This window comes from Notamacropus eugenii, chromosome 5 (assembly GCF_028372415.1).
Source record: "Notamacropus eugenii isolate mMacEug1 chromosome 5, mMacEug1.pri_v2, whole genome shotgun sequence".
Taxonomy (NCBI): Eukaryota; Metazoa; Chordata; class Mammalia; order Diprotodontia; family Macropodidae; genus Notamacropus; species Notamacropus eugenii.
In genome coordinates this window covers 27899047-27959994 of record NC_092876.1, presented here as the reverse complement: position 1 = coordinate 27959994, position 60948 = coordinate 27899047, and the positions used below count along the sequence as shown (strand labels likewise).

At 50.8% G+C, this 60948-nt stretch overlaps 4 protein-coding genes and 1 long non-coding RNA gene across 12 annotated transcripts; 3 read left to right on the top strand and 2 right to left on the bottom strand.

Moving 5' to 3' along the window:
- The first annotated feature begins 717 nt into the window (after positions 1 to 717).
- Positions 718 to 2460, top strand: PGLYRP1 (peptidoglycan recognition protein 1). The gene is made up of 3 exons (XM_072608056.1): positions 718 to 1115; positions 1742 to 1863; positions 2166 to 2460. The coding sequence occupies exons 1-3, from the start codon at positions 832 to 834 to the stop codon at positions 2342 to 2344; spliced, it is 585 nt and encodes a 194-aa protein (XP_072464157.1). The 5' UTR covers positions 718 to 831; the 3' UTR covers positions 2345 to 2460.
- A 333-nt stretch (positions 2461 to 2793) lies between these two features.
- CCDC61 (coiled-coil domain containing 61) lies at positions 2794 to 10341 on the bottom strand. 8 transcript variants are annotated; one of them, XM_072608048.1, is made up of 14 exons: positions 10244 to 10341; positions 8045 to 8199; positions 7616 to 7698; positions 7234 to 7391; positions 6604 to 6747; positions 6153 to 6363; positions 5660 to 5742; positions 5391 to 5554; positions 5201 to 5279; positions 4348 to 4472; positions 3963 to 4041; positions 3723 to 3786; positions 3379 to 3457; positions 2794 to 3209 (listed from the first exon to the last, which is right to left on the bottom strand). In XM_072608048.1, the coding sequence occupies exons 1-14, from the start codon at positions 10309 to 10311 to the stop codon at positions 3112 to 3114; spliced, it is 1590 nt and encodes a 529-aa protein (XP_072464149.1). In that variant the 5' UTR covers positions 10312 to 10341; the 3' UTR covers positions 2794 to 3111. The 8 variants fall into 8 exon arrangements, with proteins under 8 accessions (XP_072464149.1, XP_072464148.1, XP_072464150.1 ...); XM_072608047.1 differs by having other exon boundaries at positions 10214 to 10300; XM_072608049.1 differs by having other exon boundaries at positions 8045 to 8203; positions 10214 to 10286.
- A 15129-nt stretch (positions 10342 to 25470) lies between these two features.
- On the top strand, positions 25471 to 39294 carry NOVA2 (NOVA alternative splicing regulator 2). Its single transcript, XM_072608046.1, has 4 exons — positions 25471 to 26523; positions 31035 to 31178; positions 36230 to 36396; positions 37908 to 39294. The coding sequence occupies exons 1-4, from the start codon at positions 26325 to 26327 to the stop codon at positions 38967 to 38969; spliced, it is 1572 nt and encodes a 523-aa protein (XP_072464147.1). The 5' UTR covers positions 25471 to 26324; the 3' UTR covers positions 38970 to 39294.
- Positions 28657 to 33926, bottom strand: LOC140503779 (uncharacterized). The gene is made up of 4 exons (XR_011966870.1): positions 33881 to 33926; positions 32799 to 32861; positions 31026 to 31120; positions 28657 to 29355 (listed from the first exon to the last, which is right to left on the bottom strand). It is a non-coding gene; the product is annotated as an uncharacterized lncRNA (long non-coding RNA).
- Positions 39295 to 56052: 16758 nt separating the features above from the next.
- NANOS2 (nanos C2HC-type zinc finger 2) lies at positions 56053 to 57799 on the top strand. The gene is made up of 2 exons (XM_072616487.1): positions 56053 to 56532; positions 57048 to 57799. The coding sequence occupies exons 1-2, from the start codon at positions 56129 to 56131 to the stop codon at positions 57052 to 57054; spliced, it is 411 nt and encodes a 136-aa protein (XP_072472588.1). The 5' UTR covers positions 56053 to 56128; the 3' UTR covers positions 57055 to 57799.
- The last annotated feature ends 3149 nt before the right edge of the window (positions 57800 to 60948 follow it).

Below are 60948 nucleotides of genomic sequence, written 5' to 3'. Positions count from 1 at the left end.
ACCTCTCCCCCTTATCACTCTGCTCTTTGCCATACATTCCCAAGGTTTCATGTAGACCTTATTCTTTCTTGGATCTTCAGGGCTCCCGAACCCTCACCTCAGTACATGGGAACATAGGCTTCTTGAGCCCAGGTTAGCTTTGTCCTTTGTCTTTGTGATAACAGCTCATTGTGGATGCTCCCAGGAAATGGTTGTTGATTTGAATCAATGGTGTGTATTTCCACTTGATAAAGAAATACAAACATTCTTCTGGACTATTGAATGGATGAAACCACAGGCCTAGAGAAGTATCATCTCAAGAGACTAAAACTCTAGAATCATAGCTTCTTATTGTGGAGTGAAGAAACTGAAACCAGGAGAGGGGAAGGAACTTACCCAAGATCCCATAGGGCAGTACTGGGATGGCCAGAGCCAGGACCCAGGCTCCTGATGCCCAGGAGAAGGGAGGATATGGGAGAGAAGAGGGACCTTGGGCCATCACTAAGCCCAAAGGTACCCAGCAACCTTGGGAGGGAAAAAGCCAGAAAAATTCTTCCCTTCCTCAACCATCACCACCAAGACCATCCAACTCTCACCTTCCCTGCCCCTACCAGGTGCCAATGAAAACAGGAACCTGTGGCTTTGGTTTCCACCAGATGTGGGGCAAGGCACCTGAGTTTTAATGCAAGGCCTTCTGTGGCCAAGGGAAGGGGAGAGTCACTGCCCTGTATCCAATTCTCCTCCCCCCTCCCCAATTCCAGGTGATAAATAGCCAGCCTCAGCTCTAAGTACATCCCCAGATTGCCAGTCTCTGCTCTCTGACTCTCTTGGTCTTGAGGCCCAAAGCCAGACATGGCACACTGGCTGTTCCTGCTCTTGGCTGCCCTCCCTGCCTTGGGGCAGAATACCCCAAAACCACAGAACATGATTCCTGGATGCCCAGACGTTGTACCCAGGTCTGAGTGGAGGGCCCTTCCCTCTCGGTGCCTGAGGCCTCTGAACCTGCCTGTGGAGTACGTGCTGGTGTCTCACACAGCTGGCAACCCCTGCTTTTCACCCTCAGAATGCGAACAGCGGATGAGAGCCATCCAAAATGACCATGTCCAGATACAGGGCTATTGTGACATCGTCTACAAGTGAGCATCCTTAAACAGTGACTGGGCGCAAGGCAGGGACCCAAACAAGCCCCAGTCTAGGGTTGAGGTGCAGGAGAGAGGAACAGTTTGAGGCCGGGAAAGCCCTGGGCTGGCAGGGGGGCAGAACATTCCAGCTGTGGGGGAGTTCTTAGTCTGAGGGGGGATATAGCACAATGGTAGGAGTAATCCTGCTCTAAGTGGGGGAGAGCACAATGTTGGGGAGAAAGAGCCTAGCTGTGGTGGAGCCCTGGACCAGAGGGTTATTGGTTGGATGGGAGGAGTGCCACTGATCTGAAAGGAGAAACATCTCAGTTGTGGGGGAGGCCCTGGGGTCTAAGAAGGAACATGTCCCAGTGTGATCTGAGAGTAACATGGTATCTGTGGAGTTAGCCCTTGGTGTAAGGTGATGGAGCATGCTTCTTTTGAAGTGGAACACAGCACAGTGGTTGGGGAATTCCTGGTCTGAGGGGGAAGATACCCAGTTCTAAGTAGCCTTTTGCTCCAAGGGGGGAGACAGGCTCTCATGAGTTAGAATTTTGAGTGCCAGGGAGCCCAGAACATTGGGCTGGGGAAGAAAGGGCAAAGAAGCCCTCAGTGATAGCTTAATCCATCCTCTCTGCCTCCAGCTTCTTAATTGGGGAAGATGGGCTTGTCTATGAGGGACGAGGGTGGTCCACCCAGGGAGCCCATGCAGACCCTATATTGAACCCCACCTCCCTGGGCATCAGTTTCATCGGCAACTTCAGAAGTAAGTAACCACAGGAGAGAGGGAGGGTTCCTGGGAAGGTATGGGACTGGGGGCTGGGCTGCCTGAGTCACCAGGAGGGTAGAGCAAAGTGAAAGGCAAGGACATTTAGGTCCTATGGGGCCTTAGGCCTCCCAAGTCCCGGGGCTTATATGGGGTTGAGGATCAGAACCAGACCATCCCGGGGTGTGGCCAGGTTAGAAGCCACAGAACAAGTACGTGGAACTGCAGACCCTGGTGAGGTGGAGGGAGGGGGAAGAAAGGCTAAGGACATGCTGGTAAACCAGGCTATCTCCCTCCCCCAGACCGAGCCCCTGCTCCCCGAGCCCTCCGGGCCCTGCAGAGCCTGCTTCGCTGCGGCACCTTGCTTGGCATTCTCTCCTCTCGATATATAATCAGGGGACAGGAGGAGGTGCCTGGCCTGGAGTTCCCTACAGGCAGGCTCAAAGCTGAGCTGCAGAAACTGCCCCAATACCAGGGGTGAGAGGGCCACTGGATCTTGGGAAACTGCAGCCTCAGTGTCTTCCCTTGCCTCCAGGGCCCATGGCCGTCTGTCTGCCCCTCCCCAGTATCCCAAAATAAAGCTGCCCAGGCCCTAGACGCTGGGGTGTTCTGTGACTCGTGCACTGATTGGGAGGTGGGAGGCACTGGAGATGCCTGGCCCTCTGGGCCCTCTATAAGTCTGAGGACCTCATCACCCTGGGCCTTGGTTTCCTCACTGATCAAGCAAAGACATCAGGTTTCTTCAGCCCCTAGCCCTCTAAGAATGATAGAAGTCACCGCTGTCTGGTGGGAAGAGCCATCTACATGAGCTCTCCGATGGTCAATGGATGAGGGTGGGACCCCAGGGCTCAGTCGCCCCATTTAACATGGGAGAAAACTGAGGCCAGATGCACAAAGATCAGAGGACACCAACTCAGATGGTGAGGAAACTGAGGGAGGCAAAACTGATCAAACCCTTTATTTACATTCTTGGTCCCCTAGCCCCAAACCCCTCTACCACAGACACACGCACACAGGCACACACGCAGGCACATGCACATGCAGGCACACACACACACACACACACACACACACACACACACACACACACACACACACACACACACACACACGCACACTTCCTCAGCCCTCAGGCTCTCTTCCTGGAAGCCAGGGCCGAGCCTCAGAAGTTCTGTCTCCTGTTAGGGGGGTTAAGGGAAAGAATGGAAGCCTAGCCCAGACCCCTCTGGTGGGAGGCAGAGAGGGGCGTCACGTCCTCGTATCCAGTCTATTCATGTACTCCTGCAGGGCTTGCAGGCGGGCATCAATCTCTGACAGGTCAGCGGGCTGCTCCTCAAATGTGTTTTCTGTAAGAAGGAAGAAGAGAGCAGCTAGTTTTGGCCAAGAGCATGGGGATAGGTGGGACTCCTCCTCCAAACTGTTTCTGGGAGGGACCAGGGTGAGCTCCTGGAGGCAGGGTGTCTGTGGGAGGTGGGCAGCATCACTGGTTCTCAGGAAGGAAAAGGGAGGGTTCACCTTTGCCAAAGGTCTGGCCCCGTGAAGTTGGGGTGCTGCTAGCCTGGCGTCTTCTGCGGCCACTGTCTGGCATGGTCATCTGAAGGGGCAAGGCAGTTAGTTAGGAGGGATCTCCAAGCACACGTGACAGGCAACAAACCCCCAGAAGCTCCAGCACTCACTCTACACTCCCAACTGTGCCTCACCCCCAAACCAGACATCAGGGGAAGGTCTCAGAGCATCCACTGTACACTGAGTCATTCTGAGGATTCCTTCCCTGCTCCTCTACTCTGCCCAAACTACACCAGGACCAGCTGCAGCAGAGCCAGAGCTGGGTGGTCTGCCTAAGTCCCCCCAATACCCACCTCTCCTGAGCCATTCCAGGAGGAGGGGCTCAGGGGCTTCCGAAGTCTGGGCTGCCTGCGAAGACTGAGAAAAGCAACCAGTGCGGCAAGCTGGGGTGGAGGGCTGGGGGCTTGAAGGCTCCCCCCACCCAGTGCCTTGGGCTCAGTGGTTTTCAAAGCTCCCAGGCAATTTCTCTTGGGGTAACCCCCCCCCGCCCCCTGCTCCCCACACCATCTCTCTCCCATCCTCTACTACCTTACCCTCGGGAAGATGGGTTGGTGAAACCCTCAAACTCACTGGCCGAGCTTAGCGATGAGTGACGGCTCCGAAAACTCTCCACTGGGTCAGGGAAGAAGAAAAGGAAAGGTCAGGCCCCTGATGGAGGGCTGAAAGAGGCCCTGGCCCCTCCAGGACCCAGCCTCCAACCTCCCATATCCTGCATAGCTCCTGGGCCCCAGGAGCTCTGAACCAGGTCACCACCAGGCTCCGGGTCCTGGGCTTCCTTATCCCATCCCCCCCACTCCTCCCCTCCCAGAGCCAGGATTCCTTCCTCTTCCCTCCCCATACCAGTAAGAGCAGGGTCTCCTGGGACCACCATCAGGACCCCCTCCCTTTCTCCCTGGGGACACATATCACGTCCCTTACCAGAGGAGCTTCGTGTCCGACCCCGGGGGGCCCCTTCCTCTCTTGAGACTGTGCATGGGCCACGGACCCGGCTTCGACCCCAGCTCCCCGACCCTTCCCCACTCCCCATCCGGTTCCTTTGCTGGCTGAGGGAAGAGGGGGTAAAACTCACTCTAACCCATCGCAGTATTTATCAAGCACCTACTGCATGCAAGGCACAGGGCATCCCAAGACAAACAAAGAAGACTCCACAACCAGGAAATGGATGGCTGAGTAAAAAGCAGCTCATCAGCCAAATGAGAAACAGGGGAATGGCTTCCCAAGGAGGTGGGGTCTGAGCACCAGAGAGAGGCCCAGTGCATCCCACAAAAGGCAGATTCCCAAAGTGATAACAGTGACCACTCAGCAAAAACTCTGGGAGGGAGGGGCTGCAACTGTCCCCACTGTACAGATGAGGACACTGAGGCAGGCTGGGCAAGTGATTTGCCCAGGGTCACCATGAGGCCAGCACTGTGGCCACGGTGCCACCTAGCTGTTTATGAAATTAGGTTGAAAAGAGACTGAAGCTAGATTGTGGATGCCTCCAAATCCAGGTGGAAGAGCTGGGCCTTTGTCCTGGAAGCCCCAGGGAACCATGGAGGAATATGGAGGTCCCTAGGCAGTGCCATGCTGACCTGCGGCTACTGCTCCTGTCTCCCCTAGGTCTGCAAGGTCCAGGAGAGGGGTGGGATAAAAGCTGCAAAGGCCAGCCCCAATGCAAGCCCGTGGGGCCCACCCAGTGGAACACACTGTGAACAAGACCAAGTAGGCAGCTAGAATCCCCAGATGCACCCCTCCTCCCGCCTGGTCCATCTAGGGAGGCAGGGACACTCACCTCTTCATCTTCAGCTCCCTCTGCTTCCGCTCTTTGGCCTTCACGAAGGCAGTGGGGTCAAAGCGGGGTGCCCGGACACCTGGGAACCGATAGCAAAGGTAGAGAAGGGTTGGCTGTCCTACCCTTCCAGCTCATCCAAGGGACCGGCAGAGCCAGAGATCCCCCCATGGAAATGGGGCTGGCAACGAACCTGTTGGGGAGGGGGAGGGCCTCGATGACCCACGGCCTCGGTTACTCTCCTGAGACGAGGATCGGGTGGGCCTTCGGCCCCAGGATGGGTTCCTCTCCTGTGACACTGTGCGCCGCTGGTCCTTCCGAGGCTGGGGTGACTGTGCTGAAGATGGGGTTTGCCTCCTGGGGAGACAGGCCCCAACACCGCTAGGTCTCACCACTACATCCTGCAGCCCCATTCTCCTCCCCTGAGCCCTTCCCCCAATGTCCCCAGAACAGCCTGCTCACCCCCGCTTGTACTGGGCCAGTTCACTGGACAGGTACTTCAGCCGGGCACGAAGGCTCCGCTCTGATGATTTGACCTCTTCCAGCTTGGGCCAGAGGGAGAGGAAGGACAAAAGGCTTGAAGGTCTCACCCTAACCCCTTTCCTAGCTCTCCTTTAGCTTCAGCCACTGGGTGAGCGCTGGGATCTACATCTTCTTCCTCCTGTCCTCCTCCCTCTCCCCTCCTTAACCCCTCCGTCCTCTCTCTCCCCCCTCCATCCCTTCTCCCTCCATCCTTTCCCTCCCCCCTCTATCCTCTCCCTCTTCATCCTGTCACCCCTCCCTCCTCTCTCACCTCCCTCCTCCCCATCCCCCCTCCTTTCTCTCCTTCCTCTCCCCTCCCTCCACTCCCTTTCCCCTTTCCCCCTCTCCCCTCTCTATCCCCTCTCCCTCCTCTCTCTCTCCCCTTCTGCCTCCCTCTTCTCCCTTCCCCTCTCCCCCCTCCCCTTCCGCACACCTCCTGGGTCAGTCGCCGGCACTCGTGGCTCCGCCGTCCAGCGGTCCGGTGCTGCTTGGCACGCTCTCTCTTTAGCTCTTCTTCAAGACTGGCCACCATGGCCTTGAGCACAGCCACCTCCCGGTGAGTGGGGGCCCGGCCACCTGCCTCCTCTCGGGCCCGGTCCAAAGCTTCCTCCAGCTCCCTCTTCTCATTTACTGCCCGGCTCAGCCTGAGAGGAGAAGGCCGGGCCACCACCATACTGATCCCCCTCCAAGGTTAACCCCTAGCCCAGGCCAGGTCTCAGGGCCCTGAAAGACTGCATGGCTCAGGGTGCAGGTGATCTTAGCTCCCTAGCCAGATAGGGAGCTCCTTTGTCACTGCCTGCCCCCAGGTACCACCCAGAGTGCCCCTCAGGCATCCTCTAGACCACACTGGCTGAGACTCAGTCCCAGTGAACCAAGAAACTCACTGCTCCCGAAGGTGGCGTATTTCGGCATCCCGCCCATCCCGGGATCGAAGTTCTGCCAGTTCCTCCTTCAGGGACCGAATGATGCCCTGCAGAACCACGGGGTCCGGCTTTCCCTGGTACGGGAGAGGCAGCGGGTAGTGGATCCTGACAAAGAGTACCATCTCAGATTTGGGCGGGTTCTGGAGACCTAACGACCAGCCCCTCAGGCCTAGTGGCCACTAACCCTCTGAACCCCAGCCCTGAGATATCACAAGAACAAGAACTGACATTTCTATGGCATTTTAAGGTTTGCAATGGGGTTCATATAAATGATCTTACCCTAACTCTGAGGATTTATCATCACTTTTTAAGGTCAAGGGAACTGAGGTTCAAAGAGAGCCATAGATCTGGAGGTGGGAGAAACTTTGGAGGCCACCAAGTGCAATGTCCTCATTTTAAAAGTGAGGAAACTGAGGCACAGAAAAGGTGAGTCCAAATCCAGTATCCTATCCATTACAAGACCCCAGAGTGGCAGACTCCTAGGCCATGAGCCACAGGCCTTCTCAAGCCACAAATCCCTTAGCTCTAGAAACCCCTCAGAACCATAGGCACTGGAAATTGAGCTGTAGGGGGATCTGGCTGCCCCCTCACCTGTCAAACTCAACTGAGTAGATCAGGATCAGGTAACGCTTTGAGTTGAGCTGGGCGGAGCGGGGGGCCGAGGGGCCAGGCCGTGGCCCCACCTTGCGGTTCCGAAGGGCTTCCAGGTCCGTGTAGGTCAGCAGGTCCAGGGTGACGGACTCACTACTCTGCGAGGGAGAGGAGAGCCCATGAGGCATGTCACAGACATTGGACCAGCCCAACCTCACCCAATCCCCACCACACGCTAATGAGGGGAGAGCTGGGATGGTCCGCCTTGTGAGTATGCATGTACAAATGTCAGCATAGGGGGGCCCCCAGCTACATCAGGGCCCAACTCCTCTTGATCCTCGCCCAGGTACCAGGCAACGATAACCCAGGACATGGCCCTCACCTGCATGAGTGCTGACTCCAGCATGCTGCAGAAGATGCTGAATTGTTTGAAATTCCCCGTCTTGTGGGTCAGATCTTCGATGACTACAAGAGAGAGGAGAAATCTCTGGTCTCCAGGGGAGAGCCTGGGGATCCACAGCATATTAGAGCTCCAAAGACAGAAAGATCTTCAGCCACACACAACACATCAGAATTGAGAAGGGCTTTAGAACACAGAACAGAGCACAAAGGGACCATGGGGCCCACTGAAGCTGCAGGAAGGAAAGGAACTTGCTCACGGTTACCCAGTGGGTCTGGAAAAGAAATGAAGCTCCCAGAATTCAATCACAAGCTCTTCTCAGACCTCTCCTCCCCGCCACGATCTACCCTGGGTTCAGAGAGACCTTCTCCTAGAAGACTGCCACCCTCTCCACCGCCACCAGGCACTCACAGGCAGCATCGAACTCGCCACGCCACTGGTCAGTGGTCATTCTGTCCTCCACCTCGAGCTCCAGAACCTCCCCATTGACAGCCAAGCGCACCACGTGCTCCACCCCCCGGAAAGTATAGTCCACCTGCATCCCAACTGTCTGATCCATGCTGAACCTACCTGGCAAACAAGCAAAGGCAAGAGAAGTGTCATGGGAATGTTAAGAGGGAGACTGCCCAAGAACAGGCCATGGGATATCAGAGCTGGGAGGGGTCTTAGAACAGGGAAGGTCAGAGCTGAGAGGGCCCTTAGAAAAGGGAAGGTCAGAGCTGGGAGGTGACTTAGAACAGGGAAGGTCAGGGCTGGGAGGGGCCTTAGAACAGGGGATGTCAGGGCTGGGAGGACCTTAGAAGAGAAGATGTAGAGGCTAGAAGAGATTGGGATCAAAGAGCTAAACAGAAGCAGGCAGGGGGCACCAGAGGACAAACAGCATGAGGCCTAAAGTCAGGAACACCCTAATTCAAACCCAGCCTCAAACACTCGCTGTGACCTGGGCCAGTCACTTAGCCTGTTTGTCTCACTTTCCTCATCTGTAAAATGGGGATAATTATAGTAGCTCCCTCCCAGGGCTGTCCTGAGGATCAGATGAGAAAGTATTTCTAAAGCGCTTTGCAGACCTTAAAGTGCTAGCTGCTATTATTAAATACCGGCTACCCTACTCATCATCATTACTAGCCAAAGCAGAAAGGAGAATTATAACACCAGATGTCAAGACAATGGCATACTTAGAACACAAGGTCAGAACTGGAAGAGAACTGAGATCCCGGGACGTCGGTGAGCTCTCTCTGGGCCTGTTTCCCCATCTGTCCCATCGGAGGGCTGGCCTCGACTGTGCGCTCCCATTCTTCCAGCCCGAGCACTCCCTCTCTGGTGGCCTCTCACCGTCTCCTCTCCCTCTCGCATCCTTCAGTTTTTCTCTTCGTCTTTATCTCTCTCTGTGTTCTCACTACATCACTTTATCTGTCTTTGGGTAGTCCTTCATCTCTTCCTGCGGTATTCCTGTTAATCCCTCCCTCCCCCTTTTTGCTCTGTCCTTTCTTCCCAGGACTGAGTGGGATTTCAGAGGTATTGTGAGCCATCTGATCCAAGGTGGAATGACTGACCTGAGGTCACACAGAGAATGTACCCAGAGGCAGGGAGGAAAAAGCAAGAGACTGAGACACAGAGATATAAGAAACAAAAAGAGACACGGTGGGGAATGGGAAAGAGATGTGAGAGACCTCCCCACTGTCTCCTCTGTTGCTACAACTTTGTGCCATGAGGTTAATAAGAAGAGCTATCACAAACAGATCAAAGATTTGCAGAGTGTTTTACAAATATTAACCCTTATCCTCACAACAACCCAGGAGGTAGGGGCTACTATGATTCCCACTTTACAGAGGAGGATACTGAGGCAGGCAGAAGTGACTTGTTCTAATAAAGTATCTGAGAGGGAATTTGAACTCAAGTCTTCTTGACTCCAAGTTCAGCTCTCTATCTACTGTACTACCCAGCCGACGGTCCATTCTGCATTCCATGCTCCATGGAAGAAATGGAGACCATCTATAAGGAAAAGGACACCTGCTCTACAGAGGCGGGGCGTGATATACCTAAGTATGAGTAAGCTGGGACCTGTTTTACAGAATGAGGCCTTACTACCCAAGCACATGTCTATGAAGTACATGAGCAGGGACTTACTCTAAGTAAACTGGGTCCTTTATAGAAGCAGGAAGGTGACACACATATAACCTATTATAAGTTGGGATCCACTCTGTGGGAAAGAGGACCTACTACAGAACACCTCTATGGTGTACATGGGCACAGACCTATTATAACTAAGTTGGACGTGGGCACAGACCTATTATAAGTAAGTTGGGTCGTACTTTATGGAGGACAGGACCTGCTGTACGGAAGCGGGGTCCTGCTATAAGGAAGAGGGGTCCTGCTGTACGGAAGAGGGGTCCTGCTGTACGGAAGAGGGGTCCTGCTGTACGGAAGAGGGGTCCTGCTATACAGAGGCCACCCCATCACGCCCTGCCCTGGGTCACCCACCCTGCCGACCCCCGGTCACTATCCCAAGCTGCCCAGCCTGAGCACCGGGAGCCCGAGCCTCGGGACCCTGTTGTTCCCTCCCGACCCAGCGCCCCTCACCCCAACACTCCGACCCCCAGTGTCACCCGCCTCCTGGTCCGCCGTTCAACTGCCTCTCGCTGAGCCCCGCCCCGAAGCGACATCCTCCCGCTATTCATTGGCCGAAGTGAGCCAGCTTCTGGAGTGTCATTGGTCACTGCGCCCGTCCATCCAGAGAAACCCTGCCCCCACCGGGCTTGTTTTTCATTGGCGAAGAAGTGCATCATGCCAGATTTCTATTGGTCAAATTAACAACCCGTCTCGCTAAGTTCGGCCTCCTAGGCGGGCCTCTTGAGTGAACCCGGAGGAAGGGAGGAGTTCCGGTAGGCTTTTCCGTCCGTGTCAATTTCGCCTTCGGTTCCTCCCCCTACTTTTCATTGGTCCTAGAGCGTTGCCTTACCGGGCTTCTATTGGTGAGTTTCTCCGCCTATCCCAAGAAATCCCCACCCACCGGGCTCTCTCACTGCGCAGGAGCTGCTGGATCACCGCCCCCCTTTTCCCCGCCCCAACTCTCCCTGAGCCCCACCCTGCAGCCTGCTGTGCTCTCTTCTCATTGGCGGAACAGACTGCCAGTCTGGAGAACCTCTCGTACCCGAAGGTTCTTAGACTGCAGACTCCAGGACCGCCTCCTCTCCTTTGTCTCTCGTTTATTGGCCATGTCTGGTGCCAGTTCAGAACAGGAGCGGGGCGGGGCGGTGGGGAGTGGTGGTATGACGGCGGTATCCAAAATTGGTACCCAGAGCGCTGAAGTGCCAGGCTTGGAGGCTGAGAGCATTACCTCCAGCCTTCCAGCCATTGTTACAGATGGGGAAACTGAGGCCCAAGGAAGCGACTTGCCCAGGGTCACGCAGTAGAGACTGAAAGTTATTCCTAAAGTACTGTTCTACCCCTGGTCACTCCCCCACTCTAGAAGTCCCAGTGGCTCCCTATTGCCTCCAGGATCAAACAGAAAACCCCGGATCCTGCCCTACCTTTCCAGCCTCCTTCTACCATGGGTACTCCCCAGGTACTCTGATATCTAGTAATACTGGCCCAGGTTCCTCCCACGTGGCACTCCTCCCTCCCACCCCTGGACGTTGTCACCGCTTGTCCCTTATGCCTAGAATGGAGCGAGTTCAAATCCAGCCTCGGATACAAACTAGCGCGGCAACCCTGGGCAAGTCACTTGAATCGTTTGCCTCAATTTCCTCATCTGTAAAATGGGGGTGATAATAGCATCTATCCCTCCCAGAGTTGTTGTAAGGAGGGAAAGAGAAAATCATTGTAAAGGGCTTAGCAAAGTTCCTGACAGGTAGTAAGGGTTGTATAAATGTGGCTAAAAACAAAATAAAACCCCACCTCCTGACTTCCTTGGCTTCCTTCAGGTCCCAGGTAAAATCCCACCTTCAATAGGAAACTTTTCCCAATCCTTAATTCTGGTGCCTTCCCTCTGTGGATTATTCCCAATTTTGTAGCATTTTTGCACATTTTGTTGCTGTTGAGTCATTTCAGACTCTTGGTGACTCCGTTTGGGCTTTCCTTGGCAGAGATACAGAAGTGCTTTGCCATTTTCTTTCTCAGCTCATTTGACAGATGAGGAAACTGAGGCAAACAGGGTAAAGTGACTTGCTCAAGGTCACATAGCTAGTAAGTGTCTGAGACTGGATTTGAACTCAGGAAGATAAGTCTTCCTGACTCCAGGCCTATCTCTCTATCCATTGCACCACCTTCCACCTATGGATTTTTTTGGAACCAGATTTTTCTGCCCAGTAGAATGTAAGCATTTTGAGGGCAGAGACTGTTCATATATATTGTTATATTCCCAGTGCTTTCCATGGTGCCTGGTACCACAGTAGGCACTTTATAAATGGTTGTTGGTTGATTTGTTTGATTCGTTGATCCAATATAGTCTTTCCCATTTTAAGAGGGGAAAACTGAGGGGATATACAGGAGGTCACACCATCTCTATGACTCCCAGTTCTGTATATCAGTCCTAATCTCCTTGTCTGAGCTAGAACAGCCTGGCATCTCCAAATTGCCTTCCGGATACCTTGAACTGGCTGTCCCAAAGAATCTCTCACACCCAGCATATCCAAAACCAGGAAATCTTATCTTTTCCTTCCAAAACCTCCTCTTTTTCCCAATCATCCTTCCCAGTCACTAGGCTCACCTCAGTATCCTGACCTCTGCTCCTCACTCATACTCTCCCCTCCTCATCACCCAGTCTGTTACCTTTTCACATGTGCCTTCAAAGGTCTCTCATTTATGCCCCCTTCTCTAGTCCAACACTGAAATCACCCTGGCAGGACCCCATTACCTCCTATCTGAACCGATTGCGGAAGCCAGAGGTCATCTCCCAACCTCAAGCCCCTCTCCTCTCCGAGATAAAAGACAATCTCCTTCCCCCAGTGATGCAGAAAAGATCTATCCCCACCCCAGACACTGCCAAGATCTGCAGTTTGAAAAACATAGGTCTGTCCACAAACTTGGGGCTCCCAGTCACCTGCAGGATCAAATATCAAATCCTCTGGAGTCCAAAGCCCTTCTCCCACAATCCGGCCCTTCCTTCCCTTTCCTCTTTCTCATTCTTCACTCCCTTCCATGTACTCCATACTATACTTCCATGCTGATTCTTGAAAACAGACACACCATCCCCCAAACTCCATATCTATTCACTATCTGTCTCTTTGGTCCAAAATACACTGCCCCTTCACCTTTACCTCTGAGATTCCCCAGCTTCCTTCAAGTCAGTTCAAATGGCAGTGTCTTCAGCAAACTTTTGTCCCCTCTACTTCCCACCCAGCACCTTTCCTCTGGATCACCTTCCATTTACACCTGTATGTCCAGGTATTACCTTCTCTATTGGAACGTGAGCTGCCTGATTGCAGTGGCTGAGGTTTTGTAGCCCAGGCATCCAACAATGCTTGTTGACTGCCAGACTAATAGCCCAGTGCAGCTGGCCCTGAAGTCCTGGCTTTTCTTGACTCTAAGACCAGGAGGGCTTTTCCCACTCCAATTCAAGGCTCTTTCTACCTCAATCCAAAGGGAGGCTCCCTGTGCTCCCAGAATACAGAGATGACCAGTCTCCCTAGTGTGGATAGAGAGGTCCTCTTCCTCCAGACCTACTGATTAAGGCCAGACTGGGGGAAAATATATTTGAAGAATCCTAGAGGTGAAATCCACCTGGGAATCTGGTCCCAACTCTACCCCTGACTTGCTCTATGACCAGGTGGCCCTATCCTCTCTCTCTGGGGCTTATTTCCTGCTGTACCAAATGAGGTTGGATTAGCTATGATGCCTAAGGTTCTAAGACACCCAGTCAGTTTGCGATTATGTAGTACACAGCCCCCAAACTATCCCTGTTTTCCCAGGTTGGGTCCCAGCTGCTAAGCTGAGTTCTAGGGGTCAGCCTGCATGCAGGTTCTGTGTTCAGCAATGAGTTTCTCATTCACAACCATCAGTAGACACAGTGAGCTCCTAGCAAAGGCAACAAGTAAGGTAGTAAGGTGACAGAGTTAAGAACAGCTGCTATAAACATCTCCCACCATATACCTGGGTACATTGTCCCATCAACGGGCTCACAGTCTCCATGGGGGAGGAGCAAGCTCAGTTTCAGGGCACATGATGGTTAGTGAGGCACGGATGGGTGACGAAGGTGAATCACGGCTCTGGGACCAAATGGCCTGGACAACCTTTCTTTCTGCATCAGGTCTTTTGGGTGGGTTTGTAGGGTCCTCTCCGCTCCACAGCCTGATTCTAAATTGCCAAAGAATGCAGCTCTGGATACTGCTTCATTCTTTGGACAGCCATTCCTCCATGTCCTGGTCTGTCTGGAGTGCATGTCTCTGCTCCCTCCATTGTGTCTAAAATGCTTTTCAAGTCAATGATTTCTTGAATTCCTGGATGGGGTGCCTCCCTCTGAGTCAGTAGCCTCAAGATATCAGATAGTTTGGGGGGACAGAGAGACAGAGACAGAGAGAAGAAGAAGGAGGAGAAAGAGGAGGAGGAGGGAAGGCAGGGGAGGGGAGGGGAGGGGAGGGGAGGGCAGGGGAGGGGAGAGGAGAGAGGAGAGAGATCCCTTCCTCTCTCCTTGGAAGGATGTCTGTCTTTCTCCATCTGTGTCTCTCTGTTTCTCAGTCTCTCTTTCTGTCTCTGTGTCTCTGTGTTTCTTTCTCTCTCTCTGTCTCTAACTGTGTCTCCATCTCTCTGTCTCTATCTATCCTCTGTCTCTGTCTTTCTCTCTGAGTGTCTCACTCTGTCCATCTCTCTCCACTTCTCTCTATCTTTGTTCTTCTGTCTCTTTTTCTCCCTTTGTCTCTCTCTGGGTCTCTCCATCTGTCTCTGTTTCTCTCTGTCTTGTTTTCTCTGCCTCATTCTGTATCTGTCTATAATTCTCTCTCCAGCTCTCTTCATCTTTGTCTTCCTCTTTGACTCTCTCTCCTGTCTCTCTCCATCTTTGTATCTCTCTGTCTTTGTGCGTCTCTGTCTTCTGTGTCAATGTGTCTCTGTCTCTCTCCGTGTGTGTGTGTGTGTGTGTGTCTCAGTCTCCTCCTCCCCCCCCTCCCCTTTTTGTGGGATTTACCAAATTTAAAGTCCTCCAGGGGTGTGGCTAATTTGTCTATTCAGCCAATCACACTGCTTCCTTTAATTCGGTCAGAGAAAGGTGTTGACACATCCGAGCCAGTAAAGGCATCTTTTGCTGTCGGTTTAAAGCCTTGTGATTTTCTTCTGTGTCTCCTGGCGCTCCATCGGCTGACCAGGGGGTGGTGAGCCCTCTCCCACTCGCTCTTCCTCCCTGACCATGATCTAGTAGATGAGGTTCTAGGCTGCCCCAGTTCTGCCCTTCTCTCGCTCTTAGAATCCTGCCCAGAGCTGGTCAAGCAGCTCGCTATTATGAAAAGGGAGACTAATTTGGATCCTGACTGTGCCTGTAGTGACCACACCACTAGTGACAAGTCCCCAATCCCCTTTGAGCCTCAGTTTCCTCTGCTAGAAAACGAACGGGTGTTCTAAGGTGCCTTCCCCCGGTTGGTCTCAGGCTACCTTTGATTACCATCTCACGGCCTCTGGAGTTTTCACTATCGCTTTTCAAGTTCCGGGTCTTCCACCATCTCCCGGCCCCGGTCAACTCGCCAGAGACCCACCTCCCCCATCTTGATCCCGCACCTCCTTGGCTTTCCTCAGGTGTCCATGCCTGGAGGTAGCTAGGTGGACCTGGAGTCATCACATCCAGCCTCAGCCTCTCTCTGTGTGACACGGGACATGGTACAGCTCCTTTACCTAGATTTCCTCATCTGTAAAATGGGGATGATAATCAAAATAGCACCCACCTCCAGGGTTGTTGTGAGGATCAAATGAGGTAATACTTACAAAATACCTGGCACACAGCAGGTGCTAGATTAGTGCTTTTCCCTTTCCCACATGGCTCCTCCCTCCAAGGACACCAATTGCAAATTTGTCTATGTCTTTCTATCCTGGAAAACTTTTGTCCATGTCCTTTAGCAAATGCCCGGCTGAGAGTGTACCTCAGATAAAGAACCTCCCACAACTGGAAATAGCCAGTAGCTTCTGGGGCTGTGCCGGAGAGGTCAGCATCCTTGGGGAGAAGGGAAGGCAATGCATAGTTCTCCCTTCCATTCCCAGTGCCAGTTAGAGAACTTGCCTGCCACTGCCACTGCTCTGCTCTGCCTCCCCTGAGTATTGAGTCACCTCCACAAATGCCTCTTCTCACTGGCCTGTCCCAGAGACACCCACTGGAATGCCCAGAATTGGTGGGATTAATTGGAAGGATCCTTCTTGAGTTACCAAACCACTATAGTCAATCCAAGCTCTAGGAAATCCCCTAAACCCCTCTGGTCACAATCCACCCTGTCCTCTTTCTACTATACTCTACGAAACCTTTCCTCTCTTGTACTGTAAGGAATCCATGGGATCTGAAGGAGAAAATCTGGGGACAGCCAGGTGGTGAAGTATATAGAGGGCTGGGCCTGGAGTCATGAAGACCTGAGTTTAAATCCAGCCTCAGATACTTACTAGCTGGGCAAGTCAATTCATGCTGTTTACCTCAGTTTCCTCCTCTGTCAACTGAGCCAGAGAAGGAAATGGCAAACCACTCCAGTATCTCTGCAAAGAAAACTCCAAATGGGGTCATGAAGAGTCAGGCATGACTAAACAATAGTCATCCAACACATTGCTGTCGATCAGTAACTCAAGTCAGTAAACATGTATTAAGTGCTAGGCACTTTGCTAAGCGCTGGGGACACACACACTCAAAGTCCCTGCCCTCAAGAAACTCATAGTCTATTGGGGGAGAAAGTATGCAAGTAACTACATACAAACAAGCAAATATACAGATAAACTGGAAATAATCAACAGATCAAAGGTACTAGAATTAAGGGAGATAGGGAAAGGCTTCCCGAAGAAGGTGGAGATTTTAGCAGGGACTTGAAGGAAGCCAAGTGGGGGAAGGAAAGGGGGATGGAGATGAGGAGGGAAAGCATTCCAAGCACAGGGGACAGTCAGAGAAAATGGCCAGAGGGGGGGAGATGTGTCATGTGTGAGGAACAAATAGCAAAAAAGGCCAATATTTCTGAATCTCCAAGTACTTGGGAGTAGTTAAGGTATGAGAAGACTGAAAAGTAAGAGGGGGCAAGGATGTGAAGGGCTTTAAACAGCAAACGGCATTTTATGTTTGATCCTGGAGGTAACTGGGAGCAGCCGAGTAAGAAGAGTTACCTGGAAGATCCTGGCTTTGACAGCTGAATGGAGGGCAGACTAGAGGAGGCAGAGCCTTGTGGCAGGCAGACCCACCAGCAGCTACTGCAGTGATCCAAGGGGGAGGTGATGAGAGCCTGGGCCAGGCTGGGGGCAGTGGCAGAGGAGAGAAGGATTGTCAAAATCAACAGACCCTGGCAACTGATTGGACCTGGGGGCAGCTTGGCTGAGAGAGAATGAAGAGACCAAGTGGATACCTAGGTTGTGAGCCTGGTGACCTGGAGGATGGTGGTGCCATCTGTAATAAAAGAGAAAGTGAGGAAGGTTGGCAGGAGGGGGAAAGAGAAGGAGTTCGGGTTGGGATATGTTGAGTTTTAGACATCTAAGGGACTTCCATTTCCAGATGCATCTAGACAGTTGGAGATGCAAGACTGGAGGTCAGCAGGGAGGTGAGGACTGCCTAAGTGGTTTTAAGAATCAGCATAGAGATGGTAGTTGAATCTATGGGAACTAATGAGATCACCAAGTGAAACAGTGTAGAGGGAGAAGAGAAAAAGGCCTTCTTGGATACCCACAGTAAGTGACCTATAGTCTGGATGGAGATTCAGCAAGATTGAGAAGGAGCAGGAAGAGGTCAGAGGAGAATGTGCACAGAACCATGTCCTGCCAACTACAGAGAAGACAGTGTCAAGGAGGGGAGCATGACCAACAGTGTCAGAGGGTGTAGAGAGGCAAGGAGGGATGAGGTGTGAGAAAAGGCCATCCGATCTGGCACTTCAGAGAGGGCAGTTTCATTTGAGAGATGAGATCTGATGACAGAACAGATTGAGGGCAAAGCAAGTGGAACACAGCCTTTGCAGGGAGTTCAGCCACCCAGGGCAAAGGAGATGTAGGATGACAGCAGGAAGGGATGGGACAAGGGAAGGTTTTTTCAGGATGGGGACACTGAGGACATGGGAAATCCTGCCTACATGTTCTTAAAGAAGTAGAGATTGAAAATTAGTGAGAGAGTGTGGGAGATAGAAGAGATAGTCTCCTGGAGAAGATAAGTTGGGATCACTTGTGCAGGGAGAGGGACTAGCTTTGGCCAGAAGGAGGTTCACACAATTTTGTGAGATAGGAGTGAGGCAGGAGCTGGTGGTAGGAAGCATCTGAATGATCTAAGGGGAGGAGGAAGGAATAATTCAGAACTCCAGGTGGTTGGTCTCCATTTTTTTTTTCAGTAAAATATGAGGCTCTCAGCCTAGAAGGTGGAGGGAGGAGAAGTCATGAAAGGTTTGAGGAGGGATATGAAGATTTAGGAGAGCAGCTGTGGACAGGTGGGTAGGGAGGTGATAAAGGAGGTATAGAAAGATCGTCTTGCAGCAGTAAGGACCTAGCTGAGGTGATTAGTTGTTGTTCAGTCATTTTGGTCATGTTGAACTATCCGTGACTCCATTTTGAGTTTTCTTAGCAAAGATACTGGAGTGGTTTGCATTTCCTTCTCCAACTCATTTACAGATCAGGAAACTGAGGCAAACAGGGTTAAGTGACTTGCTCAAGGTCACACAGCTAGTAAGTGTCTGAGGCCAAATTTAAACTCAGAGTCTCCCTAACTCCAGGCCCAGCACTCTACCCATCTGGCCACCCATTTCTTACATAGTATGTATTTAATAAATGCTTATTGATTGAATGAGTGGGACTCCCTCCAAGGCTCTTTGTTTCTTCTTTCCTCTTGAAATCCTCAGCACACAGAACCAAGAACTCCTCTCAGCCACATCGAGACCTTCCCTGTGGGACCATCACTCTATAGCCATCTCTCTTTTACAGTTCATTTCATACAGTCTAGACCTTTGTGGCTGACCTCTCTGGACCTTCTGGTCCCTCCCTCCTCTTCGGTAAATTCAGTACTGGTTCAGAGTCTTATTTTCTACTCCAATCCCTGCCTTCCTCTCCTCAGCCTTCTTAACTCCCACGAATTAACTGTCTCCAGTCTGCCTCAACCACACACAGGAATGTTCACACCTTAGACATCTCCCCAACCCAGATCAACAGACTTTTGCCCATGTCCCACACAACTGCCCTAGATCTCAAATTCCTGCACCCTCTGAAATCCTTCCCTAACTCTCCAGTCAACAGCAAACTCACCCACAGAGCCAGATCCCATAGAACACTTTATTCTAACCTCTCTGATATAATTATCCTGTCTTAATTGTCTTATGGTGATCAGCATGGATGAACAGTAGGGAGAACTTGGAGTCAGAAAGATCTGAGCTGGGCTTCAGACCCTGACACTTGCTGTGTGACCCTGGCCAAGTCCTATAACCTCTCTGAGCCTGAGGTGACTTTAAGCCATATAAATCACTAGGCTATCCTCTCCAGAACTGCCAAAATGATTTTCCTGAAGTGTAGGGTCTCTCTAAGTCACTCAGTTACTCCATAAACTCCTCTCATTGCTAGGATCAAGTATAAATCCCTCTGTTTGTTATGCAGAGGCCCCAAATTCTCTTTCCATCTTTATTATGAATTTCATCCCTTTCACACTGTATTCTTGTTCAGTCAGTTTCAGTCATGTCTGACTTTTCATGACTCCATTTAGGATTTCCTTGGATTAGGATACCGGAGTGGTTTGCCGTTTCCTTCTCCAGCTCATTTTATAGATGAAGAAACTGAGGCAAACAGTTAAGTGACCTATCCAGGATCACTCAGCCAGTAAGTGTCTGGGGTCAGATTTGAACTCTGAGAGATGAGCTTTACTGCTATCCGAGAGCTCTATGCACTATGGCGCCACCTAGTGCCCTCACGGTGTATATAATCCAGCTAAATTGTCCTCGTTACTGTTTCTCATACAAGACACCCTGTGATACTGTGTGGTCTTGCCCTGAGGGTCTCCCATGCTGGGATGCCCTCCCTCCTCACTTCTGCCTCTTGAATCCCTTTTCCACTTTGGCGCTAGCATACCCAGGACACTGAACCATGTTCAGCACATAGCAAAGACACACTGAATAAATCTGCTCAGCAAGTGGTTCATTGCTTGTTTGATCGACTCCAAGACTTCACCACCTTGTTACAGAAGAAGGGTGGTTGCCTGCAGGGGAAGGGCTTCTCACACCATAGGAAAGATCCTTGACAGCTCTCTGTGTTGGTGCTTCATACCAACTACTTTATACTTCACAAGGCAAGGATGTTGTTGTGTCTCTTTTCTCGATGTTCAGGACTGCCTTTATTGGAGACTTAGTAAATATTTATTAAATGGAATTAATTCAGTTCTATGATTTTAACATTGCCTTCAGTCCCCAAAGAAGGGCTGTTCCTTCTTCGAGGGACAAAATGGAACTCAGGAATTAGAGTCTATCTCTTTCCTTTTCCCCGTCCCTGATTTTGGACCACCAGATTGGCACCAGGATGGTCCCCAGACATGGGCTTGATGAAGTGACCTCCCTGAGTTGAAGCCTTGCCCCCACTCTCCCCCACTCCCTGCAGAGATCCATCTGGGTGGGCTCAAGCAAGGGAGGGAGGAGAGAGTGGAGCAGAAAAGCCCCTGGAGGATTCTGAAGATAGAAAAGAGGACTCAGGTGTCCATATTTTCAGCCCCCTCCCCTCCTTGTGGTTTCATGCAAGAGGATGAGTTGGTGCTATAAGGAACAAGATGGGCCAATGACTGCCCCCCTCTTCAAGGCTGAGTTGGGGGCTTAGTCAGTCCCCCAGGACCCAAAGCCTGAAGAGCTGACGATGCGTTGCCATGGTAATGGGCTTGGGGACGTTGTCATGGTAGTAGAGAGAGGTTTAAAAATATCTGAGAGGAGGTGTGTATGTGTGTGTGTGTGTGTGTGTGTGTGTGTGTGTGTGGTGTGCTTTTGAGGATGGATATATTGCGCATCCTCCATGCGACCCATGTGCTTCTTCATGTATGTTTGCGTCACCACGGGTCATTGTATGTGGTTGTCTCCACGAATATCTTCCTGTGTGTAGTTGTGGTTGTGGGTCGTTTGTGTGGCTTGTGTGGCTGAGCATGATGCCGTCTGCCTTGTGGCTGCATGCTAATGTATACTTACGTTATACGGTGGGGGGAGGGCAGTTTGTGTCTCTTTGTATCTCCCGCTTGGTGTGTGACTCTATGTTCTAGTGAAGCCACAAGCATGTGTGCGGGGCTGCCCAGGACTGTGGAGTATATTTATGTAGGCTAATTATTTGTATTTCCACATCTGGGTGACTGTTCTTTTCTGGGTCCATGTGTTGGGTATGTGATTTTAGTGAATTTCTCTATATAACTGTGCCTTCTTCCATCCTTGCCCCCTCTCCCCTGTTGCCGGGACAACCAGCTTCTGTGGTCCCTCCTGGCAGGGGAGAAAAGGAGGCAGATGTGGGACCATCCCCACCCCCATTCCTCCTCAGTCAGAGGGAGGGAATGGTGGCTCTGGGGACAATGGGGGGGAGTAGGGGACAGATGGAGCAGCCGCCCTGACCGCCCCAGCCCGGGGACCATCTGCTCCTGGCCCCATCCTCCATTCTAGGGATGCAGAGAGGTGAGGGATAAGCTCTGTTTCACCCTCAGACTTAGGGATCCCAAAGGGTAGAGGACTATCTTGCCCTCTCACATGAAGGTTTCCTCAGGAAGCTCCATGCCACAACAGGATCTCTAGTCCAAGTGACTCCCAAAAGGAGGAGGTGATGAGGGCTGGAGAGACATTTCCAAATAAGGGCCACACTCTTTCATATGCCTTCTCCCCCTCATTGTTGACCCTGTAATTGTCCTTACCCAGACAGTACAAGACATCTCTGTCTAAAGAGATGGAAAAATAAGGTTCAATGGACCTGGAGTCAGGAAAGACCTGGCCTGAAATCCTGGTTCAGGCAGCAAGTGGATGTGTGACCTTGAATGAGTCACTTTCCTCCTTTGAGGGGGAATAAATAAAATAGGGATCAATAAAAAAATGAATCAGCATATTGGTACTGTCTGCTTTAAAGGGTTATTGGGAGAAAACGTGTTTCACAACTTCAGAAATACTATAGGAACACGAAGCACAATCATCACTGATATTATTTTTTCATGCTGTTAGTATTATTAATTACTATGGTCATATACATGAAACATTTGAAATGTAGGCCGCTTAAATTGAAGACTGGAAGCTGGGAGTCAGAAGATCTATCATTCTAACTCACTGCAGGATCTTAAGGAAGTTGTTTATCCTCTCTGATTCTCAGTTTCCTTATCTGTGAAATGAGGAAAGCTGAATACGATGATTTTTAAATTCTTTTCCATTTCTTTTAGTCTGTAGTTCTATGGCTTCCTATGAGACTTTAAAGAAGTCCCTCCTCCCACACAGTAGGTCTCAATTTCCCCATTTGTAAAATTGGAGGCTAGCCTGCAATCACCTTGATGTTCTGGATCTAGATGTCTTCCTACATGACCCTAAGGGGATAACTTATTACGATTATTATATCATGGGAAAATCACCTGGAATAGAGTCCTAACCACACTCCCTCCTGACTGTCACCTCTGGTAAATTAGTTCATCAGTCTATACCTCAGTTTCCTCATCTGTAAAGTAGAGTAATAATACCTGCCTCATGTAGTTTTGAGGGTATATGTCTGCAACCCAAAAAATGGATTAAAGTATAAACAAAGAGTACTGGATTTAGGAGCAAGGAGGAATCTTGAAAGTTACTAGTTATGACCTTGAATGAATCAGTTAGCTACTCAGTACCTCAGTTTCCAACCCTGGAAAATGGGTAGATAATAAATATGGCTCTCCTGCCTCACAGAATTGCTCTGACATTCAAATGAAAACCTCATTTTTAAAGTTCTTTGTAGTCCCAAATATCTATATAATGCCATTGAATTAAATCTCACCCAAGTATTTATCAAATCTACTGCTCACAAGGCACTGCGCTAGGCACTAAGTATATAAGAACAAAGAAAAAAACCAAAATCTTTCCCTTCAGAAGTTTATAGTATATTGGCAGACATAAGGTATAAGCAGAGAAATAAAAAGAGAATCATTGAGAAATGATCCTTCTTATGCTACTACTCTTACACTTACTAATGAGGATAGGGAAATTTTCCAGAAGGACTGAGCATATGAGCTAAGCCTTGAAAGAAACAAAGGATTTAAAAGGAGAAAGCGAATTCCAGGCCTGTACAATAAAGGCAGGAGATAGGGTGTCAAGGTCAGAGAGTAGCAAATAGCTCAGTTTGACTGGACTGTGAAGTGACTGATGGGAGAGTAAAGGAAAATGACTAGAAGAGAATGGCTGGAACCAAATGGTGAAATTTGCATTTGCATTTGATCCTAGGAGCCATAGAGACACATTAATAGTTCTTGAGCAGGGAAAGGGCATCCAGTTCCTCTGGAATTTAAAGACTTACAATTGAACTCCTGTCTTATAGATGAGGCAAAGACAGGCATTGTGGCAAAAAAAACAGATGAAGTGAATTGCCAGAGATCACAATCGGGAAGTAAGGGGGTTGGGAACCTATTACAGGTCATCTTCTCTATTCATCCCTTCCACATACTCTACCTACCCTTTAGCCATCCTGGCCTGGTTTTTCTTCCTGGAAGCCATGCTCCAACTCCTTTCTCCCAGCCTTTACCCTGGTTGTGTCTGAAAGGCATTCCTTCCTCATCTCCCCGACCCCAATTAGAATCCTTGACTTTTTCTGATGAGGCTCACTTTCGGCTCCACTTTCTACTGAAGGTCTTTCCCTCCTCTGCCTAGGAACTAGTGGCAGCAGGAACTTCTAGCTACCTTCCACCTACTCTGTATACATCTTCCATATACCTTGAGATGGATGTGTGAGTTGTCTTTGCTATTAGAATGTAGCCCCTTGGACTGTTTTTGTTTGGACTTTGTGTCTTCATGGCTTAACACAGTGCCTAGTAAACACTTAATAAATGCTGATTTGCTTGTGATTCTTTTATTGATCCAAGGCAATCCAGCAAGTCTTTATTCAGCACCTACGGTGCGTGTGATACATTGTACCTTGCTCTGGGGATATGGACACGAAGCCAGAAGACAGTCCCTGGGCAACCAAATCTTACATTCTAAAGGGAGAGTGGGGCATAATTTGAGATGGCAGAGAGAACTGACAGCTAAGGGCATCAGGAGGGCTTTGCAACTGTGCTTCAGGACAATTAATGTCATCATCGTGATGTAAGATCCTTGAAGGCAGGGACAGCTTGGATTGTGGATTTGTGATACATCCAAGGCACTCAAATGACTGTTGATGGATTTAAGCATTAAGCAGGAGTTCTTAACTTGAATTCAGGGAACCTCTTTTAACAAAGCCTTCCTGATCAATCTTATGTATTTTAATTTATCCTCTTAAAGGCATTATTCTGAAAAGGGGTCTATAGTATGAAGAAACTGTCTACCAAGGAAGATCAGCACTTTCCCTACAGTTTAATCTTAAAGACCTGCCGAGAGCATTTAGAGATTAAATGACCTACTTGTCCAGGGCCACACAACCAGTCTGTAACTGAGGTGGGATTTGAAGCCTATGTCTTTCTAGTTCTGAGGCCAGCTCTCTGTCTACTCACTCCTTATGGTCACTAAATCAATACAGAAATGGAAGTTATTATTGCTGTCCTTAATGAGGCTGAAGTTATAATAATAATGATAAAGATAGAAACGACTAACTGATATAAGGCTTTAAAGTTCGCAAGCCCTTTTCTGTCTCGTTTGATCCTCACTGCAACCTTGTGAAGTAGGTGTTATTACTATCCTCGTTTTACAGATAAGGAATCTGAGAGAGTGACTTGATTAGAGTCACACATCTAGTGCCTGAGACTGAGTTTGAACTCAGGACTTCCCAGCTCACATTTGCAAAGGGCTTTAAGATTGGCAAAACATTTTACGTTCATCGTCTCGGGATCCCCACAAGAATGGTGTGAAGTAAGCGCTATGATTATCCCCATTTTACAAGTGAGGAAATTGAGGCTGAGACGGGTAGGGTGACTCGCTCGGGGTCGCCTGGGGAGGAATTGGAGCCCTGAGCTTGCTTTACTGGGGTTAGATGTGAGGCAGACTTTCCCGGGGTGTAAGCCTAAGGAGATTTGGCTAAGAAGAGGAGGGTCCAAGGAGACCCGCTGGTGCCATGATCTGCTGCCGATTGGGGGTGTACGGGGCAAAGAATGTGCTGGGGGCTTCAGAACCAGCGATTGTCGGGGTTCGTAGGGGGCGAGCTGAATCTGGCGCTGGGAGAGCCTGAGGTCACACGGAAGAACTTCGCCACGCCACGGTGAGATGTGAGAGACCGACAGGGCAAGGAAGGTTCCTGGGGGATCAAGAGGGGACAAGGTCCCTGTCATTTGGGTCAAGGAGGTTGGGTGGAGTGCCCAGGGCAGAAGCTGGGAGAAGGATGCTTTGCTTTCCCCGGTCGGAGTAGAAGAGAGATGCTGCCAGGCTACAGCGGAGCCAGCGCTACCCCACCCCCTCCCCACCCCCCCGCCGCTCCCTCCCCAGAAGGGGCAGTACTATGGGAAGGGGCGGGGCCCATGAGGTAGCTAAGCCAATGGGAGCTAGTGGGGCGTGGCCTTGGGTGCTGGGCCCGGGAGAGGGGAGGGAGGGGGGAGCGAAAAGGATGCTCTGCCCGGGAGGAGCCGCTGCTGCTGCTGCCGCCGCCACCGCCGCCGCCCGTGCCCGCCGCCCCCGGGGCCCCCGCTAGCGGCCCGGCCGCCCTCCCGTCCCGGCCAGAGGCCCGCACCAGATCTCCGGCGTCCCTCAGCGGAGGGGGCGGGCGCTCGGCCTCCTCCCGGAGCTGCCCTTGGGGGCCGGGGGCCCGGCCCCCCCCCCCCAGCCCCGGAGCCCCTTTCCCCTCCCGGCTTGGCTCCGAGACAGCCCCAACAAGCCCCCTCTCCCCACTCCCGCCCGACCCTGCCCGGTCCTCTGCAGGCTCCCTCTCCGGTCGACCCCTCGGACAGTCCGCTCTGGTCTCCGGGTCCCTCCGGCCTCCAGCCTTCCCCCGCCTCCTCTGTTCCTCTCCTTCTGCATCCTCTTGTCATCTTTCCCCTCTGACCTCCCCCGCCGTCCTCCCCTGACCTCCCCCTCCATTCCCCCCGACCTCTCCCTCCATCCCCTTCTTACCTCCCCCGTTGTCCCCTTATTTCCCGCTGCAGCCCCTTCTCAGCTTCGCTCCCAGTCACCGCTCCGGCCTGCCGGCTTCAGACTTACCTTCCCCATCCTTCTTTCTGTCCCCCTCCCAGCCTCCCCTCTATCCCCTTCTCCGCCCTCCCCTCCTAGAGGGTCCTCGCTGTCTTCCCTTCCCATCTCCAGTGGCGTCCCCTCCAGTCTTCCCCTTCTGGTTTCCGAGCTCCCCGAACCCTGCTCCATCCTCCAGCTCTTCTCCCTCTCGTCTTCACCCCTCTTCTCTCTGGTCTCCCGTCTCCCTCCTCCCTCCCCCTCCCCTGCCTCTCCCCCTCCCCCCAATCCCCCTCCCATCTCTTCCCCCTCCCCCCACCATGAAGATGATGGCCGCCGGCGCGGCGGCGCACGGCCTGTTCTCCGCTCCGGCCCCACAGCAGCAGCCGCCACCGCCACCGCAGCAGCCACCGCCCGCATCTCACGGCACCTCCATGGAGTCCGAGGCCCCGGACTCCCGCAAGCGGCCCCTGGAGACGCCCCCCGAGGTCGTCAGCACCAAACGCAGCAACACGGGAGGTGAGAAGTGGTGCAGCTCCCCCCCCAAGCATCCCCAATTCCCCTCCAGCATCCCCCCAATTGTCCGAACCCTCTGACCCTGGAGCCTTTCCTGCAGGTGCCCGGGCCCCCACCCTGACCCCCCCCTCCTGTATGGCCCCAATAATGGGGTCTCCCCTCCCCCTTCCCGGCACAAAGGGGGAGCGGTGGGGGCGGGGGAAAGAGGATGCCACAATCGCAGGAGGGGGGGGGGTGTTCCAGTGTTCCCCACCTCCCGGGTGCTTTGTCTGAGGGTTGATGTAGGAGAATGAGAAGGGGTGGTGGTGGAGATGGACCTGGTGTGAGGGGGGAGGGGGCATCTGTGTGAAGCTGTGATTATGTGTGATTGTGTGCTCAGCTCTCTTTCCCCAGCCATCCATTTAGTGTGTCTTGGGTGTGTGTATGTGTGTGCGTGTGTCCTTGGTAGGGTGGGTGGGTGGGTGTGATTGTGTGCCCTTGATGGGGGGGAAGGGTGTTTGACTGCCCTTGGATGGGTGTGCTCGGGTCTCTACCACCAGCACCCCTCCCACCCCGGGCCGCATTTGTGGGTATGTCTTTCCGGCTCTTGGTTCCATATTCTCTCCTAATCTGTAGAAGCTATTCATAGAAGGATCTGTCCGTGGTGTCTGGGCCTGTGTGTGCATGTGCGGGAAAAGGAGGGGGTGCGTCTTGAATAGGGAGGGTCTCCCAGTGGGGTTCTCCGTGGCTACTAATAGGAGGGAGAGAAATGAGCTTAAGGCAGTGGGGTCTCTGCCCTGGAAGGGTGCAACTCCCAGACTGAGAGGTCTGAGCAATTGTGTATATGTGTGATATGGGAGCTAGTGTGACTGGTGATGGGGGTGTGGTTGTGTGTGTGTGACATGAGAGGCAGTGTGACTGTGTTGAGTGTGACTGACAGGTGTGTATATCTGTGCGACACTAGAGGGTGTTCACTGATGGGGGAAGGAAAATTGTGTGTAGCAGGGTAGGTGGGTGACCTGAGAGAGGGTATGCAGGTGATTGGGCAATGGGGGTGTGGTTTTGTGTGTGTGTGTGTGTGTGTGTGTGTGTGTGTGTGTGACAGAGAGAGACAGAGGAGACAGAGAGACATGGAGAGAGAGGAGAGGGAGAGGGGGAGAGAGAAAGAGAGAGAGATGGAAGAGTGTGACTGATGAGGGAGACTGACAGGTGTGTGGGGGCTTGTATGTGACACAGGAGGATGTGTAGGTGTAACAGGAGCTGGATGTGTGACTATGATGGAGGAGAATTATTGTCCCCCATTGGGAAGGGGCAGGGAAGTTTCAGTGGTACCTGCAGAAGCCATTGTGTCCAGGAGGGGATTCCACCAGGTTCAGCTTCTAATCCTCAGCCTTAGGAGTAAGGAGACCCCTGGGCTCTTCCCCTGGGTCACCTTGACCAAGAACTCACCTTCTTCTGATTTGGGGTTCCTCAGACCCCAGGTCAAGGGTACCTGACATCCTTCTCAGATAGAACTCCAACCCCCCTCCCAGCTACAAAAGACCTTACAATAAATAAGACCCAGATATGCCTTCTTTCCCCAGCTGTAAATCCTTCAGTCACAGAATATCTAAGGTGTAAGAATATGTCAGAGCCAAAAGAGACCTTAGAGACCATCTAGCCCTACCCCTTCATTCTACAGATGAGGAAACTGAGACCCAGAAAGGGGAAGGGGCTTGTTCAAGGTGATACAGTGAGTCTCAAAATAGGCAAAGCCTTCCCAGTTCAGGAGAGGGGACAGACCAAGCCTGAGAATCTAGGGAGCCCTTCACCACACACCCCTTTCCCCAGTCTCCCTCTCCTTCTAGTTTCTACAACAGAGGATGAGAGGAAAGGGAAGTTTGGGGGAGGGGGAGGGGATTTCCTGTGGTTCTTCCTGCTCCCAGCCTGCCTCAGGCCTGTTCAGGATAACTCCCTCCTTTCTTCCTTCTGCCCAATTCTTTTTCTCTGCTCCTTGCCTGGGACCCAGGAGAAGTGGGAATGGGAACTGAGACCCAACTGATCAGTCTCCCAACTCTGAGAAGGAGCCCCCAGGGAAGTGGGTGAGATAGTGCTCTTTCCATGCCCCTTGACCCTCATTCCGTTTCTTTTTCTTTAAAAAGGAAAAAAACCCTATCCTGGAAAATGAAAAGTGTGGTTTGAATACCTGGTTCACACACTGTGTGACCTTGGTTAAGTCCCTTCCCAATCTAAACCTCAGTTTTGCTATTTGTAGATTGAGGGGGTTGATGGGCCTTTAGAGTGCTAAGATACCAAGATTTTAAGATTTGAATTCTGTAGCTCTAAGAAGCCATGGTTTGATGATTTGATAATAACACTACTCCCTTTCTTAACCCCACTGGACTGGACAACTGTGCCCCTATTCATGTCTATACCCTAAGAATTCAGTCACCTTTTCTGGGGGGGAGTGAGTTCCTGCTCCAGAGCTTTCTTAAGAACCCCGTCGCTCTTGGGGACTGTTCTTCCCCATGTGGGAGCAAGGACATGGAACCCAGTGCCTGACCACAGGAAAAAACAGACCATTCATTGCATGGAAGGGATGCAGGACTTAGGAAGAAACAGAACCTAGGTGGATCTAGACTCTAGCCCTTGGCCCTGTGGAAAGGGGGTCCTAGAGAAGAATCTTGGAGAAAGGACACCATTTGACTCAGAGGCCAGGAGGAGGGGGAGATGATGGTAGCCCCTTCAAGCATCTCTGGGAGGGGGTTAGACTTCCCAAACCCCAAAGGAAGAGGCAAGTTCGCTTGGACTCTTATCTCAGGTGTACTGTTAGATGAAATTCTCTTCCTTCTCTCTCTGGGCCCTTTAGGCAGACATCTGTGGAATCAGGCAGTGGGAATTAGGAATTAGGGGGTGGAGTAGAGATAAAACCAGGAGGGTAACACTCGTTAAAGGAGTCATGGAACCCCAGGATGTCAGAGCTGAAATGGACCTTAGAGACCAAGCCCAACATTAATCAGAGAGGGGAATGAGCATTTGATCAAGGGTCCTACAGAAAGAAAGTAGCCAAAACTAGAATCCAAGGGATCTTTTCATATCCTTGAGCTTCCTCAAGTTCTATGGGGAAAGGAAGAGTGGAGGAAATGGGCCTTTGGGGAAACTAAGGAGACCCACCTAGAGAAGGAGGGAAAACTAACAGGAAGCCCCTCTAGCTGAGAGAAGAAAGATGGTCATGTAGTTACAGACAGTTCCCCATTAGGAAGTTGCAGAGACCAAGGGGAAGCAGAATAGGATTAACTTCCTAATAGGTGGGAAACAAACAAAATGCCAGTCCCCAACACTTCCACACCTACCAAGGGGGCCAAAATAGCCCCCTCCCCTCCCCCAACCTTCAGCTGGTCAAGTCTGAAATAAGGGTCTGAAGATCCCAAGGCTCGCCTTTGGGGGAGGTAAGAAGTGATGATGGATTAGCAGGGGACTCACCAGGCACAGCTGGCCAGGGAAGAAAATAGAATTTTCCAAGTCAAGTATCATGGAATCTTCAGACTCTAGACTCCAAGACAATCTTAGACAGTCTTAGGACCTCAGAGGAGTGAAGAGAGGAGGAGAGGCCCCAGGGGCTAATTGTTTAATTGGCTTAATTGACTAAGGTTGGTGAGTTTAAGAGGCTTGGCAGAAGCCCTCATCCTGGCACCTCACTTGCCCCAGCCCCAGGAAGCTCCTACTAGTGCCCTACTCTATCCAAGGCCCAGGCCCTTCTCTATACCCCAAATTTGCTTCCTCCAGGGCCCAAGTTGGGATTTGGAGGTTTGAGTTCTAGGAGTGGGCAGCCACGGGGGAATCAAGCAATCAACAAGTATTTAAGAAATAAATCCCTGCTATATGCCAGGCACTAGGAATACAAATGCAAAAGCAAGAAAAGTGCTTGCCTTCAAGGAGTTTATGTTCTCTTGGGGGTGGGAGAAACTCCTTGCTCCCAGATATTAGGTTCAAGATATATACAATGTTAATATGCTCATATATGGGATACTGGGAGTTGTGGTCTATGGGGTTTTGTGGGGGGGAGGGAACAAGTTTCATTGAGTTGGAAAGTTTCATTGAGTTGGAGGGAGGAAACTATCATAAAGAGACTGGCTCCTGAGTTGGGAGTGGGGCCTAGACCCTTGAGGGAATGGCATCCTAGAGGAATTGGGGGCATATATCTCATGGAGCTGTGGGAGGGTTAGATCATGAAGAAAGGTTAGAGAGATGGGATCTTAGAGGACTGGGGTGGGAGGCGCTGTGAGGAACTATGCCCTGTGTTAGGACTGGAGGAACAGGGGACATATCCTGAGGGTCTCTGTGAGAATTGGGTGCTATTGGGGACCAATGGGAAACCTATCCCTTGGGGTGAAGGAGGGAGGTTATTTCCCGTTGGGACAAGGTTGGGATGGGGGACTTGAGGGAGGCAGATCCTTGGGGCCCTATAGGAGCCATGTCCTATAGGGATGGGAAATTGGAACTTGAGAAAACTCCTGACTGAACCCCATCTCCCCATTCCCACCCACCTGCTCCAGAGGAGGGTGAATATTTCCTAAAGGTGCTCATCCCCAGCTATGCTGCGGGCTCCATCATTGGCAAAGGCGGCCAAACCATCGTGCAGCTGCAGAAGGAGACGGGGGCCACCATCAAGCTCTCAAAATCCAAGGACTTCTACCCCGGTGAGAACCCCACCCCCACTCCTGTGCCCCAGTGGGTTGTTCCTTAAAGGGACAGGTGCTCCTGCTTCACCCCCCCACCCCCACCCCACCCCACCCCGGGGAGAGAGGAAAGCAGATGGGGCCAGAGGACCCCTCCTCCCTCCTTCCAGGACAATGGAGCTGCTGCATATTCATGAGTTCATTTGCATGGGGGCAGCAGCTGGGTCAGGCCCTGACCCTGCACCTGCCCCCCTGGGGGAGCCCAGAAGTAAGAGGGGGAGCCAGGCTGTTCCCCCAGTCGTGCTGAAAGGTCTCCCATCCCCGGGGGGATCCCCTCTCCTTATCTCTCTTCACATTTTTCTCACTATTTCTCCTTCTCTCTTATCTGCCTCTCACTCACCCCAGTGTAGTGCTCCCCTATCTCTCCCTCCAAATCCTCCCTCATCTCTTAGTCTTGCTCCCCCCTCTCCCATACTCACATGTCTCCATCTCCATCTCTTTTTCAATGTGGCTCTCCTTCCATTCTGACTCTGTCATGTACTGACTATATGATCTTGGGTAAGTCAATGAACCTCCTGGGCTCATTTTCCTTATCTCTAAAATCAAGTGTTTGAACCATAGAGCCTTTGAGGTCCCTTCCAGCTCAAGGTCCATAATCCCTCGATCCTATTCTCCAGGATCTGTTTGTCTGCCATGGACCCCTTGGGCAGTCTGGTAAAGCCTATGGACTCCTTTTCAGAATGTTCTTAAATGCATAAAATAAAATGCATAGATCACAAAGATAACCAATTATATTAAAATAGTTACAAAAAGGTTTTTAAAACAAGTTCATGGACCACTCTGGAATCTATTCAAGGAGTCCAAAGACCCCAGAATAAGAACCATCTTGTTCTCCCTACTCTCAACGCCCCCTCCTCATTTTCTTCCTATCTTCCCCCACTGAAAGCTCTAGTTCTCTCTCTCTCTCTCTCTCTCTCTCTCTCTCTCTCTCCATATGTGTGTATGTGTATATATATATATGTATATAATTTATTTGATCTCTTCTGCCTTTTATCTTTCTCTTGTGCTCTATCAAATACTCCCACTTTCACCATACTCTAGAAGTCAGATTCTTTGCCTTCCCTCAACCCCTCTTTTCTCTCTTCCTCTCATCTCTCCCCCATCTCTCTGCTGGATCTGTCCCCTAAAACACATAATAACTCAAGCTGGCTCTGTCCACACTCTTCCATCATCACTGCTGTGTCTTCATTGTCCCCACAGCTGTACAGTGAATATCTTGCTACCATTTGCATCTTCCAGTCCCATAGCTCTGGGTCCCAGCAGAAGACACTACTTCACACTCCCTTGGCTGGTTTCATCCCCTCCCAGAAGCCCTAATTCCTAAAATATAATTTTGTGTATGTGTGTCAAATAGCAGAAGGGGGAACTCGAGGTACGAAGTGAGGATGTAGTCACTCTCATAATCTCAAACCCTGTCCCACCTTTCTGAACTATTTAGCCAGACTCAGAATGGGAATGATTTGGGTTAAAGAGGATCAGGACTGTCTCCTTTCCCATTAAGTAAGGTGAATTAAGGAGGATCCCTGACCACCCATATTACTAGGGAGAAGGCAGAGCACCAGCTCCCCCGCCCCCACATACCTTGGAGGTTTTGGAATCATCAGGAGACTAACTGGGATGGCTTCCTGCCTCCAAAAATCAAGGCTGGTGGAAAGACAATCAGTTCTGTAAGGGACCTGAGATGCCACCCCCTACCCTAGGTCAGCAAAGCGTACTGGAAAGATCATTGGATTGGGAGTCAGAGAATTTGGGTTTGAGTCCTACCTTGGCCACTAGCTACTGAGTTCCAAAGCTGCCTCAGATATTTACAATCTGAAATATTCTGGGCAATTTACTTTCCTCATTAGTAAAATGAGGATCATAATAGAACTTACCTCACAGGGTTGTTGTGAAGTTGTACATACATATATTAAATAGATATAAGCTATGTGCTACATATACTATAACATAAAGAATATTATATATGTGTGTATAAGTATGTGTATATGTGAATGTAACATGCTTTGCAAACTTTCAGATGCTATTATAAACATTAGCTATTATGATAAATATCTATTAAAGAGCAGGGATGTGCTGGTTACAGAAATCTTAATTGCCAACGTTACTCCAAAATGAGTAGGTAGGGGGTAGCTAAGTGGCCCAGTGTATAGAACATTGGCCCAGGAGTCAGGAGGACCTGAATTTAAATCCAGCCTCAGACACACTAGCTGTGTGACCCTGGGCAAGTCACATCCTTGATTGCCTCAAAAAACAAACATACCCCCCCCAAAAAAACCCAAAGAAGATAGACAGTATTATCCTATCCCTTTATGGTCAAGTGAGAAGGATGGACAAGAAGAGTTCTGATGGCTGTAAATCTATGGCCCTACCAATGAGTCAGGGATCCTAGATCTCTACACTGACCAGCTGTTCAACTGGAGCAAGAACCTTCTCTCTTTGAGCCTCATTTTCCTTTGGAGATAATGGCATTTACACCTGGTAAGGGAGCATGTCACAGCAGATAGAGAACCATGCTTGGATCCAGGAAGACCTGGCTTTTGACACCTACATCCTGAGCCCGGGACCCTGGGCAAATCATTCAACCTGCCAGTTCTTAAGGTAACTCTTGGAGTCTATCTAAGCTGAAGAGGAGGCACCAACCTGAATGGGGAGAGTTTCCTCACCTGGCAGTTCTCTCTATTGATGAAACCCTAGGCCAAGTCCTCATCCTACAATATCACAGAGACAGAGAAAGAGAGAGAGAGAGAGAGAGAGAGAGAGAGAGAGAGAGAGAGAGAGAGAAGGTAGTAGGTAGATAGATAGATAGATAGATAGATAGATAGATAGATAGATAGATAGATAGATAGATAGATAGACAGGATAGACATAGATATATACACATTAGTACTATTATATATGTGTACATATAATATTGTGAGTATATATTTACATAAATATACATATACACATTTATATCACATACACTTACCCTATATATTTATACCACAGTACTATTAGGAGCCTGATAGTAGCATATATGTGAGTAACGGTAGTTATTATTTTACTATTATCATTATTAATGTTAGTGAAACAGGATTCTCTGAATACACATAGGAATTCCATACATCATGAGACATGGGATTCCCTGAATGTAGCACCCAGAGCTCCCTAGCACATGTAACCTATCCATCCTCTATCCCCCTAAAACACACACAAGCCAAAGCCTTCTCCCTACTTGGACTCACCACAAGGAACTAACCTCCCTCTACCCTTCCTGCCCTCTCCCACCAGAACATGGAATATGCCTCTTCAATGTCCCCATTCCCACCTCATGGGCCACACAATCACACATATCCCAAAATGAGTAAAACCTCAAGCTCAAAGGGACCATAGCCCATCTGGCCCAACCATCTCATTTTATAGAGGAGGAAATGGAGACCCAGAGAGGGGAAAGGACTTGGCTGAGATCACTGAGAGTGGCCAGCAGAATTAGGGTTTGATTTGTGAGCCTCCGACCTAGGATCCACTGTTCTTTTCACTCAGAGAAAGCCAAAGCCCAGAGAGGAAAAAAGCTTTCCCAAGATCACAAGGAGTTAGGGCCAGAGCTGAGACCAGACTCCAAGTATCCTGCTTTCAACCTTGGACATTTTCAAACACACAGGCTACTTTTCTCTATTTTCTTCTGTCCCTGTCTATCTCTCTTTCATGGTTTCCGTGTGTGTGTGTGTGTGTGTGTGTGTGGTGTGTGTGTGTGTGTGTGTGTGTGTGTGGTCTATCTGCCACTAGGTCTTCCTGACTTTGAACCTAGGGCTAGTAAGACTGCAGGAACTGGAAGGGACTTCAGAGGTCACCCAGATGAGCCACTGTACCCCTCCACACCCCTCCCAAGCTTCCCTGGTTCCCACAGGGCCTGAGGCCCGCCCCACACCCTTTCCTATTTACGCCCTTTGCAACCCGCCAGGCCTGGGGCAGGCAGGCTCAGCCCTGACTCACGCTTGGCTCAGACCCTGCTATTGTTCTGGGGGAGGGACACAGGCCCCAGCTCTGGAGGGGTTGGGGGAGAAACACATCCAGGAACACCCTGGCCAGGACACCTAGACACCCAGTGTCATGGTACACAGAACCATCACTGCCTCTTCTTCCTCAGAAACAGAGCCTCCCCAAGACAGGCTAGTGACCGGGTCTGGCCCAGCCTTGTCCCCAGGACACAGACAGCCAGCAAGGACTCTGTACTTCTGGCTTTTTCTCCATCTCAGTGTCTTGTCTCCTTCCGTCTCTACCTTAGTCTGGGTCAGAGACACTGTCTCCCTCTGGGTTTTATACGAGTATCTCTGTCTAGGTCCCTTCCAAAAGCAGAACTGGGGGGCTATTCTTACTTGGAGAAGTCATACCCCCTCCCTAGGACACCCCATGCTTTGTTCCTAACTCATCTTCTCTGTTTTCCCTTGTCTCTTGTTTAAATCCTACACTCTGGGGCCAAATCCCCCTCTACTCAACTCACCATCTCCACCCCCCCCCCAAAACAAAGCCTAGCCTTTCCCCAGTCAATCCAAAGCTTCTCAGTCTGGTGGTACGCTGCTGCTTTAAGGGGTTGCCACAGCAACAGCCCTCCTTCCCCTTCCTCAGTCCAGCTCTGGCGATAAGGGGGTTCCAGTTGCTCGGGCAACCAGCCTCAGCCACCAGGAGGGAAGGAGGGGGCAGTGTTACCCAGGCAACCAGGGGAGCCAGGAATCATCGAAGGAGCTAGCCATAGAGGCCCCCTCCTCCCATGATCTCCAAACACTTAGACCTTTCATTGTCCCCTTCCCCCATCCATTGGTGCTGGGCGAGGGAGACTTCCAAAAAAAATAAAAAACCTTGGTGAACTAGGGAAGGGGGTGATAGAGAACCAGGTACCTCCCCTTCATTGCAGTTCTAACTCAAGATCTCTAAGCACCCAAGATGTCTCAGGATTGCCTGGAGGTAGGAGGAAAAGGTATTGATACATTTCTGTCTCTACTCCTCCTCCCTCCCTAACCCTTGCTGGGCCTCAGGGACCACAGAGAGGGTGTGCCTGGTGCAGGGGACTGCAGAGGCCCTGAATGCTGTCCACAGCTTCATCGCAGAGAAGGTTCGAGAAATCCCACAGGCAATGGCCAAACCTGAGGTGGCCAGCATCCTGCAGCCACAGACCACTATGAACCCTGACAGGGCCAAGCAGGTAAAAATTGGGTCCCACAACTGATTCCTCTGGAGACAGAAGGGAAGATATGGCCCCGTGCTCATGAAATTCTGGGTCTGAAGGGAAGGAGACAGGTCAGGCTCCCTCTCCTGAAGGACTGGGGGTAGGGCTGGGTGGTCAGTCCGGGAAAGCATCCAGGAGAAGACCAGCCTGGCACAATGCCACTGAGGGACCACAGAGAAGGGATTTGTTCAGGTCCTTGTAGGCTCTGGGCTCCTCTGCCTTCAACCCCTCCCCCCTCTCCCATCTCCCTTCCTCTTCCCTCCACCTCATCCCATTGTCCCCCTGGACCACCTGCCTCCCACTTCCTCTCCACATAGGAAGTGGGGGGCCCCAAGGCACCTCCCCTTCCCCTCCTCCCTCCTGTCCCCCCGCCCCTTTTTCCCCTTTATAATTCTACCCCTTTCCACTTTTTCCATGGAAGGGAGGAGGGGAGAGAATGTCAGCCATCTTGAAGAAGGAAGGATTATATTGGAGGAGGAAAAGGAAGGAGGGAGGGATGGGGGCCAATGAGACGCCCTGCCCCCATCACCATGGCAACAAGGGAAGCTGTTGGGAGGGGCAGAGCATCCTTCTTCCCTCTTTCCTCATCGCCCCACCTCTTCGGGAGCCCAGCTGGTTGCCACAACAACTGTCAACTAGCTCTGGCTGCAGGAAGGCGGGCCAGGGGAGAGGGGAGGAGGGACAGAAGGAAGGAGGGAAGGGATGTTGGCTGCCTAGCCAGGGCTAGCAGGAGAGGCAAGAGAAGCACCCACAGTCACCTCTCCACACACTGACTTCTCCCCACCCCCTGAGGGTTTGTGGTGTCTACAGACAGTCACCAAGGCTCAGTTTATCTGTGTTTAAACGCTCAGGCCCAAGAGTTAAGTTGGCTGCTCCTTTCCACAAAATGAGTAGTGCAGACAGACTGAGGAGGAGCAGAAAGTGAAAGGTAGTGCTGGACTGGTGGGCTCTGTCCCTGGTGCTGAACCCTCCTTCCTACTGGATTAGTCAGGACCCGGGAGACAGCCCCAGGAGAGGAGGGGTTTATCCTTCTTTATCACTTCCCCGCTGTACTTCCTTTCCCTCCCCCAGAAGAAATGATTTGTAAGGGCTTTGAGATCATGCTTAGAGCGAAAGGATCAGCTGGTGGGACCTGGTGGAGAGAAAAAAATGGTCATTGCTTAGCCTTCCTAGTGGGAAAAGCCCTGGCTAGGAGTCAGGAGACCTAGATCCTGGGCCCAAGCCCTTACCTTTCTAGGTGACCTTAGGCAAGTCCTTTCTCCATCTAGGCATCAGCTGAGGCATTTCCTCAGCTGTAAAACTGGTGGAGGGGAAAGACTAGATGGTCTTTAAGGCTCCTCTACCTATGTTCCCAGAAGTGTTGCAGCTCCAACAGTCTCTTCCACAGTTTTAAAGTCCTTGGGGGGTTTTTTTGAGTCTAAGAGATATGGCTTCATGGTCCCACTGATTCCTTAACCCCTGGTGTGCTCTTCTTCCCCCACCCCCAGGCTAAGCTGATAGTCCCCAACAGCACAGCCGGCCTGATCATTGGCAAAGGGGGTGCAACAGTGAAGGCGGTCATGGAGCAGTCAGGCGCTTGGGTCCAGCTATCCCAGAAGCCAGAGGGCATCAACCTACAGGAGCGCGTGGTGACGGTGAGCGGGGAGCCCGAGCAGGTGCACAAGGCTGTGGCCGCCATCGTCCAGAAGGTGCAGGAGGACCCGCAGAGCAGCAGCTGCCTGAACATCAGCTATGCCAATGTGGCGGGGCCTGTGGCCAACTCCAACCCCACGGGCTCCCCCTACGCCAGCCCGGCTGATGTCCTCCCAGCAGCCGCTGCTGCAGCCTCTGCCGCCGCCGCTGCCTCTGGCCTCCTTGGCCCAGCTGGCCTGGCGGGTGTGGGTGCCTTTCCTGCTGCCCTGCCAGCCTTTTCAGGGACTGACCTGCTGGCCATCAGTACGGCCCTCAACACACTGGCCAGTTATGGCTACAGTGCCAACTCACTGGGCCTGGGCCTCGGCTCAGCTGCGGCCTCAGGGGTCCTCGCGGCTGTGGCAGCTGGGGCAAACCCAGCTGCTGCTGCTGCCGCCAACCTATTAGCCTCCTATGCGGGTGAGGCTGCTGCTGGGCCAGCTGCTGGTGCGGCTCCACCCCCGCCCCCACCACCCCCTGGGGCACTGGGCTCCTTTGCCTTGGCAGCAGCTGCCAATGGCTACCTGGGAGCAGCAGGGGGTGGGGGTGGTGGAGGTGGCGGGGCAGGAGCCGGGGGGTTCCTGGCAGCCGAGAAGCTGGCGGCAGAGAGCGCCAAGGAGCTGGTGGAAATTGCGGTGCCAGAGAACCTCGTGGGTGCCATCCTGGGCAAGGGGGGGAAGACGCTGGTAGAGTACCAGGAGCTGACAGGTGCCCGCATCCAGATCTCTAAGAAGGGGGAGTTTTTGCCTGGCACGCGGAACCGGCGGGTGACCATTACAGGCAGCCCTGCAGCCACGCAGGCCGCACAGTATCTCATAAGCCAGAGGGTCACCTATGAGCAAGGGGTCCGTGCTACGAACCCCCAAAAAGTGGGATAAAAGGGGGCGGGGAGCAATGGCTCCCAACCCTCCCCACCCATCTCCCCCCTACCCCCTGACGCCGTCCCTCTTTCCCCATCCTGGTTTGGTTCGGGTGTCGGGCAAGGGGCTCGCTTAAATCCACCCCACCTTTGAGTGGTTGGATTGGAGTTGGGGATAGGAGGTGCTCCCTATGCTCCTCCCCCCCAGTTTCACACATTTCCCTGTGCTTAGCTGGATCCCCAACTCCTCCAGGGCAGCTGGGAGACTGGGGGCCCCAGTCTGTGTGATATCTGTATATATTTTGTTGATTTTAATAGAAAACACGGCATTATTTTTCTCTTTCTTTCCCTCCTTTTATTTTTCTTATTTTTTTTTTAATAAGGGATTTTTCTTTTGGTTGGTTGGTCAGTTTTTGTTTTCAGCGGTAAAATGGGAGGGGAGATGTTGCACCTTTTTACTTCAACCCACTCAACCCCAGCCCAGCTGCATCTCCAATCAGGAATGAGGGAGCTTTGAGGGAAAGGGATAGGCTTCTGCTATGGCATGACCTGGATGGCAGTGGAGGTTGAGGTTCCTGTCCACCTCCCCCATTCCTAGGTGTTCCCTGACCCTCACACTCCCCTATACTAAACTGGGGTCACTGGGGGTTCGTTTTATAACATGGCCAAGTTGGTTTAATGAGGAAGTAGGGAAGGGATTGTGGCACTGGGGACGCTTCAAGTATAATATGTCAAGATGAGCTACCTAGTTTTGAGGAAAGAGTAAGGATTTGAAGTCAAAGGACCTGACACTTACTAGCTGTGTGACCTTGAGAAAGTCACTTAATTTTTCTGGGCCTCAGTTTCCTCATCTGTAAAATGAGAGATTTGACCCAGATGAATCTCTTAGGTCACTCTTGGCTTTAAATCCTATGATCTTAAGCTCTGGAACTCAGAGCCCTAAAAAGGAGGCAGGGGGGCAACTTCCCAAGAGCAACCCAGGTTTTTTGTCCTCCCTGGAGCCTGTCTCCTTGGACTTCTTGTATTCTTACGGGGAGGTCTTTTCCCCGAAGCCCAGTGGGGCTCCTATCTATGACATCATGCATGGGCAAAGTCTTCCCTGAACTGTTAGGATGGTGAGGTGAGGAGTCCTTATTCCAAGCCCACTTTCTTGGAAGTACCTGAATGGGATGGACTCCCTAACACAAATCCCAACTTTTTTTTTACCTGGGCCCAAGAGATCCCATGAGACCCTGAGGAGGACAAGGCCACCTCCCCTGATAAGCAGTTGTTAAGTTTTGGCCATGGAGGATGAGGGAAAAGACAGGACTTGGCTCCGTCGTGGGGGTGCAGGGGCGGGGTGGAGGGGAGCAGCTATATCTGAAAAAGGACTGTCTCCATTCAGATTCCAAAGTCTGCTCATCTCAAAGAAAAAACACTTTTGTTTGGGGGAGGGGTTTGCAGGAAATTCAGCAGATCCTTTCTCCTTTCCCACCCCAAGTCCCCTCTATGTGCTTGCTTCTATGTGTCTGCATTGATGTATTTTTTTGGTAGGGTCTGAGTTGGTGTGTCTTGGTGGGCTCTAATTTAGCATGTTGATAGCATCTGGATTTGGTGAATTTGGGATGGGATTTGAGAGACCTGTGGAGCTTTGATGGAATCTGGACTGAAGTCTTTTGATACAGTCTGATTCGTATGTTTCAGAGGTCTGGACAAGCATGAATGAATAGGGTCTGGACTGGTATATTCTGTTAGGGTCCAACAGACCCTGATACATCTTTGGGGTTTCAGAAGCTGCTTGGTCAAGTAGGTTGTGCAGACCTATTGGTCTTTTCTGGGGAGACAAACTCTGATTGCCTTGTCTGAGGAGAGCAACCAGGTCAGCTCCATCCCTTGGCTATCCATTCCCTTGGTCCCTTGTCTCCCCACCCTGTATTGATCTCCCCCACTTCACCTCTTAAACCAGGACTCCCCACCGATGCCCTGGTTCCAGCATCAGCATCTTTGTGGGGGGGGATAGCTTCCTGTCCCTTCCAGATTCCACACTTACCACCTACTTTTCTGGATTTTTCTCTCCCCACAGTTCAGGGGGAGCCCCAGGAGGGGGGGGCAGATCCCAAAAATCAAAATGTGAAAATCCCTTCCCAAGGAAGAAGCAATAGCAGTAACTCGCACTGACCTTGTCTGCTCATGTCCCTACTGGGTCACCAGAGGCTGGCAGGAGCTGTGCTATCCAAGTGGCTTTTTCTACATCCTGCCCTCAGACTCCAGTAGGGGAAGGGAGGGAGACCCTGTCTCCTTCTGAACCCACACCACCACCCCCCACCTCCTTGGACCCTGATCACACCCTTCCAAGGTAGGGTGGTCTAGATGTGCCAAAAGAATTATCTTCCAATCTTTGTATATTTATATACAAAGGATATATATATATATATATATATTTATCTCTTGGGGCGGGTTGTGGGAGGGGGGAGGGGGGAAGGGAGGGTTTCCCATTCCCAGAGAATGCAGTATTCTGTATTTTGGATTTGGGAAGGATGGGACCTCCCAGGGTGCCCGAGCTGATTTGCATATCATTTGCATGCATGGCCAAGCTCACTGCCCCTGTAATGCGCTGGTCCAATGGCAGCCCTTTATGGGGCTGTGTCTCTTCAGAGACAGCCTCCTTCCCTGCTCCCTTTACTTCCTCCTCCCCAAACACACCTGGTTTCTTCTCCTCTCTAATCCACTACCTCCCTGAGGTGCCCTCTGTGGAATGAGATAGAGTACCTTGCTTGGTACCCAGCTCCAGGCTTGACTTCTTGTGGCAAGTCCCTTCCTTTGTCTAGGCCTCAGTTTCCTTCTCTGTAAAACTGGTGTGTAGGTGGATGGGGGGAGACAGGGAGTAGAAATGATTTGGAAGGTCCTGACTGCTTCCAAAAACTTTGTCACCCTCCTCTCGTCCCCATCCCTCCCCCACCTGCCCTTTCCACTTCCTGCAGGGTGGTAGAAGTGGGGGAAGGGGGAAGGAGGGAACAGGATGGGAAGGGGGAACACCTGTGGACTGTGCAACCTCCCCCACCCCTTCCTGCTGCATCCTGTACCCCTGTGGTCTCCTTTGCAGTCTGACCTCAGTCCCTCTTGCTACAGTGTTTCCTGGGGCACAGGGTAGGGGTGGGGAGGGAGAAGTAGACATAGCCTGGAAGATTGCTAAAGATTTAAACGGGGTCCCCTTAACTTCTGCCACAGATGTTTAGTGTATTCCTGATAGCTCTAAAAATCCCAACTCTTCCCCTCTCTATCTCCAACTTCCTTGTCCCTCAACCCCAGGAGTCTTGCCCCAGTGTGAGGCAATATTTAACTGAAGCCAAGGAAAATACACCCGTCCCCAAACTCTATGGAATCCTATTCCAGTTCCATAACCATTTGGGGTCCTCTTGGACCTTAAGACTTCTTTTACCCCACCTCTCTCCATACCCCTTTTGTATAATCTCTTCACTATTTAAAGACCAATTCCTCAAGGTCCCCCACCCCTTTTGCACTGACAGTGTCTCTTCTTGGCAGACAGGGGTAGGAAGAAAGCAGTAACCTCACTGGAATGCTGCAATGGGTGATACACAGCTTTCCTGGGCTATGATGGGCTATTGCCATCCCAGCTCTGGCAGTTTCCTCCCACTCTTGACTTCTTATCCTGCCTATCCACCCCCTTTAGACTCCTGGGCTGTCTCTTGGCCCCTCTATTGGTGTCTCTTCTCGTGTCCTGTTCCAATCTCCCTTTCTCTCGTGTGTCTGTCTTGTTGTTCTTCTCGTCCATCTCCCCATGTGTCTTGTGAGTCTCTTTGTCTCTGCTGGGTTTTTTCTCCTCTGTGTCCTTCTGGCCCCACTTTTGTGGGTTTGGCTCTCTTTTTGTTTACCTGCCTGTGTGTGTGGACGTGTGACAATATGTGTCTCGTTTCCTTTCTGCCAGTTCTCTGGCCTCCCCTCACCTTAACCTCTCTGTTTCTCTGTCTCCCTGGTCCCCTGATGGTTTTCATAAAGTGCCAAATTTTCTAGGAGAGCAAGGGGAAGGAACCGTTGTCAGGGAGTGCTAGTACTGGGTTGGGGCAGGGGATAACAGAGCTGTCTCCCACCTCTAGGGGTAGGGTGGTGGGACAGCTATAAGACAAATCTTTAGCCCACGGTTCCATTACTTGGATTCCCGTGTTCCTTCCACCGGACTTTTCTTAGGAGCTTTGTAAGAAAAAAGAAAAAGAAATGAATTTTCCCCCTCAGACCCTGACCCATAATACTACCCTACCCCCAGTGGCCAAGAAGTCAGGGGCTAAAGCTAATGCCCCAACCCTTTCTCCTTGAGTTCATAAGGAACCTCTGTTTGGCCTCTGTTCGTGGTAGATGGGCTAGAGGCCAGATGCATATCTCCAATACTTAGGAGAGAGAGAAATTACATGTGCCAAATTCATCTCCTTGTCCCCCTCTGGGGGGTGGGACTCTGAGCCAGCCTGTCCCAGCACCTTCTTTCCCCCTTTCCCAACCCCTTCCTGCTCCCAGCCCCCAGGCTAGGGGTGGGGGCTGCTACTGCAATAATGGGGCGGTTGTGAAGTAGCAGGCTTCTCTGCACCCAGACATCTCCCCCCATTAGATGAGGAGACACCCATCCCATCCTCCACCTCTCCATCCCTAAACTAGCAGGTGGGGGATTAGGGGTAATGGAGCCCTTGCCTCTTGGTTACTGAGAAAATCAGCTTATAAAGTGGTGGGGACAGGGGTGATGTGTCTCTGCTGCCAACTCAATGTGATCTTGGGCAATCCCCGTTCAATCCTGGGCCTCAGTTTCCCTCTATGTCAAATGAGAGGGTGGGATTCTGGGGGCCTCTAGAGTTCTTTCCAGCGCTGACATTCAGTGACTTGGCTATGTGTTCTTGGGCACATTGCTTCCCCCCTCTCTGAGCCTCAGTTTCCTCAACTGTAAAATGAGGGATTTGGACTTGACTTCTCCAAAGGCCCTTCCAGCGCTGACATTCTGTAATCCTATGAAGCTGTTCTCCTTCCACCTCAAGTCCCTCGATGTCTCTTCCCTGTTCTCTCCTATCTCGTGTGTATGTGTGTGTGAGTGTAGGTGTGTGCGTGTGTGTATGTGCGTGTGCATATGCGTGTATGTGCATGGAGAGAGTGGGGCGGAGGAGAGCCTCGCGCCTTGCCGTAGAGGTACACAAGGGTGGTGGCAATCCTGAGGGACTGTTGGCAATATTCTGTGTGCCTGCCAGCATGATACTGAGCCTAGCTACAACTCTACTATACCAAAAGGGAGTTCAACAATTCAATGTGGCAGGCATAAAGTACCTATCACCTACAGGGCACCATGAGAGGGGCTGGGTTGCTTCGCGCCCATGTCTGGTTATTGGGACACCAACAAGGTGGGCTGCTGTCGAAACCTATGCCCACTTTGCTGGGGATGGGAAGAGAGATGCCTATTATAATACCATAAGATTTTGGAGGTGCTAGGGAGAAGGGGGGGTCCCTGGCTTTTAACACTTTCCTAGACGCTACCCCCCATTCAGGATAGCATCTTTTCTTGGAGTCCTTGGGGGGGACCCCTTAACCTCCCTTCTCTTTCCCACCTTCTCTCCCCTCCTCTCCCCGACACCACCAACCGTTCATTCCCTCCTCCAAGTGGTTCCATCACCACCGGGGACTCCATCACCCACTGCCCTCCTCCTCCAGGCCACTTGGAACTGCAGGCTCATCTTCAGGCTGTCGAATCCTTTTCCTCTGACCTCTCATTGAACTTTTTTTAACCCTCTCTGTGTCCATTCCACAGAAAGCTGTGTGTTAAGGGTGGGAGGAGGGACAAGGAGGAGTGGGGAGAACCTGGGATGGCAGCACTTGGTCCTTCATCTCCTCTCCCAGCCCAGGGCAAGCCCCCTTCCCCCCCACCCCCAAGAGATTCTATATAAATATATATAAAAACTGGCTGAATTTCTATGTTTGAAGACTTGTCATCAGTGGGAGGAGGAGGTGGGGGTGCCTCTTCAAGACCCCCCTCCACTCCTACTCCCTGAGCCTTTCCTTCCCTCCCCTCCCCCATCCCTCCATTGTAAATAATCTCTTTTGTACTGGGAATGAGCCAGGGGGATGGGTAATCATTTTTTTTCTCCTGTGTTTGGCACCTCAGCCAACCTGAGGCAGCAATACCATGCTGATTGTTTTTGGGGGGGCAGGTCCCCCAGCTCCTAGTTACCCCCGTCCCCCTCCCCCCCCCCCCCCACACACACACGGGTCCCTGTTTCATAGGATCCCAAAGCAACAGTATTAAAGGTGGAGGAGTTTGACATGTGGGTTCTAAATCCTGTTCTCAGGCTTCAGGGTCTCAGTTTCCCCATCGATAAAATGAGCATGTTGACTAAATGGTCTCTAAGGGCCTTCCAAGCTCTACCATTCTAAGTTCTAAGGTTCTCTGGTTCTGAGAATATTAGGTTCAAAGAGTCCAAGAATCTATAGCCCTAAGATTCTGTGATTCTTTGAGAAAGATTTGGGAGTATCCCATCCCCTTCTAGAAGGGTGAGGCTGGTGGTCTACTATATCCCTCCCATGGCAACTGATGCCATCTCACAGTCTCAAAGCTGGTTTTGGGAGACCTTTCTGGAGGATGCCCTGGTTAGGGGGAGGAGGGATCTGGGGTCAGAGGTCAGGGGCCAAGTTGCCCAGCCACCCACCCCCATCTCCCCATTCCATGGTATGCCTCCAATCCTTCCATCCTCTCTCTCTCTCTCTCTCTCTCTCTCTCTCTGTCCCTCCCTCCCTCCCTCTCCCTCTCCCTCATTTCCTCTCATCTCTTTTCTCCTCTCTCCTCCTCCCCTCCTCTACTGGTCTTGTTCCTAGCCCAAGCCGCCGCCCGCTGTCTGGACTTTGGTTCGCCGCCACTTCCCCACTCAACACTCCCCCATTGCCATGCCTGGGCCGTGGCCCCTCTCTCCCTCCCCCCCACTGCCCAGTGTCCGTTGTGTGGATAGCGCTCTGTGTATTAGCTCCATGACCCTTTCCCCTCTCTGAGTCCCCTTCCCCCCACATGCCTCCCTTACCCCAGTGACTCACCCTTTTTTTGCCGTTATAAACGTCCATCTCTACATCCGTGTCTAACGCTGTGTTCTTTGCTTTCCATCCCACGACACGCGCACCTCTCTTAACCCATTCCCCCCCACTCCCCTCACCACCCCCTGAACCCTGGGGAGGAGGGGAGGGAGAACTCCAGGGGGGGGAGCTGGGGGATTCCTAGGGATCCAGAAGGAGGCAAGATCCTCCAGAAGCCCTGGAGGAACTGAGGGGAAAGGGGTCTGGATGGGAAGTGGACCCCCCCCCCCAGGGGCCCTGGGTAAGGGACTGGGGTGGAGGAATACCTAATTCCAAGAGGGGTTGAGGGCAAAGACCGAGAAGGGGCAGGGAGAGAGAAGGTACTGCTAAAGGAGGCAATCAGAACCACACGCTTCCCTTACCCCTTGTCCCTTAGACAAAACCAGAGGCGTCCCATTACAAACACCCAATGAGACAGACACGCAGACATGTAAATATTCAGATATGGAGAAACAAACAGGTACAAACACAGATAAAAGAGAGATGGAAAGATACATCAGGTTCTTCCAGTGGGGTTAAAAGATGCAAAGAAATCAGGGACTAAGTGGGAAACAGAAGACACTGAGGCAGATGTGATGAGAAGGAAAGAGACTAAAGAAAGAGTGAAAGAAAGACAAAATGACAGATGGAGAGTCATCATGGGAGGAGAAAGTCCTGAGCATCAGTTTGAACCTTGGCTAAGCCCCCTGATTTGCTGTGGAACATTGGGCAAGGGCCTTCTCCTTCCCTAGGCCTCAGTTTCCAATTTTGTAAAATGAAGAGGTTAAATTAGATAGTCCCTAAAGGGCCTCCTGGCTCCAAAATAATATAATAATACTCTATTGAGAGAATGACCGGGAAAGGCGAAATCTCAACAACTTTTGGCTTTACTTTCCTCATCTTAAAAATGAGGTTGTTAGATCCTTTCCAAGTCTAGTGCTATGATTCCATAAAGCCCAAGGTGCAAAGAGTCAGACATTGAAAAAGAGACAGGAAAGAGTTGGAGACTAAGGAGACAAAGATGGAATTAAAGAGATGTAGACAGAGATAAAGGAATGATGCCTGAGAGACCTGGCCAAACAATGGGTGAGAAAAAGAGACAAAGTGAGAGAAGAAAAAGGAATGGACAGAAGACAAACTCCCAACATCTCCATCATCGTCATCTAAACATATGCTCTCTCCCCCTTCACAGGAGAGATGTGGCTTCCATTCATGGAGGTGTCCCCAGAATTCCCTTCCCACCCCTCAAATCTCCTAGCCCTACAGACACCTAAATGGGAGTCCTAGGGAGATAATCAAGGCAAAGAGTGGGAAATAGGGCCAATCTCTTCCCTTTTTGTTCACTCAAGCTAGGAGGATTTTCTGGGAGGGATGTTTTGGTGGTCTATTTGCTTTTTTACTAAAAAGAAAAAAAAATCCCAGAAAGAGACTCAACAGAATTGGGAGTTGGAATGGAAGGGACTGGAGGGTGGTAACTGGTGTTGGGCTTGGGGCAGGGGGCAGGGAGAAGAACCAGATGGCTCCATGTGGTGGTCTCCCTCACACACCCCAGCCTAGGAAGATGTTCCCTGGCTAAGAAGGGAGAAAACATCCTGATGTGATGGAAAGTCCAGCGACCCCAGTTCAAGTTCTGACTACTCACTGTGTGATGCCAGTCTTGCCCCTTCCCCTCTGTGGGCTTCGGTTTCCTCATCTGTAAGATGAGGGTATTGGACTTCAGGGCTCTATGACATTTTTATAAGGGATGTTATGGGGCATGCCTGGATGAGAAAAAGAAGACCCAGGATTTGAGTAGGAAGTAGGAGACTACTAGCCAAAATGCATCACAGCTGAAGGTGGGATGGCGAGGGGAAGAAGAAGATGATCAGACTCCCAGAGATGGGGGGCAAGGAAGGTTCCAGGAACCATGGTCTAGGAAAGGGGACACTGAGCATCCAGAAGGCTACCCAGAAAAACAAGGAGACCTGAGAGACATGGGCCCAAAGGGATAGAGAAACCAAAGAGAATGGAGGAGGGAGAGCAAAGAGAGACAGAAAGTCTCCTAAGACCAAAAAGAGAGAGATGATGACATAAAAAACTGAGAGAAGACAGCAGTTAGGGAGATTGGAGAGACAGGGACCCAGAGAGGCAGGCATGCTCAATTAAGATCATTGGCAGAGAAAGGCAGAAAGATGCAGGGATGGAGACAGAGACAAGGGACACAAGGAGAGTATGAGACCAGACTTCATCTGTAAAATGGGGATGGTAACAACCCCTACGTCCTAGAGTTGTTGTGATAATCAAATGAGATAATATCCATAAAACATTTTGCAAACCTTTAAAATGCTATATCTACCTGGCATAGTGCCAGCTATGAAGGATGAAGATGCCCACGTTCTTTCTGGTCTTATGTCTCCCCATCAGATCCCTCAGTGGTCCCTCTCTCTGTTGCTTGTTGCTCCCTCAGTCTTCTTTTTCTCTTTGTTAGTTTCCCCCATATCCCTTAGTCTCTCTATTCTGTCCCTCAACATCCCTCTTCTTTTCTCCTCACTGTCCCCTAATGTCCTCTCCCCATCCCTCAGTGTTTCTCTGTCTTCCCTCAGTCTCCCTCCTCCATGCCCCCTCTTTCTGACCCTATGTCCTCTTCTCTCTGCGCATCAGTCTTCCTCTTCAGTGTCCTTCTCTCTGTCTTCAATCTCCTTCCACTCTGTCCCCCAGTGTCCCCTCTGTCTGTCCCTCATTTCCCTCCTTTTTGTTCCTTGGTTGTCTACCTCTCTGAGTTTCTGTTTAGGTGTGAGTCTACATGTGTGTCTCTAGCTCTCACAGATATAGTTATTTGTCTTTTTAGGGACCATGGCAGGGATTTTGATACTCCCCACTACCTAGGCCTCGAAGCCTTAAATTCAGCCTCTCTCCCCTCTCCTTTCCCCCACAAGCAAGAAATCTCCTTATGACCTCACAGTCATTACATGACAACATAAAGTGGGGAGGCCTCCTGTCTGGGCGGGGCATCGTGGGAGGGGTCCAGACCTGGAGAGGATAATCAGTGACCCCCCCCCTTCCCCCTAGTCCAAGGCTGGTGAGGCTCAAGGGGGGTGGAAGGGAATACAGGGCACAGGTTAAGGGGGTAAGGGCCAGAGGCTGGGCCAATCCTTTGCAGCCTTACCAGCAATTTTTGTCCCTCCCCAGCTCGCATGGCTGCCCGAGGGACTCAATCCGTGTCGCTAGAAAGGAGAAACTGTGCACTGGTGAGGCTGCTCCCCAGCTCCTGTCCTCTCCCCCTCCCCCATTCATATTTGGACCCAAGAGGGGATTCCAACCCTGGGGAGGGGAAGAAAGAGGGGAGTGGGAGTGGGGCACAGGGTCCCAGGTGGACAGGTATTTAGTAGGGGTAAGGGACCCAAACCCTCGAGCCTCCCAGTTGCTCTCTCCACAGATGGAGAAGATCAAGTGTCTACAGGCAGCCAATGCTAACCTGAAAAAACTGGTGGGTTCATGGGCCTGGCCCTGGGGGATAGTGGGAGGGGTGGGGAAGGGGGGAAGTTTCAAACACTATAGCAGGGGTTTCCCCAAAGGGACCAGTGATCCAGTGATATGGAAACCATACCCTGGTTCCTGATCACCCCATACATTGACATCCTACTGGGTCCCCTGAATCAGAGGATCTCAACACCCCTTCTTCCTATATGGAAAGGGACTGGGTGTAGGGGGCTAAAGATTCAGGTCAAGATTAGGACTAAATTAGAGGTCTAACTAAATGTTAGGATTTGAGGTTGGAAATCAAGGGATTGGATTGGGCAGACTTGATTAGCAGGTTGGAACTCTAGACTTATTGGGGTTAGAGGTGTTAGGGCTCAAATCTAGAGGTATCTGGTAGTCTGCTTGAAGTCTGGTAATCTGGCTGAAGTTAGAGTTAGTTTGATTAGATTTCAGATCAGATTTATAGGGTCTGGGCTAGACTTTAGGTATATAGGGCCTAAGACTGGTGCAGAAATAGGAATGAAGGAGTCTTAGAAACTACCCCCCTTTAGCTTTGTTGATATGGTCTTGGGTGGTCTAGAGGTATTAGGGTTAAAGCTAGAACCATGGTGGGCATCAGTTTTCCAGTTTAGTGAAATGAGTGTTTAACTCTACTGGGATCATGGTCATATTAAGGTTTTCACTGAGTTTAATTAACAGCTGGTTAACTGGAGTTAGGGTTAAAGTGGAAAGTGAATCCAGTTCAGGTCACCTAAGGAAACCACTGGACAGAGATGGGGTGTTAGTCCTTAAGAAAGGGTGAAAACAAGATCTCATCATCCCTCTCTCTTATCCCTCCCTGTCCTGGATGCATCAAACCTCCCAGAATGAGAAGTTACAGGAGGAGAATGATGGTGAGCTAACCTGCCTCCTCTCTGAGACCCTAGTGTTACCCCACCCCTTTTCTTGAACCACTTTTGCTTGGAAAAGTTCCAAGTTAGTAGGCCTCCCACACCCAGAACACTTAGGAGCTAGTCAGCAGACCTCATTTCTAGCCTCTAACTCCACCGGGACTAATAATCCTTTTTTCCTATCTTAAGTTTTCAGTTCCCCCCAAAGCACTGGATGTTAAGACCTCTCAGGGTTCTCTGACATTCAGCATTCTATGACACTCTAAAGTCATTCCTAGCTCTGACTTTCATTCAGTTTTATGTTCAAAGACTTTGGTTCTAAGGTTTTAAGATTAACCCCTTAAGAGTCGAGGATTTTTATACATTTAAAGTACAGTAGAGTGGGGCAAGGGGGTTGCAACGGCTGGGGAGGGGTGGGGCAGGGTAGGTAGGTCCCGCAGATTCCAGCTCTAATATGACTCTCTTTTCATCTACCCCTGCACCTAATCTCAGTCCTGAGATCCACGGAAGAGGTACTGCTCAGGTGAGCGATTCACAGACACAGCCACCAACCTAGCCCCAAGCGCTGCCAGGGAGAAGACTTTGGATACAGAATAGGGGAGGGGGGGTGGCCGTGCAAAGGGAAGGCCTTGGGCACCACTTCCCTCCCATTCCCAAGGGCTTGATAGGGGCGTGATGAGTTTGAGAGCGGGGCGGGGGGCGAAGATTGGGACATAAGGAGTGAGGCCTTGAGGCCTGTCCCCCTACCCCACCGCACCCCGACGACAGAGCAGAACTGGGAGGTTCAGAGGAGAAGCCCGAGGAGAGAGGGGTGGCAGGCCGGGAGGGGAAGATGCTGAATTGGAGAGAGGGAGAAGGAGACAAGGTTCGGGGGCTGGACGGGAGCAGAAGGGCGTGTCTGAGGCCTCGGGCCCCTCTACCACCTGCTCCCACAGGGACAATGACAAGATAAAAAAGAAAATACTGAAGCTTAAGGAACGTCACGAATCTCTGGTGAGGAAGAAGAAGGAGAGAGGGACCAAGCGGAGGAGGGGCGTGGCAGGGAGGGGGCGTGTCATGCAAACGAGGAAGGCGGGCGCCGGGGCGGGTGGGCGGGGGCATAAGGAGATCCCCCCACAAAATGACAGGAAGGTGGAGCGGGAGGGGAGCGGGAACTTGGGCCCCTAAGCCTCCGTTTCTCCCTCTGTCCGCAGCAAGACGATATCTACACGCTGGAGGAACGTCTGTGTGAGTGTGTGTGTGGTTGGTAGGGAGGGACGTGAGGGCAGGATGTTGGGGGTGTCTCCGCCCCCCCGTAACTCCTCCTTTCCCTCCCTCCCCCAACAAAAGGTTCTTGCACCTGTCCTGAGAACCGATCGAACCACGAACACAAAGACAGCAAAAGGTGTGGCCGCTGGCCCCGGTCTACAAGGAAAGGAGAGAGGGCAGGCGGCTGGCGGGGGTATGGGGCGGGTGGCGGGGAGGAGCCTCGGCGGGACACGAGGTGGGAGCCTGAGTGTGACATATCTCCCCCTCCCCTTTTCCTCTCTCCCACTGGGGGCTCCCACTTCAGGGCTGCGAACACAGGGCGGCGGCTCCCGTGAGTCCCCGAGGCCGGATGCACTTCCCCGTCCCCCCACGGAAACAAACCCCCTCTGGGGTTCAATAAACTTCTCTCCGGGGCTGGGACCCCCTCTGATTCCCAAATGTTTGTTTCCTCGGGCGTGAAGAGCTTTCGAGTGGGAGGGGGAGAGAGACGGGGATGGAGAGGCGTCTAACGTGGGTCGGGTCCTAACTGGGAAAGCCAGCGGGAGATACAGGTCCGGAGATAAGGAGGCGGGGGTCCGAGAGAGGAGGGGCTATCCAAGGGATTAGCCCTAGAGAAGAGGGAAGCCCAGGTTGGAAGAGTAGGAGTAGGGGCGGGGCCCATGAGGTACAGGTTTGGTTCTCCCGCCAGGCATTCGAGGATCAAGGATGGGGGCTATGGGATTCGAATTGGGAGAAGCCGGGTCCCTCAGGTCTCCTGAGGCGAGGCCCATTTTGACTGAGCCAGGAGCAAGAACTGGGGGCGGGGGCCGGGACGGAGGCGGGGGGCCGGCTTGGGGCAGTAGGTGGGAGCGGTAACTGTTAACCAGGCCTGGGACAGGAAGATCCCAAATGTAGCTAGCAGGTCCACCCCTACCCCAATTCCAATAAATATCCACTGGCCTCAATCCCGCCAGCTCCAGTCACAGAGCACTCAGCACAGAAGCCAGCAATGGCCAGTGTTACTGCACTCTCTTCCCTTCTTCTAGTTCTAACCTTTAGTCTCCTTTCTGTTTCTCCATCCTTCCAACCTTCATCCCTGTCGTTCAGTTTCTTAGTGAGGTGGAAGGAGCTCTAAACTGAATAGGAGTTCTGTCTGTCTCCCTGTGTAACCTTGGGTCACCCTCTCTCCCTCTTTCAGCTTGAGTTTCCCCCTCTTGTCAAGGGGAGGGGTTTCCTGCCTCACCTCCCTTAGAGGCCTGATGAGACTAGATGGACAGGTGTGTGTATGGGGCGGGGGTGGAAGGGGGGAGGAGTACTGAACTTCCGCTGTCCAAATAGAATGTTTTTATCTGAGAAGGGGGGTTAAGGGAGGCCGAAAATGAAGGCCGAAAGTGAGCCTAGAAACTGGATGTGGATCTTTGGCCTGAAGTCAAAGATTTTCGGGTTCAGATACCGTGAGAGTGTTAGAGCCGGTGTTATGGGGCTTAGGTCAGAGAATGTGGTGTGGATGTCAGAGTCCAACTGGCCCCTTCATTTTACTGATGGCCAAACTGAAATCCAGAAGAGGGGTGCCTGTGGGGGAAGAAGGGGCGGGAGGGATGCCAGTGTATGGTAGTCTAAGGGGGAGAAGGGGGAGCAGTCCCCTTGAAAACTCATGAATGCAAGGGCGGCATAGAGCTAGACCTGGTTTTGTCTCCCTCAGCTTTAACCCTTCCAGAGAAAAATTTTCCCAGTTTCTCTCACTTCTTTTTCTGCCCCTCCGCCTGTGTGTGTGGTTTTTTTTCCTCTTTGTCCTCATTTGAGGGTCATAGAATTTAAACCATCAGGTCGTCCAATTCCTCTAGGACTCTTATTTCCATCTCTAGTTCTGTCCCTATGTCTATTTCTCCATATTTTTTCCATTAATCTAAACCTCTCTCCATCTAGTTCAATCCAATTATCATGAATTAAGTTTAAGGCAATGAGGAGAGAGCCAAAATAAGTAGTTCTTGTTTCAAGTAGCTTACATTTTTTCCCATCTCCATTATCTGCCTTTCCATCTCTGTCTTCCTCCATCAACTTCTTTCCATTTATAACTTTTTTTCTCTTGTTTTGCTCTGTCTTTTTCTATATCTCTGTAACCTCATCTTTCAAACTAGTACCTCTGGTGTAAGGACTTGCTGAGGCTGGTCATTTGCCTTTGGTGTACACCTGTCACCCAACTCTCCCCTGTGACTCCAAGAAGCTGTAGCATATGCAGTGACCCACACCCATACAACCCTCTCAACAGATGAGCTAAACCAGAGTGAGGGTAACCTAGGGATCTCAAACCCATCAGTAAGTTAGGGGAATGACTACCCCAAGTAGGTGAACACTTCCCCTGGTAGAATTGCAAACAGTTTGTTCCAACAACCACAAAAGAGGAGGAAGCAGGCACTTAGAACTAGGTCAGGCATCAAAGATGCCAAGGTTGTCCACTGCATCTAGAATCACCGCCATCCTGACTTTTGTCCTGCCACTGAACTTGATGACTCAGGAAGACAGGTCGACGACTTTGTGCAGCTCTGTGTCACTTAAATCCAATTCATGCACCAGTCAAGACATCACCCCGTGATGTCACTGGTCCTCTTCAAAAGATAAAGGACAAACATCTTCCAAACTACTGTGTCTCTTTTCTCTTCCCCTCTAAGACCACAGATTTAAAACTAGAGAGAACCTTAGACACCATCTCAACAAAATCCTTAATTTTACCAAAAAAAAAAAAAAAGCCTAGATTTGTCTTTTAATCTGTGTATCTATCACCTTCCATCCCTTTCTCTGTCTTCGTATCTTTTTTTTTTTACTGTCTTCATTTTTCTCTGAATTTCTCACCTTCTGTACTTTGGTCCTTTTGTCATATAAACCTAAACCTGTTAGGTTTTCCTGTCTCTTCCTCTGTATTGGCTTGATCTTCTCTCTGTCTCTCTGTCTCTGTCTCTCTGTCTCTGTCTCTCTCTGTCTCTCTCTGTCTCTGTCTCTCTCTCTCTCTCTCTCTCTCTCTCTGTTTCCACACCTATCTTTCTATTCTGACCTGTTTCCTCTCCAGACTTTTTTCTGACTTGTTCTTTTTCTTTCCTCCCTGTTTGCTCTCAGGGCTTCACACCAACAATCTTTGAAGATGGGGGTGTTTTCCCCTTTCTTGGTGCTAAGCTTAGTGCTTGTGGACTGGCTGACGAACTTTTCTTCCAGGTAAAACCCAGAGTTGGGTCATTGAGTAGAGCTGAGTATCGCCTGTAATGGGGCCTGAAGTATCAGAACCAGGGCACTTGGAGCCCAAGACTGATCCCCAACATGGGCTGAAACCCAGTATTTCTGTCTTGGAGCACACTATGCCAATAATGATCCCATCTCCTGGGCTCCCCAGCTTGCCCAAGCAGAGATTCACTGATCTAGGGCTGTCGAGCTGAAGAGAAAGGCAAGGAGATGGAGATGGGAGACTGAGAGGCAGCCTCTTTCTTGCCTGACACCAAAGAAGACTGAAACTGACATAGATGGGAAGAACCCAAAAGGGAGGGGGAAACCCAGAGAGGCACCCCCAACCCTTCTATCATGACTGCTTCTGATTGGCTTAGGGAGGGAGTCAGGTTCAAGTAAACAAAGCTAGTAAATTTCTCATCAATTTCATCTTGTTTTCTTCTCCAAAGGTGTGTTTATGCGAAGAGCAAAAGGGATGAGGAGGGGGAGTCCCTAGGCTCATCCTGTGCCTGCATCCTTCCCTAGTAGGAAAGCGGGGAGGGGAGGACAGTGAAACCTGCCACACAATTTTTTCTAATTCTCACCATGACTTCCCACCCGCCTATAATGAAAGGAAATCCCACAATCATAGACAAAAAGATTAGAATCAGACTCAGGGGACAGAAAAACAGTAGCACTCATAAAACAACATAATTAGCAGAATCATTGCTGTGTGGCTTTAGGACAGAACTTGTACCTCTCTGGCTCTGTTTTCCCCTTCTTGTAAAATAAGTCAGAGTGGAAGATCTCTGGTTTTGCCTTTCATTACATGGGCAAATCCCACCCAGTAAGAGCCCTGGCTACTCCTTCTGTGACTCTGGACAAGCCCTTTCTCTCCCTTTGGGACTCCTCTCCCTCCAGCTCTGGTATTCAGTGTTATGAGGACCCTTATCATAGTGCTATTCCAGTAGACTGGAATTCCAAAAGATTGAGTTTAGTATAACCCTATGATGTCACAGGAAAGAAATCCCAAGCCCAGAGAGGGCAAGTGATTTGCCCAAGGTCACACAGCAAACTGGTTGTGCACCAGGAACTGAAACTCAGGCTCTCTCCCTCTCACCAGGTGTTCCCTTGCTGGGTCTCAGTGGGGGGTAGGGGTGGGGGCAGAGGAAGAGAGTGGGCCCTTTAAATTGAAAGCTCCTCCTTTGCCTTTGGAGGTCTCCAGCCACCCTATAAAAGGCACCCCCCTACCCTGCTTCCAACTCCACACTGCTCCAGACAGCAACGACCCTCCTGCCCCCACCCCTCTACCCCCTCAACAGTCTGCTGGCCACATCAGGCACCCATGCAGCTGCCGGCCCCTTTTGATATGTGGAAAGACTATTTGAATCTGAACAAGATCCTATGGGAGATAATCTCGGACCAAGGGGGTTCTGGGGGTGGGGAGAGGTCCAGCCAGGAGGTGGAGGCTGGGCAGGTGAGGCAGGAGGCAGCTGGGGGCCCAGGGGCTCCTATATCTCTCTGCAACTTCTGCAAACACAACGGGGAGTCCCGCCATGTGTACACCTCTCACCTGCTGAAGACTCCAGAGGGTGTGGTTGTCTGTCCCATCCTTCGCCATTACGTCTGCCCACTGTGTGGAGCCACTGGGGGCCTGGCCCACACCCTCAAGTACTGCCCTCTCAATGGTGGCCAGCAGTCCCTGTACCGACGGAGTGGACGAAACTCAGCCGGAAGAAAGGTCAAGCGGTGAGGAAAGATCTGGGCCTCCTCTTCTGGACCCTTCCAGGACCACCCCTCCAGGACTTCCCTGGGCCTTGCCCCATCCCAGCAATTTCTCTCTCCCTGGGGCTGGTTCTCCCAACCTCAGGGAATGCTCAGCTCCTGACACCTCCCAACTCCAAGTTGACCTTATCCCAGGGATATCTCAGCCCCTGGACATTCCCAATTCCCTGGGGGCTGGTCCCCTCTTCTCTCTCCAAGACCTTCCCTTAGACTCATCCTACCTTAGGGAGTTCTGAGTCCCTGAAACCCTGCCCCCATTCCCAGTTCAGTATGTCCTGGAGAATCTGCAGTCCTGGAACTCCCCCATTCCTGGATGACCCTGATCACCGGCCCCCTTGTCACACCCAACTAATCCCACACCCAGGATTTCTCAGTTCCTGGAATCCTCTACTCCCACTTTGTCTTAGCCCTGGGAAACCCTCCCCTCTGGATCTCCCCAACCCTTTCCCACTATCCCTGCTAACCCCCAAATTCCCTAGACATTAAGGAATCCTGAGGAGCCACAGACCTCTCAGCGTGAAGCATCCATGAGACCGAGACTGTACCAGCTTCTGTCTCCACCTGCCTGCACAGCCTGCCTTCGACATTTCCTTTGGCTACTGTCTCCGCCTTGAATGAAGACCCTCTCTACAGACCTCAGCACCCCAGCACTCAGCACATGCCCTTGAAGATTACCAGATGATGCCTCTCCTGTTGGGGCCCTTGCATAACACTTCTGAGTCTCAGGGGGTGACCAGCTCCTGGAGATGATGTTGGGGGGTCCCCAAATGCCTGGGTGTGCTCACTGCTGTCTCCCCACACACACACACCCTGGTCTAGCTCCAGAAGAATAGCTTGGCATAGGACTGGGGCTGGGGGATTGTAGGGGGGAAGAGAAAGACTTTCTTATATTGTTCTCGTGCATCTTTTTCTATATACAGTTGTTGGCTCCTGCAGCCCTACCTGCCTCCCTACCTGGGCCCCAGAGCACTCAGTGGGCAGTTCTGTCCCCCCACCCTGAAAAGCCCCCTCATTACCCAAGGGGAAAGTGGACTAGCTCTCTACAGTTTTCTGAAGCCTAGAAGGAGGAAGGCCTGATCAATGTAACTGGGGTGGGAATGAGAGGGGCTGCTGAGGATTGGAAGTTCTTCAATAATGTTTTTTAGGGGATGGAGGGAAGAAGCCAAAATAAGCAGATTTTATGTTGTTGATTTTTGTTCAGAGCTGGAATAAATGACCAGAATTCTTGAAATTTCTTCTCATTGTGTTTTTCTGGAAGGGTTAAGGAGAAAGTAAAACCATCTTCCCCTAGAACCAGGGTCACCCCAAGTCACACCAATCTGTCCTCCCTCTTCAGTGACTTTTGCCTTCCCCCTCCCCCAAATCCCTGTCTCCTCATCTTGGGTCTTCATTTGTCCACACTCAGCACAGGCTCCCAGGCCCCAGACTTCCTTCTCTACAATCAAGCTTGGACCCCATCCCTCAGGGACCTTGCCTGACTCCCTGAATCTCAGACTTGAAAGGCCCCCGTGGTAACTGGCTCATGTGTCTCTGGTAAAGAATTCCCACTCCAATATATCAGATGGTCACCAAGCTTTTACTTGGGGACTTCAGGGAGGGGCTGCCCATCTAGCTCTGGTTAAATATGAATATTAGGGGGGGTATTTATGACCACTAAACCAAAATATGCCTCGCTGCAATGAGTTTGCCGTTCTTGGGGAGGAATGAGGCAGAGTGAGCCTTTGTTGGTTATGTTGCAGTACAGTTCTTCTAGGGGAAAAGTTCTCCAACTTTTGGGACTTACCACCCTTTCACATTCTTAAAAATTATCGAGGGTCCCTCCTGAAGAGCCTTTGATTCTGACGGTTATATCTACAAATGGTGACTGTATTACAAACTAAGATGTCTTAGTATTACTGCGAAAATAGTTTTGAACTCATGGATCCCTTAAAGGAATCTCAGCAGAACTCCAGGACTCCCCAGACCACACTCTGAGAACTACTGCTTTTGGGCATCACCTTGGAAGGGTATCACTAGGAGGCTACTCGTGTACCTTCCAATTCCTAGTTTCTGTGACTTTCAGGCTAGTTAGACCCTTTTCCACAAGGCAGTCTTTCAGATGCTTCAAAGACAACTCTCATATTCCCTGGTCCTCTCTCCTCCAGAATCCTAGGATTCCACAGACACCCTTAGCCAACCGGCATGGCCAAACACAGGCATACTGCTTCACTGACCACATAGACTCACAGATCTGACAGTCGAAAAGAATTCAAGGGCACCCGGCCAATCCCATAAATCAACAAACCCCTCTCCTAATAAACATAAACGTGGCCGATGTTTAAGGTTTACAAAACGCTTTCCACGTACAATTCTCATTTGAGGCCCACAATGGCCCTATGAAGTAGGTGCTATTTTTATGTCCCTTTTACAGATAAGAAAACTGAGGTAGGCAGTCAACAAGTATCTATTTTTTAAATATATTTTTATTCATTTCATTAGATATTTCCCAATTACGTTAAAATTTTGTTTTAACATTCATTTTTTGAAATTTGAGTTTCAAAGTCTGTCCCTCTCTCTCAGCCCTCCTCCACCTCTTGAGAAAACTATCAATATATGATTATATATGTGAAGTCATCAAAATATATTTCCACATTAGCTCTGTTGCAACAGAAAACACACAAACAAACAAACAAGAAAAATAAAGTGAAAGTCAAAAAGCATTTAGTAAGGACCATATTATGTGTCAGGCACTGTGCTAAGCACCAGGAATACAAAAAAAGACAAAAACAAAGTTCTGTTCTCAAGGACCTCACAGTCTAATGGAGGAGCCAACATGAAAACTACTAGGTACGAAGGAGCTATGGACAGGATAAATTGGAAATAATCAAAAAGGAAAGACACTGGCATTACGGGAGAATGGGTAAGAAGGTGAGATTTTAGCCAAGACCTGCAGGAAGCCAAAAAGTGGAGATGAGGCAGGGAGTTTCAGGCATAGGGGGATAGCCAGGGAAAATGCACGCTGGGTATGTCATTCTAGGAACATAAGGAGGCCAATGTCATTGCATATCAGAGTGGGGGGAGTCTGGAAAGGTGAAGGAGGGCAGATTTTGAAAGACAAATAGTGGATAGATAGAATAGATAGATGGACAGGAAAGATAGATAGATGATAGATGGATGATAGATAGATGGATAGACAGATGGATAGATAGAAAGATAGATGGATAGATAGATATGAATAGAGCATAGATGAATGGATGAATTGATGGATAAATGGATGAATAGATGGATGGATGGATGGATGAATGGATGGACAAATGGATGAACGGACAGAAGGATGAATGAATAGATAAATGGATGGATGGAGGGATACATACAGCATTTTTAAGTGCTTACTATGTATCAAACTCTGATGACACAAATACAAGAAAACAAGACAATCCTTGTCCTCAAGGAGCTTAGATTCTAAAGGGAAAAGACACATAAAGAGAAGCTGAAGAGTGGAAAGGGAGGAAGGGCACCTGGGAAGGTTGTCAAGTGAGTATGCCCGGGGAACCCTCATGAAATGGTAGGCTGTTCTGTGATCCAGGAAAACATGTACTAGGGTAAAGGGCTGCTATCCTTATGCTGAGGCACCCTCTGTTTTTTAAAACCTCTTATCTTGCATCTAACCATAATATTCAGATGTCTGAGAGAGGAAAGAGAGGAGCAGCCCATATAACAAGGAGAGGAAAGTACAGATGGCCTAACCAGAGTTTCCATATTGGGAGGAGGGACAGTGATCTGGTGGAAGCAGAGAGATAAGATCTGGTCTAACACTCTGGAAGTTCCTGTTTCTCCCCTACTTTACTTTTTGTTGTCTGTGATCCTAAGACAAATGTCCCTCTACCTAGTCTTTTTCCATGAACTGCAGGAATGTGCAGTCAGGAATCCTCCAGGCTGCTCAAAGTTCTGGGAGGGAAACAAGGTGAAGATTAGAAAAATATTTAAAAACAAATACAGTGTCCCAAAAGTATTAGTGCATCTTGAAACTTTAATATCTTTAAACTTGAATATCCATTCAGAGATGTACATGCTACAAATGTACAAAGAATGACATTTAAAGGTTAATTATGTGACTTTTAAAAATATTGCTAAATACACTATTAAAATTTAACATAATCCCCATCTTGTGCTATACTTCTTTCTGGTCAATTTTTTCACTTTGTAAAAAATTTTCATCCACTTCCTCTAGTGACTTTAGAAGATTGCATTTGAAATCCTAGCCTTAAGATCAACCAAAGGATGACAGTTCTGATGCGACTCCATGAGAAAAAGTCCAGTGGAGGTAGATCAATTGTCTGAGATAGCCAAGCAAGAGGATTTCCTTGGTCCTAGTTTGAGAAAGTGTCATTCAGAAAATGA

What these genes read in the sequence shown, in the direction of transcription:
- CCDC61 (XM_072608047.1), bottom strand. Translation starts at nt 10,296, where the DNA reads ATGTCGCTTCGGGGCGGGGCTCAGCGAGAGGCAGTTGAACGGCGGACC. An exon ending in TGGAGTCAGCACTCATGCAG is followed by an intron (nt 7,392 to 7,615) that starts GTGAGGGCCATG and finishes TCTCCCTCGCAG; the next exon opens with AGTAGTGAGTCCGTCACCCT. An exon ending in GCCCTCCCCCTCCCCAACAG is followed by an intron (nt 5,280 to 5,390) that starts GTTCGTTGCCAG and finishes ATCGGTTCCCAG; the next exon opens with GTGTCCGGGCACCCCGCTTT.
- NANOS2 (XM_072616487.1), top strand. Translation starts at nt 56,129, where the DNA reads ATGCAGCTGCCGGCCCCTTTTGATATGTGGAAAGACTATTTGAATCTG.
- NOVA2 (XM_072608046.1), top strand. Translation starts at nt 26,325, where the DNA reads ATGAAGATGATGGCCGCCGGCGCGGCGGCGCACGGCCTGTTCTCCGCT. An exon ending in ATCCAAGGACTTCTACCCCG is followed by an intron (nt 31,179 to 36,229) that starts GTGAGAACCCCA and finishes GCTGGGCCTCAG; the next exon opens with GGACCACAGAGAGGGTGTGC. An exon ending in ACCCTGACAGGGCCAAGCAG is followed by an intron (nt 36,397 to 37,907) that starts GTAAAAATTGGG and finishes CCCCACCCCCAG; the next exon opens with GCTAAGCTGATAGTCCCCAA.
- PGLYRP1 (XM_072608056.1), top strand. Translation starts at nt 832, where the DNA reads ATGGCACACTGGCTGTTCCTGCTCTTGGCTGCCCTCCCTGCCTTGGGG. An exon ending in TATTGTGACATCGTCTACAA is followed by an intron (nt 1,116 to 1,741) that starts GTGAGCATCCTT and finishes CTCTGCCTCCAG; the next exon opens with CTTCTTAATTGGGGAAGATG. An exon ending in TTTCATCGGCAACTTCAGAA is followed by an intron (nt 1,864 to 2,165) that starts GTAAGTAACCAC and finishes TCCCTCCCCCAG; the next exon opens with ACCGAGCCCCTGCTCCCCGA.